This window comes from Hyperolius riggenbachi, chromosome 5 (assembly GCF_040937935.1).
Source record: "Hyperolius riggenbachi isolate aHypRig1 chromosome 5, aHypRig1.pri, whole genome shotgun sequence".
In the NCBI taxonomy this organism is placed as follows: Eukaryota; Metazoa; Chordata; class Amphibia; order Anura; family Hyperoliidae; genus Hyperolius; species Hyperolius riggenbachi.
In genome coordinates, this window is record NC_090650.1 from 100,073,431 (window position 1) to 100,145,519 (window position 72,089).

General features: G+C 43.3%; 3 protein-coding genes across 5 annotated transcripts in view; all 3 read right to left on the reverse strand.

Annotated features, from left to right (window-relative positions):
* Positions 1–22,809: 22,809 nt before the first annotated feature.
* HOXA1 (homeobox A1) lies at positions 22,810–26,265 on the reverse strand. The gene is made up of 2 exons (XM_068238658.1): positions 25,565–26,265; positions 22,810–24,222 (listed from the first exon to the last, which is right to left on the reverse strand). Exons 1-2 carry the CDS (start codon positions 26,199–26,201, stop codon positions 23,867–23,869), a joined length of 993 nt encoding a protein of 330 aa, XP_068094759.1. The 5' UTR covers positions 26,202–26,265; the 3' UTR covers positions 22,810–23,866.
* A 19,266-nt stretch (positions 26,266–45,531) lies between these two features.
* Positions 45,532–47,485, reverse strand: HOXA2 (homeobox A2). The gene is made up of 2 exons (XM_068238659.1): positions 46,958–47,485; positions 45,532–46,518 (listed from the first exon to the last, which is right to left on the reverse strand). The coding sequence occupies exons 1-2, from the start codon at positions 47,319–47,321 to the stop codon at positions 45,776–45,778; spliced, it is 1,107 nt and encodes a 368-aa protein (XP_068094760.1). The 5' UTR covers positions 47,322–47,485; the 3' UTR covers positions 45,532–45,775.
* Positions 47,486–51,873: 4,388 nt separating this feature from the next.
* Positions 51,874–72,089, reverse strand: part of HOXA3 (homeobox A3) — a 29,319-nt gene continuing 9,103 nt past the window's right edge. Inside the window, exons 1-3 of one of the 3 annotated variants that reach the window (XM_068236053.1) lie at positions 64,465–64,542; positions 57,293–57,845; positions 51,874–53,253 (exon numbers count right to left, since the gene is read on the reverse strand). In XM_068236053.1, the coding sequence (XP_068092154.1) occupies positions 52,481–53,253; positions 57,293–57,728 (1,209 nt within the window). In that variant the 5' untranslated portion in view covers positions 57,729–57,845; positions 64,465–64,542 and the 3' untranslated portion in view covers positions 51,874–52,480. Of the gene's footprint in view, positions 53,254–57,292; positions 57,846–60,959; positions 61,263–64,464; positions 64,543–72,089 lie in introns of those variants that run through there. The other 2 variants (XM_068236052.1, XM_068236051.1) reach the window with 2 other exon arrangements.

A 72,089-nucleotide genomic window follows, 5' to 3' on the forward strand; every position in this document is an offset into this window, starting at 1 on the left:
ATCCGCTTTTTAATCGTTTTTTACCTCCGATTCCGATTTTTAATCTTTACTGCATGCTACATTTTTTGATCCGTTTTTCTGTTGAATGTATTCAGGGAAAACCGGAATTGAAAATCGGAATCGGAAACGGAATCGGAATCTGAAAACGGATTTGCAGTGTGCAGGGAGCCTTATAACATAATATATTTATTTATTTATTATTAATATTTTATTATAATATTAATATAATATTATTAATATATAACATTTTTATATACAGACGATCTTAACAACAGCAGGTATTGTAAGACTAATACCTGCTGATAAAGGACTTTATAATTCTTCCACTACTCGCATACTCAGGGAATATCGAGATGCTTTGTTCTGCTTTAAACATTCTTCATGTTTGTCTTTTATAAACATGTCTTTTTTCTTTAAAAAAAGAAGCAGACCCTTCATAAGATCCGCCTTGCAGTCTTCTTTTCTTCAATGCCAGATGAATGCTGTATGCACTTTCCTCTATAAACTCATCCACCTGGCATGTGGAAAGCGCATGGCGAAATGCATTCTTCATGGTGACCAATAGATCATGATTTTGAAGTCTTGGAATCTCCCTCCTGGGCAAAGCTGCTCTGCCAGATTAAACCTTCCTATGAACCAATGCTCTGAGCACGTTTCTGTATTTTCTCCCACAGAGAATAATGTTTACAGAAATCTGCATGAAATTGCCAAGAAAAACTTATTAGAGCTGCATGAAATGTATCAGTTTTATGGCTTGGGCAGCAAACATGCCAGCAAATGTGAAATAAAAAAGATCCAGAGGAGGCTGTCCCAAGTCATGCCATTCTGGCTTAAACCTTGACATGAGCTGGAAATGTTTTAGCAACTGTTCCACAACAGGACTTCTGCTATTGCAGCAGTGTGTGACTGAAGGTGGGTTCCAGAGGTGCCACCAGAATTCACTGGACCTCTGTTACCTGCTGTTGCTGCTGCTGTGTGAGTCCTTTGCTGCCAGACATTTCTGTAGAGGCCGCATGTGCCATAGAATGAGGAAGTGCTGCACATGGAAGAGAGAAGGCTGCTGGACATAATGGGCCATATGCAATTAACTTTTTCTCCTGAGTTTTCTCCTAGGTGATATTTTTAAACTTCTCAATAAAATGCCTTTAAGCCAGCAGCAAGCAAGAAAATACTCAAAATAATTTTCATAGTACTTTTTCACCTACTTTTTGGTACTTTTACGATTACAAAATGTGAAAATCTATTTTAAAAACACGTTGAAAAAGAGTAGATTGCAAGTGGAATTGGAGAGGCTGCTAAATTTCAGGGCTATGTATGTTAAATGGGAGCTGCTGCACATGGAAGAGGGCTGTGCTCTACAGAAAAGGGTAACTGCAAGGAGAGCTGCTGTACATGGAAGAGACGGGCTGCTGTACATGGGAGAGGAGCTGTTGTACATGGAAGAGATGGGCTGCTGTACATGGGAGAGGAGCTGCTGTACATGTAAGAGATGGGCTGCTGTACATGGGAGAGGAGCTGCTGTACATGTAAGAGATGGGCTGCTGTACATGGGAGAGGAGCTGCTGTACATGGAAGAGATGGGCTGCTGTACATGGGAGAGGAGCTGTTGTACATGGAAGAGATGGGCTGCTGTACATGGGAGAGGAGCTGTTGTACATGGGAGAGATGGGCTGCTGTACATGGGAGAGGAGATGTTGTACATGGAAGAGATGGGCTGCTGTACATGGGAGAGGAGCTGCTGTACATGTAAGAGATGGGCTGCTGTACATGGGAGAGGAGCTGCTGTACATGGGAGAGGAGCTACTGTACATGGAAGAGACGGGCTGCTGTACATGGGAGAGGAGCTGCTGTACATTGAAGAGATGGGCTGCTGTACATGGGAGAGGAGCTGCTGTACATGGGAGAGGAGCTGTTGTACATGGAAGAAATGGGCTGCTGTACATGGGAGAGGAGCTGTTGTACATGGGAGAGATGGGCTGCTGTACATGGGAGAGGAGCTGTTGTACATGGAAGAGATAGGCTGCTGTACATGGGAGAGGAGCTGCTGTACATGTAAGAGATGGGCTGCTGTACATGGGAGAGGAGCTGCTGTACATGGGAGAGGAGCTGCTGTACATGGAAGAGACGGGCTGCTGTACATGGGAGAGGAGCTGCTGTACATGGAAGAGATGGGCTGCTGTACATGGGAGAGGAGCTGCTGTACATGGAAGAGATGGGCTGCTGTACATGGGAGAGGAGCTGCTGTATATGGAAGACATGGGCTACTGTACATGGGAGAGGAGCTGCTGTGCATGGAAGAGATGGGCTGCTGTACATGGAAGAGGAGCTGCTGTGCATGGAAGAGATGGGCTGCTGTACATGGGAGTGGAGCTGCTGTACATGGGAGAGGAGCTGCTGTACATGGAAGAGATGGGCTGCTGTACATGGGAGAGATGGGCTGCTATACATGGGAGAGGAGCTGCTGTACATGGAAGAGATGGGCTGCTGTACATGGAAGAGGAGCTGCTGTGCATGGAAGAGATGGGCTGCTGTACATGGAAGAGGAGCTGCTGTGCATGGAAGAGATGGGCTGCTGTGCATGGGAGAGGAGCTGCTGTACATGGGAGAGGAGCTGCTGTACATGGGAGAGGAGCTGCTGTACATGGAAGAGATGGGCTGCTGTACATGGAGGAGCTGCTGTGCATGGAAGAGATGGGCTGCTGTACATGGAAGAGGAGCTGCTGTGCATGGAAGAGATGGGCTGCTGTACATGGGAGAGGAGCTGCTGTACATGGGAGAGGAGCTGTTGTACATGGGAGAGGAGCTGCTGTACATGGGAGGGATGGTACATGGAAGAGATGGGCTGCTGTACATGGGAGAGGAGCTGCTGTACATGGGAGAAATGGGCTGCTGTACATGGGAGAGGAGCTGTTGTACATGGAAGAGATGGGCTGCTGTACATGGGAGAGGAGCTGCTGTACATGGGAGAGGAGCTGCTGTACATGTAAGAGATGGGCTGCTGTACATGGGAGAGGAGCTGCTGTACATGGAAGAGACGGGCTGTTGTACATGGGAGAGGAGCTGTTGTACATGGAAGAGATGGGCTGCTGTACATGGGAGAGGAGCTGCTGTACATGGGAGAGGAGCTGCTGTACATGTAAGAGATGGGCTGCTGTACATGGGAGAGGAGCTGCTGTACATGGAAGAGACGGGCTGCTGTACATGGGAGAGGAGCTGCTGTGCATGGAAGAAATGGGCTGCTGTACATGGAAGAGGAGCTGCTGTGCATGGAAGAGATGGGCTGCTGTACATGGGAGAGGAGCTGCTGTGCATGGAAGAGATGGGCTGCTGTACATGGGAGAGGAGCTGCTGTACATGGAAGAGATGGGCTGCTGTACATGGGAGAGGAGCTGCTGTGCATGGAAGAGATGGGCTGCTGTACATGGAAGAGGAGCTGCTGTGCATGGAAGAGATGGGCTGCTGTACATGGGAGAGGAGCTGCTGTACATGGGAGAGGAGCTGCTGTGCATGGGAGAGATGGGCTGCTGTACATGGGAGAGGAGCTGCTGTACATGGGAGAGGAGCTGCTGTATATGGAAGAGATGGGCTGCTGTACATGGAAGAGGAGCTGCTGTGCATGGAAGAGATGGGCTGCTGTACATGGAAGAGGAGCTACTGTGCATGGAAGAGATGGGCTGCTGTACATGGGAGAGGAGCTGCTGTACATGGGAGAGGAGCTGCTGTGCATGGAAGAGATGGGCTGCTATACATGGGAGAAGAGCTGCTGTACATGGGAGAGGAGCTGCTGTACATGGAAGAGATGGGCTGCTGTACATGGAAGAGGAGCTGCTGTGCATGGAAGAGATGGGCTGCTGTACATGGAAGAGGAGCTGCTGTGCATGGAAGAGATGGGCTGCTGTACATGGGAGAGGAGCTGCTGTACATGGAAGAGGAGCTGTTGTACATGGGAGAGGAGCTGCTGTATATGGGAGGGATGGTACATGGAAGAGATGGGCTGCTGTACATGGGAGAGGAGCTGCTGTACATGGAAGAGATGGGCTGCTGTACATGGGAGAGGAGCTGCTGTACATGGGAGAAAAGGACTGCTGTACATGGGAGAGGAGCTGCTGTAAATGGGAGGGATGGTACATGGAAGAGATGGGCTGCTGTACATGGGAGTGGAGCTGCTGTACATGGGAGAGATGGGCTGCTGTACATGGAAGAGATGGGCTGCTGTACATGGGAGAGGAGCTGCTGTACATGGAAGAGATGGGCTGCTGTACATGGGAGAGGAGCTGCTGTACATGGAAGAGATGGGCTGCTGTACATGGAAGAGGAGCTGCTGTACACGGAAGAGATGGGCTGCTGTACATGGGAGAGGAGCTGCTGTACATGGAAGAGATGGGCTGCTGTACATGGGAGAGGAGCTGCTGTACATGGGAGGGATTGTACATGGAAGAGATGGGCTGCTGTACATGGAAGAGGAGCTGCTGTGCATGGATGAGATGGGCTGCTGTACATGGGAGAGGAGCTGATGTGCATGGAAGAGATGGGCTGCTGTACATGGGAGAGGAGCTGCTGTACATGGGAGAGGAGCTGCTGTACATGGGAGAAATGGACTGCTGTACATGGGAGAGGAGCTGCTGTAAATGGGAGGGATGGTACATGGAAGAGATGGGCTGCTGTACATGGGAGTGGAGCTGCTGTACATGGGAGAGGAGCTGATGTGCATGGAAGAGATGGGCTGCTGTACATGGGAGAGGAGCTGCTGTACATGGAAGAGATGGGCTGCTGTACATGGGAGAGGAGCTGCTGTACATGGAAGAGATGGGCTGCTGTACATGGAAGAGGAGCTGCTGTGCATGGAAGAGATGGGCTGCTGTACATGGAAGAGGAGCTGCTGTACATGGGAGAGGAGCTGCTGTACATGGGAGAGATGGGCTGCTGTACATGGGAGAGGAGCTGCTGTACATGGGAGAGATGCCCCCCCCCCCTCCTCCAGTTTAGACAGACTTATAACCTCCCACTTCCTTCCAGTGTAGGTATCCTGATGAACCCCCCCTCCTTCTAGTATAAGAAGCCAGATGACCCTCCCCCTTCCGTATAGATAGCCAGGTGGCCCTTTCCTTCCCCCTAGTATAGCTTGCTGCCCACCCACCCTTGATCCTGTGGTGCCCTAGGCCATGGCCTAGGTGGCCTTAGATTAAATCCGGCCCTGACTGTAGGAAGTGAAGGGCAGCCCCAGGGAAAATCTGCTGTTGTTGTGAATGTCCTGCATGGATGCTTATACTTAGGTTAGGCTATTGTGATCATTTTAGGTATTATGATGTGTGTTGTCTGTACTAGTATTTACCATCCTCTACAGGCAATGTTTCAAGGGCAAAGGGCATTGAATCAAGTTTACATTTTTTTTTTCAGCCAAATGCTAATTAATCCCCCTCCAGAAAGATGTACTTTTTTGTTGTGTTTAGTGAACAAAATTGCATAGAGTAAGCCAGTTACCACTAGAGCAATAGACAACTTGGCAGCATTTTCATAAAATATAAAAACAATCCTTAACCTCCCTGGTGGTCTATTAAAAACCGCCAGGGGGCAGCGTAGCGTTTTTTTTTTTTTTTCTGTTTTTTTTTTTTTTAATCATGTAGTGAGCCTAGGGCTCGCTACATGATAGCCACTGTGCAGCGGCATCCCCCTACCCTTTTTGATCGTCAGCGATCGGCGATCAGGAAATCCCCGTCAAAAGAACGGGATTTCCTGGAGGGCTTCCCCTGTCGCCATGGCGATGGGGCGGGATGACGTCACCGACGTCATGGACGTCGTGACATCTAAGGGAGTCCCGATCCAACCCTCAGCACTGCCTGGTGCTGATAGGCCAGGCAGCGCACGGGGTCTAGGGGGGGGGCTCTGCGGCGCGGCGGATAGCGGCGAATCAGCGCGGGGCGGTGGCCATCGGTGTGCTCACGCAGCTAGCAAAGTGCAGCAAAAAAAAATTTGCGCAAATCGGCCCAGCAGGGCCTGAGAAAACCTCCTGCGCGGCTTAGTGCGCATCATTCGGATGTGAAAAGCATTAGTTACCTTTGGGGGGCTGCTCCTTGTAATCTCCAGGCATGAATTGAGGTGGAACGTGCGACACTGCTGCGGGCACTTCTACCTTCAGCACCTACAGGTCTGGCTGGAGGAGATGGCAAAACGCAAACAGAGGAGGGGCTATGGAGCAGAACCCTGAACAGGGCCGGTTCTCTCATGAAGCAAGGTGAAATATTTTCATCAGGCGCAGAGATTACAGGGACAGCATGTTTGTACTGTCTTTACACTAACAGCATGCAGTCAGAGTAGGAAGAGAAGCGAGAGGAGAGCGAGGTGAAGAGGTTATCATTGGCGAAAAGCAGCTTGTTGTGCTGTGTGAGGAGTCTGACAGTGAGTGAGGAGGAGGAGAGCAGCAGCGTCTCATTTGACTTGCCCAGCACAGCTTGCACAGCAGAAAGGAGGTAACACTTCTGTACTGACTAAGGAGGAATGGAGGACAGCTGAGGGTGAGCAGTTTGTCTGTCACAGACTCACAACCAGCCGGTGTGCTATTGTTTTAAGCTGCAGCATGTCATGTGGGAACATTAAATGTAGCAGAGTAAATTGTTGGGTGCGGTGCGATCATTCCAAAATGGGGGGGGGGGTGTATATCCTCACAAGTTTGCATCAGGCAGCAGGAAGTCTAGAACCGGACCTGCCCCTGAAGGTAAGTAATACTTCTCACCCCACCCCCAATGACCCGGTCCATTTTTTTATATATTTTGTTAAACCAGTGCTGAGATCCCTTTAAAGGACCACTATCACAAACATTGTAAAATGTAAAATACATGTGTACACGTACACATAAGAAGTACATTTCTTTCAGAATTAAATAAGCCATAAATTACTTTTCTCCTATGTTGCTGTCACTTACAGTAGGTAGTAGAAATATGACATTACTGACAGGTTTTGGACTAGCCCATCTCTTCATAGGGGATTCTTAGCATGGCCTTTATTCTTTATTAAGACACTACCTGAAAAGGATCCATGCAAAGATTCTGGCCAGCCTCCCTGCTCGGACAGCGCAACTGCTATTCATAAAATGCTTTTCAAATTAAAGGAAACCCTGAGAATCCCCCATGAGGGGGACATTTCTACTGCTTACTGTAAGTGACAGCAACATAGGAGAAAAGTAATTTATGGCTCATTTTACTCTGGAAGAAGTGTACTTCTTATTTGTATGTGTACATATGTATTTTAAATTTTACAATTTTCACGAAAGTGGTCCTTTAAAGAGGAACTTTAGCGAAAAGGGAAAAAATAAATAAATACATTGCAAAGTGAGAAGTTAAAGAGAATCTACACTCTAAAATTTTTACAGCAAAAAGCATACCATTCTATTCCTTATGTTCTCCTGGGCCCCTCTGTGCTGTTTCTGCCACTCTCTGCTGCAATCCTGGCTTGTAATTGCCAGTTTTAGGCAGTGTTTACAAACAAACTAACCAGCTTGTGATAGGCTCACATAAGCAGAGTGTGTGAGTCATACAGAGCCTGCAGGGGGCCTGGAGGGGGTGTGTATAGCTTCTGCCAATGACAAGCAGTGCAGCACATTCCACACATTTCAGCCTCTGCCCACAGAGCCCACAGAAGAGAGAAGATTAGATCATATAACAGAGATAACACAGCCACTGTGCAATTAGGAAAGGCTGCAGCAAGCCAGAGCACATTAGAACAGGCAAAGGAACTTATAGGATAGAAGAAGGCTGAACATTTTGTTACAGAGTCTCTTTAAAAGATGAAGAGAAATCAAGAAATTATTGATATTCTCCATGCAATTTGTTCATATAGTTTAATCCACAATCAGCCTGCATGTCATCATCTTTACTACTGGCAGACATGAAAAAAACAGACAACATCAACTGCTATCATCTGTAACCACACCCCTAACAATGTGAGAGGCGAAAAGGTTTGTTTTTTTCATAGATATACATATGCAAAGAGGGAGATACTGGTTACTTGGCAGATAGAAACAGACATTATTTCGCACAATGCAACAAGGCTCACAGACGCGTCCTGACACCACACTGTGGGAGGGGTTTCACCACAATATCAGCCAACCCCCCCCCCCTTCCCCCTCCCTTTCTATTTGAGTAAAGGGGTATCAGCTGTTGATTGGGATGAATTTTAATCCTTGGTTATAGTTCCTCTCGAGGGCCCTTTTCCACTGCATGCAATCCGCTTCAAAAAGCAGGTCGAAGCTGTTTTGCCAATCGCTAGAGCACTGCAATTTACAAGTAAATCGCGGTGCTCATTTTCCACTAGTGGGATTCGTTTTTCTTCCACTTACAATCGCCGCCCGGCTGATTCTCGCCCTTGCAGCCGTGCTTGCTAGTGGGAAATGGCCCTCAAGGAATCATTTATTTTCATGTGACATGCATTGTCTGTTACCTACATTGCAGTGTAAATGCTTTCTTTTTACATTATAATTGCTCCACAGTACACCTAAATCCTTACATAAATATAACATCTAACCTAATTGTGCTATAAAGTTTTGACAATTGTTATCTTTTGTCTCAATCACAAGTAAGATCAGATAAAGTACGCATTTATAACTGCCTTGGGAAAGCTGTGTCTAATCCTATTAAACGGGTAATTTACTGGAAGAGGTGGTGAAAGTGATACACATAAATGTGTATTATTATTTTTATTGTTATTATTTGTTAAATGCCAGCAGATTATGCAGCACTGTTCATACACTAACAGATGTTTCATAATTCTGGCAAGGAACCTCGTTGTCTTTCTTTTCAGACAGTAGGGTTGATTCACAAAGCGACGCAGTTTTGTAACACACAGATGTACACATTAGTTTATATTAGTAAAAGTTTAGGGGGTTTATTCACATAACAGCGGTAATATTACCATGTGCACACATTACAAGTTAGACTTGCAGTACTTGAGTAGCATGACTGTTGCTACAGTAAGGCCCGGTTCACATTAGCGGTCGCCGTCCGGAATCGCCGTGCCGGAGCCGGACCGCATGCAGAACGGACGGAACGGACGCACGGCATAGCAATGAAAGCCTATGCGTCCGTTCACATGCGTCCGTTTCGTCCGGACCAGATCCGGACCGGATCCGGACTCAGGCATAAGACCCAACATGCGCTATTTTTTGGTCCGGCTCCTCCGGCAGCCGTATCCGGAGCGGAGCTGGACTGCACCATCCGGCCAATACAAACCAATGAGAACCGGAGAGCGCACAACACACTGGCTAAAAATCCGGATGTTCTACCCCACTTCCTATGCGTATTGTAGCGGCGATTTTGGATGGGGACACATGGGCAAGCATTTTGGAGTGGAGCAGCAGTGACTTTAAACGTGCTGGAGATGTTGGCAGTATGTCGGAGGTGGAGGTGAGTGCTAAACAGCGGAGGGCCTGATTCCACAGGTCCACCTTCTGCTGACCTCCCAGACCCCACCATTTTTATTGTATTTCTACAATCTTTTGCCAAACGGATCCGGATCGCATCCTGATGAACACCTGATGCAACCTGACCGGATCCGGATCGGATCCGGATCAGAACCGTACGGTTCCGATCCAGATCCGGTCCGGATCCGGTCAGGTCATCCGGTCCGTTTGGCAGAGAACCGCAAGTGTGAACCAGCCCTAACGCGTAACTAATGATAACACTCTTTAGTTATGTGTATTACCATAGCAACGATCGCGCCACTCAAGTATAGCGAGTCACGCTGATAGCGTAAGGCCTGGTTCACATTAGCGTTTTGTTAAAGATTGGAACCGGAACGTATACTGTACAAACGGAACGGATGTGAAAGGATCCAATGTTAACTTATTGATCCATTCACATGCATCCATTGGTACAGATACGTTCTGTACGTTCCGTTCCCCAGACCTAAAAATTCCTGCAGGCCCTAATTTTCCAGACCATTCTGCCCAGCAGAACAGACCCGGACAAAAAATGCTGCAGCATTTGGGCAATGGAAAATGTAACGTTTCTTAACACTAGTGAAGAAACGGACCATTCCACGAGGTATGGGAGCATGGGCCGACGCGAACCTGAGCGACCGGAGGGTGAGGGAGGGTGCAGTAGCCGGGCGGGTGGGTGAAGGAGGGTTTATACATACCTAATCTTCTGTAGAAGCCGGCAGTAGCGGCTTCCGTTTTCTTCCGCGTCATGTGACTACATGATGCATCATGTGACTAGTCACAGGACGCGCTGTGTAGTCACAGTGGAAGAAGAGGAAGCCTCTACCGCCGGCTGCTACAGAAGATTAGGCATGTATTTGCTGAGTGAAAACGGATCCGTTCAATCATTGATCATCAGATCCATTTTCACTATGTGAACCGGGCCGCGGACAGTGCCATTCGGATCCTGTGAAGCAGAGACCAGATCCACTCACCGGATCCTTTTGGCTCGAAACGCCAATGAGAACCTGGCCTAACTCGCGGTACTTACTGGCGTTAGTAAAGATAATAAGGTAATATTGCTGTGTGCTGTGTGTAAACGGTAACATTACCGCTGTTATGTGTGTCAGCCCCTATAAGCACTCAAAACGTAAGATCCCTTATTAACCAAATTATAACGAATGAAGGAACGGGCAAGCAAGCAGATGACAGGTGCCATGTGTGCCTTTTCTGGCATAATCTGTTTTTTTTTTTTGGGTTATATAGTTAACAGGTGTTAAGGCCCCGTTTACATGTAATCACTTAGTACACATTTTTTCCCTTCTCCATAGCAGTGCATTGTGAAAAAGATTTCAGTTAAAATGCATTAAAGAGAACCTGTACTGAGTAAAATTATTTAAAATAAACACATGAGGTAACTTCAAATGAACATTACATAGTTACCTTGCTATTAGTTCCTCTCAGAAGCGCACCATTTTCTTCTGTCAGTGATAGTGTCGAGTTCTGACAACATTTTGTCAGAATTGAAATATATCAGTTGCTGTCAGTTATTTATCAGTTGCTGTCAGTTATAGCTGAGAGGACAACTGATGTACCAGGTAATGTCTATGTTTCCCTATGGCTCAAGTGGGCGATATGACAGTTTAACAGTGTGCTGACCAGAAAGCTGTTATGGGGTAATGACCATTTTCAAAATGGAGGACAGAGAATTCCCTTGATCCCAGTGGACAAACAGGACGTGAGAAAGGAGAAAGAGATTGAGGAGTAGACTACACGGGAGGTAAGTATGACTTGTGTGTGTTTATTTCACTTTTAATTTTCAGTACAGGTTTTCTTTAAGTGTGAACTGTGCCATAGGAAAACATGGGCATTATTTTGAAAATCAGTTGTCCTTTCAGTTATAACTGAGAGCAACTGATTAGGTGTAAACGAGGCATAATACACACATCTAACATGCACACAACCACATGACCAACATAACAAATCACACAACCTGACAAACCACGTGACTCGTGCATACACACGCCTAGACGGCTAAACAACCAACTCCCGCAAGAGGACTGACAGACTTCACATTCAAAACAGGTACATGTCTCACAAACAACTTGTACACACGCACCAACTGCATGATATCAGACCAACATAGATCCAACAGTTGGATTGATCAAACCACCTGTTATCAGTTGCTCATCAAGTTGTTTGCACGCCTACACATGCCTGATTATCATCCAACAGACTAAGGTCAGATGATAATCAGGCTGCAGGTTGGTCCGTGTGTACTAAGCTTTATGTTTGGAGCATTACGGCAGTCATACACTAGTAGATGGCTAACCAACTTGACCAAAAGATAAATCCCTCTCTGACTGAATTCTGATCAGAGAAGGATCTATTCAGGCCTGGATTTATATCACAGGAGCCTATAGGCACAGATTTCCTGGCACCTTACACTTCGCCTTCCACAAACCCACAAACCCCCCCCCACTGAACCGTAACACAAGTGTGCTGGCTGGCCCAGCTGTCACTTCTCCCTTACTTCTATTTCCCCTCAAAGCTGCAGGTGTCACTTAGCATTAGGTAGCCAGAGGTACCTTCAGTATTAAGTAGCTAGTGGTGCCCCCAACTGAGGGGTGATCTCTCAGTGGAAACCTGAGGGCTGGGTGAATAACCTCTCATTTACGCTCCTCTTGGGTCTCTGCATAGGGAAGGATTGAGGCACTAGGGGAGGGGACTGAGCCACCTTCCCATCATCAGGCGCCTGTAGGCACGTGCCTACAGTGTCTTATGGTAAATCCGGCCCTGGATCTACTACTGACACACAATGCAAATAGATTTTTTAATAGATTTCACGTTGAAATGTATTAAAAATCTGTGGAACTGCTGCTGCAGTGCAGGGCTGACCTGCAGGCAGTGGCGTAAATACAGTTCATGGGGCCCCCCAGAGAAATGTTGATGGGCCCTCACACCCCGTCCCTTGCCTCCCCCTGATGTCTTGGTGCCCATCTCGCAAGGGTTATAAAACAAGTGTGGCCATCATGATCTTCACACCCACAACAAGTGTAGCCACAAAAACATCTGATCTGAAGTCTCCTGTATGGGAGGCAGGGAAGATTAGTAGTTGGGGGCCCCACAGCTCTGGGTCCTCCTGCGATTGCCAGTTCTGCTCCACTCCAGTTACGCCCCTGCCTGCAGGCCCCTAAGGTCTCCCCCACCTAGTACTTTACCCAGGTCCCCCTGCAGAGTGTTGACAGCGGGACACATTCACCTGTCCATTGACGCATTCCCTCCTGTGTACTGTATCCATACCCACTGGCCGCCTGTTTCCCATGACCTGGCGGCATGCATGTAGTCACATAACATAAATGTTGTCTGCTCAGTGGGGAACAGACGGCCAGTAGGGATGGAGACAGGACACCGTGGGGCCTGTCCTGGCAGACTGGTGAGTGGGCTCCACTGCCACCATTCTGCAAATGCCCTGGGGTGCACTATTTTAGATGGGAAGAGACCTTGTGGGGCTCATTGGACAGCTGTCAATCTACCACCCCTTTCCATCCATCCGAAATTAATCAAAATTATCAATCCCTCTGGATGGAGAGATCTCACTCAAAAGGGGGCGGATTGGATGTGTCATGTTGGGGCATTGATCTTAATACGGTAAATAGATACATGTATGGGCACCTCAAGATTTTACAATTGTATAAATCCATAATTTCCAGCATCGTGCTGCTTTTTTAATCAAGTCCAATCTTTCATTCTGTTGTTGTGACGGATTGCGGAGAAACCGCCGCGCGTTCTGGCAGTGAGGCGGTGGAATCCGCGCACAGAGAGGCGGTTTTCCCGCAGCAACATGCTTCTGGTTTGTCTGGACCTAGTAGTGCACACAGATGGAGAGCTACGCGCGCGCGCCGCAAGACAGGATCTTTATGCCAATAGGAGAAGGGTCAGCTGATCGAGGCGGTCAGCTGATCCCAGCTCAGCAGGTGATTGGTTGATGGGAGCTGGGCGGCGCTGCGGAGCGCTTTACTATATATATCTCTTGCTGTTCAGTTGCTGGTTCTCTGGCGTTGCGAATACCTATGTGTTAGCACTCAGACCTTAGTCAGATCCTTCAGTGTGGTGGAACCAGGAGGACCTGGGAATCCACACTTAGCCAGTTCACTGTATTATTATCTGTGTTATTCTCTAGCATAGTTCCAGGGTGTAGAGACCACGGACCTCACACCCCAGACTAGGAATATTGTATCTCATCTGTGTTATTCCTTAGACCAGTTCCAGGGTGTAGAGACCACGGACCTCACACCCCAGACTAGGAATATTGTATATCATCTGTGTTATTCTTTAGACCAGTTCCAGGGTGTAGAGACCACGGACCTCACACCCCAGACTAGGAATATTGTATATCATCTGTGTTATTCCTTAGACCAGTTCCAGGGTGTAGAGACCACGGACCTCACACCCCAGACTAGGAATACTGTATATCATCTGTGTTATTCCTTAGACCAGCCCCTGGGTGTGAGACCACGGACCTCACACTCAAGACTAGGCATTATTGGATATCTGTTTATGAATTGTATCTCTCATAACTTCTCTTCTGTTTTCTGATTCGGTACCTTCGCACATCTGATCTACTGTTGCCGACCCTGCCTGTCCCTGGTTACCGAATCTGTCTCCTTTCTCTGTACTTTATCTGACTGTGTGTTGCCGACCCAGCCTGCCCGACCCTTCTGGCTGTCAGTCAACCTTTGGGTGCTCAGTCCTCCTGCAGGGGGGCCCTGCTGCAAAACCAGTCGGGGACTCTTCCTCCTGGAGCCCTTGACTGCAGTAGAGTCTTTCTCTACTAATTGGACCACCTGCTACCCCGGTGGTTCAATTCCTACTGTTACACCAAACACTTACACGCTTTAGGTGTCTAGAGGTTAGTACTATATCTGTATTATTGGTGATTCTGCAGATCATCCATAATCATGTATAGATCTGTATTCTTGGTGATACTGCAGATCACCAATAATCAGATTCTCTCTGGTTGCTGACACCTATCGTTACAGTTGTACTCTGTTGTTCACGGGTTGTTTGTGATCCGAAACTTGCCTGCCCACTCTAATTTTCAGTGCAGCTCCCTCTTGTACTCCATCTCACTCCCCTTTCCATAGAGCAGAACAGAGTGCTTGAGTGAAAGCTGAAAAGCGCTTGTATCGGATCTGTCACTTAAAACAATCATGTATGATTGTTATGACCCACCAAGATTTAAGGTCTGTATTTTGCCTGGCACCACTTTGCATCTGTTCAAAATTCAACAACTACCAAAAATGTAGCTATGAAGTATACACTGTAGAGATTGTCTGATTGTAAAATTATTTTTATTATATTCCCTTATTCCTGGATTTGCTTCAGGGTCATTTTATGTGTAAATAATGGAGCGCAGGGGACCATGGTAATAATACATTCAATATTTTAGATATCTCGTTTACCTATACATTTACATTTGTGTTTTCATCACAGACGTATGTGAATTAGTGGATGTTTATATTTAGTCTCCAGATTGTGACCCCTGCAGCAGGCCAGCATCAGGTGAGTATGTCCCTTTGTGATTGCTCCCTGATAGATTCTTTGTTAATTTAACTGGGAGCTGGGATGGTGGATATTGAAAGATTAACAGACTGATGAGGGAGCTGCCTTCAGTTTGGTCTTTAAATGGTAGGCAGTGATGAAGAACACATGTGCTATGAAATCTCCAGCAAAACCTACTGTTTACCAAGATCTATAGATGTCAGTGTCTTTCAGCAAGTGGCTGAGGCCAAAAGGGCAGGAGAAGTGGACTAGGCCTAGGTGAAGCCTCGCCTCTGATGTAATGTTTCCTGCAAAGTGTCTGTCACTGACAGAAATAATTCAATTTCAGTAACATGGCCTGTGTCTGAGGACGGCTGATGCTCCTACTAAATACTGTATGTTGTGTATAGTAGGTCCATTTGTTATTTATTAAAGCAGTGTTAAATGTATTGATTGTGTACCTGTAGGATTGCCGTTCTGGATACCATACCTACAGCCTTAAAGGATATATCTGGCAAACTAAAAAAAATCATTGAGGATCGTTCGTTTTCCAACTACTGCGGTCTAACATGAGTACGAAGCTTTCAAGTGTACCAGAGACGAAGGGGCATGAAAAATGTATACATACCTGGGGCTTCCTCCAGCCACCTCCATGCAGATCGTTCCCTCGCCGTGGTCTAAAGCTTTCTCGATCTCCTGGTATCAGTCCCGTTCTCCCCGATTAGATCTTTACGGGAAGTGTGAGAACGAGGATCTGAAAGTGAGTATTTTGAATGAATCGATCGTTTGTCATCGTTCAGTACAAACGACTGACACCAATTATCACCCGAACCAATCTGCCAGGACTGATTGGTCTACATGAATGATAGTGGCTCTCTTTTACTGTCTTTTGAACATAAAACTATACTTGGTCAACCGAGGTGCCGTGTCTGCTAAGAGCTCCATATTAGTTACTCCTGTTCACTGCCTGAAGAAGAAGCAGGTTAAACACCTGCAAAATTCTTCTTATGATTAATTATTATACAATACAGTTTTTTGCCTGATACAGACACTTTGAGTCTTCAGTGAGGAGGTAAGTCTACCTCTCATTTTAAACCAAAACAGGTCGTTTCGGGGCTCAGTGCCGAAGCTAGGCACCGGTATAGCACTAATGCTTTAGTGCGTGGGGTGCATACCCATTTGGGGTTCCGGCAATTGCCGGACCGTTAATTACTTCTCCCTCTGAGTTGCTACAACTCGGAGGGGGAATAGTATTTAACTCCGCTGGAAATTTGAGCGGCAGCAGGGTAAACGTCACTCGGCTCACCCTACACCTAGCTTACCAGCGGCGCCATAAAACGCACGCTTTTAAACAGTTTTTAGTGTATTTTATCCTGCCTGGTGCCTCTCTTTGGGTTTACTATTTTGCAAGTTTTTCCACCCTTGTTGGAGGGGTGTTACTCCATATCTTCCTGTCTACAGAGAGTGACATCTTAACCCGAGTGGGGTCGGGTCTAATCTCTCCATTTTCCTTTACAGTGGTTGCTGTAGTGGTAACTTATCTTTGTCAGTATTAGTTCACTACTATATTTTACCTAATCCAGTCTTAATATATTGTGGGCTATTGTGGGCTCTCAATGGTCTCTTTGTTAATGATATAATTATTGCTGACACCTTACCCTAACTTTACCCCATAATGAAATGGTCCTGATGACTAACTTTTCTACTTATTGAAATTCTCCTTCTGGAAGCTTAAAGTGGATGTGTAAAAAAAAAAAATTCCCCTATGGGGTACTTACCTCAAGTGGGGGAAGCCTCAGGATTCTAATGAGGCTTCCCCTGTCCTCTTGAGCCTCAAGGATCCCCAGAATATCCCCCAACTAGCAGCAGCATGCAGCTATATTTACAATCTGCACTCCTAGGCAAGCGCAGTGTCAGCTTCCTAATCGGGTCATGCAGAAATAGCTGAGCCTGATCGGGTTTCTCTCTACTGTGCAGGCGCGAGGATCCCGGAGGGTGAAGAGGACAGGGGAAGCCTCATTAGGATCCAGAGGCTTCCCCCCCTCGAAGTAAGTATCCCCCAGGGGCAGTTTTTTTTTATTACAGATGTCCTTTAACCCAAACCTTCCTCCATAATGAAATCATCTTTCCTGACGCCTAACCTCTCCACTTAGTTAATATAGCTGCCTGATACATAAACCAAAGCAAACCTGTGCCTGTTGCTAAAAAAAAAAAAAAAAAAGTTTAACTTACCTGGGGATTTTTCCGGCTCCCTACAGACATCCTGTGCCTGCGCCGAGACAAACTGATCCTCCAGTCTCCTGCAGCGAGCCAGTTTTGCTTCCAGTGGATGCCCATTTGACGGACCACTGCGCCCGCGCGGCCGTTGCCATCCTGTGCATGTGCAGTACAAAATTTCTTATACAGTGCATGGGCAGGACCGCAACGGGAGCGTGATCAAGGATGCGCGTGGCCAAGGCCCGTGCAGGCACAGTGGCCCGCTGACGGAACCAAAACTGGCTGGCTGTGGTGGACCAGAAGATCTGTTTGCCCAGACGTAGGCACAGGACATCTGCAGGGGGCTGGTAGAAGCCCCAGTTAAGTTAAGCTCTTTTTTTTAGCAGCAGTTAAGATTCCTTTTAAAGAGAACCCGAGGTGTGTTTAAAGAATGTTATCTGCATACAGAGGCTGGATCTGCCTATACAGCCCAGCCTCTGTTGCTATCCCAAACCCCACTAAGGTCCCCCTGCACTCTGCAATCCCTCATAAATCACAGCCATGCTGTGAGGCTGTGTTTACATCTGTAGTGTAAGTCTCAGCTGCTCCCCCCGCCTCCTGCATAGCTCTGGTCCCTGCCCCCGTCCCTTCCCTCCAATCAGCAGGGAGGGAAGGGATGCAGGCGGGAACTGGAGTTCTGCAGGAGGCGGGGAGAGCAGCAGACTGACACTATAGAGATAAACACAGCCAGCTCTGACAAGCTGTTTGTCAGCAGCGTGGCTGTGATTTATGAGGGATTGCAGAGTGCAGGGGGACCTTAGGGGGGTTTGGGATAGCAACAGAGGCTGGGCTGTATAGGCAGATCCAGCCTCTGTATGCAGATAATATTCTTCAAACCCACCTCGGGTTCTCTTTAAAGCGGTATCGTCGCCATAAAAATCAAATTTCAACAGCAACTGGTATGAGTGTATTAAGTGATAAAGATGCTAATCCTGCATTCAAAACTTTCAAAACTTTTTCTGCTGTTATGATTTGGAGTTATCACATACTTAAGGAACACTGGCCCTTTAGTAGTCGTGCCAAAGAATTGCATGCTGGGGGTTCTTTTTATCTATAATGTATTCCTCCTCTTCCCTTTATTTCCCTGCCAGCTTCTTATCTGAAACCTGATCCCCTACTCACTTGTGTTTACAAGCAAGGCTGAGGCGACTCAGCGATTGGAGGAGACATGAAAAAAAGTAAAGGGCAGAAATGACATCACGAGTTAGCCTTAACTGTGGGCAAAAGACATGGCCCCCACCAGGAGCAGAATTCTTGTAATTAACTATATAACATTCACTGCAATCAAAACGTGGACAGTATAATACATGTGTTATGTAAGTAGATCAAGTGTTTATCTACTTATATATGTGTTTTTTTTTACCTGGCATAGTATGGCTGATCCTACTGCTTTAACAAAGAACTCATGTCCCAAAGTCAATTGACTCATGTCCTTCAAGAGGTGATGAGGGTGATACTGTATCTGCTGCATACTCTTAGTGAAGGCAACCCGTCATCCACTTCCTTCCAAAAGAGTAAAGGGTTTTTGTTTTGTTTTTTGTTTGTTATTCACTTCAAATTCAGCTTTGGAGGATATGACGCAACACCATGACAGGCTTTATCAGGGGTCTCAAACTCGCGGCCCGCGGGCCATTTGCGGCCCTCGATACAATATTTTGTGGCCCTCGCTGGCAAAAGCTTCCTTAAAGTTCGCTTCAGTGCTCCCAAGTAATCCGCCGCATCCCCGCCGCTAAACGAGGGCTGCAGAGCCCCGAAATCACCCGGGGAGGCAATCCGCCGGCATTTCCTGGAAGGGGCAGAGCTTTCAGCTTCAGCTCTGCCCCTTCTGACGTCAATCGCCACACGGATCACCGCCTCTCCCCGCCCCTCTCTGTGAAGGAAGAGTAAGAGGGGCGGGCAGAGGCGGCGATGCACCGCGATTGTGAAATTCCTTATGCGGCCCAGCCTCATCCTGACTTTGCCTCCTGCGGCCCCCAGGTAAATTGAGTTTGAGACCCCTGGGCTTTATTGTCACACTCTTAGTTGGGTCCTTGTTTGCATCATATATGTGTTGCCCCCCCACCATACCCGTGTGAAGTGTTGAAGGCTCACCCGTCACCTGCTGGCAAGAATCCTAGCCTCCTCCAGTGTTCGGCATCACATCGGGTGCCCATACCACGTGACAATGTTGCATGTAGTGACTTCGCGACATATGCCAGTGTGATATGGTACAGGTGCTCACGGGGACACCAGACCGCCGCGGAGGCCAGGATTCATACCAGCAAGTGACTGGTGAGGTGAGCCTTCAACACTACATACGGGCATGGGGTGACACATATACACTTGGAGGGACACTGGCCAGGGGTCCTCTATGCCCATTCACACTGCATGTTTGATTAAAGATACAGGGGGAGAAGGACTTTGCTGTTTTTTATCAAGAATTTTGCATTGTGTTAGCTCAGCCTTGGGTACCAGATGCCCTTGCCCAGCCCCTGTAGTAAGCTATATTTCCCATTATGTGCGATAATGCAATGTATTATTGTAAACAACTGGATAGGATACACGTTTAAAAAAAATCTATAAATGGGGATTTTTTTCCATGGCAGTTCCAGTAGGAACCAGTTGACTGTCACATCAATACAATACAATAACATTTGTAAAGCGCTTTTCCCCCATAGGACTCAAAGCACATCAACAGAGTCACATATAGAACTGTATGTGAGAGAGAGATCTGTAATAACCACACATTCAGCAATACACACTTTTTAGCATTATGGAGAAGTGTGTGACTGACATCTGAGTTTTCTATCTCCCATCCTGTCCAGAGAACTGGGGTTACTGAGCACTGGAAGTGAAGGTTATTCTTCCAAATAGAAAGTATTGACACCAATAAGAAACATAGGGATGTTCTAACCCTTCCCCACTCTATATCTTAAGTGTTAGGTCAATTAAAGGAGGAAAAAGTATACTTTTTTATATTATTTTATTATTTATTATTTCGCTCTTTTTTTATTTAGAAAAACGGGAATAAAAAAAACGTAGCAAGAAAGAAAGAAAAAAAAGAAAACTGTAGAAAAAAAATACATTGTTCCCCTTTTTTACATTTTTAAGTTACATTTTGCTTATTTCTCGATCACTTGGTCCTTTCAATTGAAAGTCAATTTTACTTTAATCAATTAAATCAATTAACATTTTGCTTTATTTGACATCTCTAAAAGTCTCTGACAAAAAAAAAATGTTCTGTTCATCCGAGTTTTAGATATTATTTATTAGGAGAGAGCTCCTAATAGGGCTGCTACAAATTTCATTTGAGCCTCTTTAATACAGCAAGATTAAATAAAAAAGGACCGTTTGCTTTTCTGACTAATGTGTGTCTCTCTGGAATGTGTTTGTTATGTACTGTATGTGTGATTTGTGTTTATTTGCCTAGGTTGTCTCAGGACCAGCTCAGTGAACTTTTTTAGCGATGTAATAAAATCCACAGGTGCAGTAGGTGCGCAGGTACAAGTTATCTTATGTCAAATCGAGTAGAACGCCAATAGAGATTGATACAAACAGGTTAGACACAGGTCATTAGACCGAGCGCATCATTGTTACTTTACATTAGCCAACGTAGCAGTGAGTCCTGTCATGTAAGCAGACCCTGTGGCTCTGCAACCTCACCCCACAATCACTGATCACTCAGTCCCTTCTGCTGAGCAGCCAGTGATTCTCATGTGCAGATTGCCATGGTACAGTATTCTGTACAGTACAATCAAGCCATATTTTACACAGGCGTTGTAATGAGGACTCGGGAGGAGCACTGTGTGTAATTGCAGGCTGTGGATGATCAGGCAGATAAACCATTAGAACTCACACTAATGTGACCTGTTCCTCCTGAATTCATCTCTGCCTGAACTCTGCGTGAACCTGAGATTAAACAGGGGTGGGCAGCTAAACATTTTGTTGTTAGATTCCTTTTCAGCAGGCCTTTTAAAGTAAATATTGATCAGTTCCAATCTGAACACCCTGGAGGGAGACCTCGAAGTATCTGCATTGCTTCAAAAGTAAACTTTCAGGAGGGAAATAGCTGTTTCTTGTATTGTATGTAATATTCCAGGCGGTGAGAAACGTTCTGTTACGTGCAAGCCATGACTAATTAGTTATTTATACACCGAGTTGAAGATCGTGTTTTTTTATTTACCCTACTTTTTATTATTATTTTAATTTTTTAATAACGTTTCTTTGCTTTTAGAAAGTCATCAGAAGTTTACAAATGTTGAATTCGTTTTAGAATGAATGTATCAGATTGCACGTTTTAAACCTGTAAATTAACTTTTGTCTTTTTCCTTCTCTGTGATTCCAACAGTATTTTAGGTAGATTATTTTCCGTTAATGCGTTATTTGTTAGTACACGGTTATTGATCTTATAACTGCAATAATGTAAACAAAAATTAAATGCTGATATTACTTGTTCCCAGTCATTAAAGATCGTTTACATTTCATAAAATAACACCGAGAAACGAATAAATGATAAATCGATGTATTTCATTACTCGTAGACTAACATAGCGCACTAATAAATGCGGTATTTTATTTTTGCTAGGCATTTGTAGATTTCTATGCTTTCCCTGATTTCCTGACTGATGATGTGTGCACGGCTATGACATTTGTCTATTTCCTTGCTATCCGATTTTGTAACGTGGATCACCATTATCTGTCTAGGAAATCCGTTATGTAATACAATGTATGTCCTTTTTGTGACCTCTTGCTTTTTTTTAATCGCATGTTCGTTTTCAGGGCTTACAAGCTAACCTATGCCATAATTAACATGAGCTGAATAGCTACTTAGATGTTTAATGAGCCCTTTACACTTTGAAGTTGTCCAAGAAGCCTCCACTGTAACTTGTTCCCTGAGATGTGACTTGAGATAGAGGAACCAGTTTCTTGTTGTGCTAATAGAATTTAACACATTAAAGTACAGTAGAGAGAAGGGACACATCTGGTTTACCTTGCTCGCCACCTCCAGAAACAAAAGGCACATTGTAGAAGTGAGAGAGAGTGATAGTAGGCTTTGAAGTCAACAGAAGCCATCGAGATCAGCTACACGCTGGATTAGTCGCTAATCACCAACTTTTAAGTTAATGTATCCAGTGATTTTGTTTCTATAGCAACTGCGTCTTTAACTAGGCTTGTTTACAGCCTTGGTCAGCTATCATCACCAGAGATCATCTACAGTGACATGTATGCACCCACACGTCAACGTTTTAAAGTGATGCTCCCTGTTTTTTTCGGTTAAAAGTAGTTAAATCAGGTCAAACGATGGCAAGCGGGAAATAGCCCTTTTGGGCAATGCTGAGATGTGTGCCTGTGAGGAGTGATGTGAGGAAAGAGTGACTGGAGACAAACTGCACATTTCTTGTCAGTCTCCTGTGTTTACACATGTCAGCGTTCAGATGGAGGTGAAAAGTTCACCAGTTCTTGACCCAAGATGTTCCTGGTGGTGTCTCACTGTAAAGTGAATCTGCAAGAATTCCATGCGCTGTATACGCAGCTACTGAGCGGATAAGGCTTTGCACTGCTGCAAGCTTTCAAAATACAACTTGTAACAGAGCACGTGTCAAGCAATGATCAAACGGGGCATTTTCAGTTTTTAACAAGTTTATTGGTTACCCACAACCCATAATTTATCGATTTACCACCACAATGCACCCCACCCATTCATTTTTGGTAGAAACATAATTTTAGGCATTAAAATCTATTGTAAGCAGAAGTAATATAACTGATAAAACTCAGTGTATACATACACAGCAAGTGATTGTTTCTCATGCACTGTCTCACACAGAAATCACAAAATATATACTGTATTATTGATGTGGTCTTTAAAGCAATACTGATAACTTGAAGGGCATCATTTAACTATGTCATAGAGTGTCATTTAATTTACTGGTACGGCACCTTTCTTTTTAACAAGTTCAAAATACATTTTGGTAGACTAGAGTATTATGTACTAAAAGGTGCAACTTAATAACAGTTCTTCAGTAATGCTTACTTCAAACATTCAGTCCTTTTTGGTAAGTGTGAGGAGAAAACAATCTTTCAAGTTGGACATCCAAGTCTTTACCTAGAATAATTATTGTACTCTTTGGCAAGCCAGCTCCTAAGACAAGAAACAACTCATAGAAATGTTTAATATTCGGTTCAGCAGGATTCTTATTCTGTATTATAAATCTTGAAGCAATTTATTATCCACTCAAGTAGGTTAACATAAGATGTTTAGAGGTTCTACAAAAAAGGCTTTAAAGATAAATCTCTTGATGAAAATATTTACAGTCTTTAAACATACAGACAATAAGTCAGAATTCACATTTAAATTAAACTCACAAAGTCTTTCAGTCTGTGTAAACTTTTTGGTTTCTCTATAGTGCATCACATTAAGTAGGGTTTGTACCTAGGCTACCCAAGCAAGAGGACCGCTTAGTCTTCTGTCCCTCCAGTACTTGACCATAGGAAGCAGCTCATTCATACCAATACTGATTGTGGACTCCACTTTGGTGCCCTGGTTGACAACACAAAATGGTTTAAGGTAGGACAGTTTGTGCAAACAAAACTCTGGTGCCAAGAGGCAAGCTATTGACACAGTACATGGATTGTGAAATCTTTGGCATCCTGTAAAAACACTGAAACAAGACAGCTGTTCTTAGTTGGAGGAATTGAGGTGATCAGAGGTAGAAGAAGCTGGTGATGGAGCACATGGTGAAGGACTTGATTTGTCAGACATGTCTTCTGACTTTTCATCGCTTCCTGTACTGGCAGAGGGGGAGATTGGCAATAGACCTTCTTTCTCCCTCTTTTTCTGTTTCATCCTTCTGTTCTGAAACCAGATCTTCACCTGGGTCTCATTAAGCTGTAGAGCTGCTGCGATTTCCACTCTCCTGGCCCTGGTCAGGTATTTGTTGAAATGGAATTCCTTCTCCAGTTCCGTCAGCTGCTTAGTAGTGAAATTGGTTCTGACTGTGTTGGGTTGACCTGCATAACCGTATTCTCCGACTTTACCTGAAATGCAGAGGAAAAACCTTGTAAGAAGATGAACTCTAAGTAGAGAACCTATATTCATCAGTAAAGCAAACTTTTCTAAACTTTGTATTGAAGTAAAAGGATTAAAAACATTTAAATAAAATGAAGGCAGTTGACAAAATTAAGATGTTTACAAACAGGGGGCATGAATTCCCATAGACTGCTTCCTTCCATTTTAGAAATGAAACAGATATAAGCTGCTGAATGTCATGCAATGCCAGTACAGATAGATAAGGAAGCTGCAAGATGAAGGAGCACATCGATCAAAAAGCAGTGCAGGGGGGAACTGGAGCAAAATTTGAGCAAAGATGGAGAGGTCACTCAGAGCGGTCACTAGAGATCCTTCCTGGGCATCTGCTCCATATTTGCACACGGTTTCACTAATTTCCCTTGCACTGGTTTTCAGTCATCTGCCCAAAATTCCATAAATGTGACTCACCTCAGATTCCAGTAGAGAGGTGATGGAATGTTTGTATACATAGATGTGGCTGTTGGGATTTTAAAAGAGGTCACCTAGTGGAACTTTTTGTAGGGATGTTGAGGTTCTCTAGGGCCTTGTTCTGCAATTCTGCTGATGTATGTATACCCTCGTAACTGTAAATGAACACTTTGATGTGGACCACCATACCTACCTTTGGCAAGTGAACATCTTTATTGCCATCACCTCTCATTTCTCTCCAGATATACTTATTCCTTATCTGTCTATGTCAGTTATTAGCTCCCAAACTTCTGTCCTGTTATGGGAATATTTTAACAGGCAGAGATACCCTCAAAGGTGTCAGAGGTTTACCCTTGGGTATTGGAATACCTGAAAGAGAAACCAACATTCAGGCCCTGCTTTTTGCCCTGTGGTATCTGTATCCCAGAAGACATCTATGACAGCTTCAGATAAACCAAGACTTGCTACTTGCTAGGTGTATTCACCATAATGACATTATAAAGTTTTAAGAAAACATCATAAGACCTATATGTGAAAGTGTTTTATACCTATTAAAAGTACAAGCAAATAGCTGGGGAAATGCTAAGGGACAGTTTAAGAGTTCTTGTAATAAAGGTGCTCTTGTCAGAAGAAGCTTCTTGAGAAATGGTGCACTATATCACCAGATGCCCAGTAAACAGCAAACATGGGTAAATATTGTGACACAGGGAAGGAACAAAGTATGTCAGGAAGAAGTAGGTAATCTTACAGTAAATTGAGAGATGAGCTCCTAAGTGGTAACTGTACATGTCCTGTAATTAGTGACGGATCGTCAGAATGAAGGCACCTGTAGGGGAACTGGACCAGTCATTCTTCACTGGACATCATTTTATAATGGCTTACCTGTTTTGGGGGGATTGCGCTTCACTTTCATCCAGTCAAAGGTCTGTGCTGGAGGTGAGGTTTCAGCAGAAGGCGATCGACATACTTCTTGGTGATTGATGTGGACGCCGCTGACACTGTTGTTGTTATAGCTGGCAATGGACAGGTTTTGCTGCTCTGATCCATATGTGTGGTGGTGGTGGTGGATGTAGTGAGCTGACCCTGATCCATCCACATAGTTCTGGTGCTGATGGTGCTGGACCACAGTGGAGGCGATGTTCCCAGTGTACACAGCGCCGGGGAACCCCGCGCTGACATCTGTCTCTTGATTTATGGGGAAGTGAGAGTAACCTGCACTGAAATTCTGGATGCCATATCCTGCAGCGCAGCTCGGGTGGGAGTAGGACATGCCCAGGTTGCTGTGAGTCTGGAAAGCACCACTTTGGTGGGGATGATGGTGGTGATGAGAACTCAGCTGGACCCCCCGTCCAACCATAAACCGATCATCGCTGTTACAGTTATTGCCACTAACTGCGCAAGACTGGAAAGTTGTAAGTCCATGATCTGGGTGATAGCTAGCTCTGGAGGTGCAGCTCCCAGGCTCTGCATTAATCAGGCTCGGGAAATCTAGGAAGGAACTCATTCTCGCATAGTCCATCTATCACTGGGTCACCGTGTCTTTAGAGTCCAGGGTGGCCGTGCCAACTTTCTCACTTCCTCCATAGGGCCAGTAGAAAATAATATGAATGTACAGTGAAGGGGGCGTCACGTGGATACGCCAGCCAATGGCTGCGCAGCCTGATAAAGTTTGACTGTTCAGGCTGGTGATGGATCGTCTTTTCAGATGCATTTAAATTCCAAGCGCTGCTGTATGAAGGTGACGCGCAGATCGGTGCGCTGCGGAGAGCAGGCAGGCAGGAGAGCGGAGTCCGGGGCGCGAGGGTGGCACAGACGGGCGCTGGTGAGTACAGAAACCCCGATTATCTGTCTATTGTGCTCCAGGCTCGCAGAATGGCGCTGCTGTATGCTAGAGGGGGACACTAGGCTCTAGATGAGGTGGTTTAAACAGCCTATTTTCCTATGATAGCGTAGAGAGGATTCTCCTTATAGCATTGGCGTATTAGGTGACCTATTACTTGCGTGTGAGTGTGTTTAGGATATATGCCATTGCTATGTCAGCGTATAGAGCCGACTACAGTATTGTCAGGGCAGAGTGGATAACGTCGTGGCTGTGCAGCCTGTCTTTGTATGCAGGTCACACTGTGTTATGGATGATTTTGTGCTACTTCAGACTAGCACTATACCGACTGCAGCCGAATGGGGGATTGGATCTATTCTCTTATCTTCCTAACTAGGATGGTAATTCATCAAGACACCGCACAATAGTAACCCATAGCAACCGATTCATCTGTCAGTGACTTGTCTTCATACTGATATCTATGTGATATATGTAGCTGCTTGCTGCACACCAGTATTGGTCTATGAACTGGCTTGATATGAAGGGCAAGGTCTGCTATGGACAACACCTTCAGTTTTCTTTACCAGAACGTCTTTATGATCTGGTCTTCCCTAAGTAAATATTATGATACATTGTTTTAGATCTTCAGCAGATACATTTGTTACAGATCTTCAGTAGATACATTGTTACAGATCTTCAGTAGATATATCATTACAGATCTTCAGCAACACGCTGGAGATGTATCATCTTCAGCAACACGCTGGAGATGTATCGTTCTGCTTGACCCCAGCATAGACAGCGCTTGGTTGCAACCTTTCCTCTTCTCACCTATTTTTTCCTTCGCTTCTGCTCTCTCCCTTTCATCTATTATTGTGTGTCCCCTCCCCTGTCCCTCCTCCTTCTGCCACCACTCCTCCTCTAGTCCCTGTAAAAGGACATGGAAGCTGGCCAGGGACTCCAGCTCTGATTCCAGCTGTATGATATCACCATGGCAATTGCAGCCCTGAGACTCTACTAGAGGCTTCTCCAAATATAGCCATTGCGTGCCTTCTTGCCAGGCCATGTAGAAAACAATGTTAATTGCTTCATCACCTGATCATTAGGGATATTATCAAATTGTTATGCTTGAGGAGCAGTAACGGTTTTATTAGTGACTCCAGCTTCACAGAACAGTGTGATTTTGTCTTATACTCAGAATGTTTACAGCAACTGGTAGGGGATTAGTTTTACTATTTACTTCAATGGGGATTAAGGTAAATGTGTCACAGTTGCATTAATCTCCAATGCATAGTGTGGTGGGTGTGGGTGGGTGTGTGTGGGGGGGGGGGGGGGAGGTTGGCATATGGGCATATTTGGCCACACATACCACAATCTAACCAAACAATCTTTGCAGTCTGACTAAAACTAAAGGTACCCATACACTTATAGATTAGCAACAGATTTGACCATTATGCTGGGGATACACGGTATGATTCTGTACTGTGTATCGACCAGCTGATCCGGCCAGCTGATAATATTCAGCTGGCCCGATCAAGCCGCTCGACCCGCGCCCGCTCGATCCCCGCCGGCGGACAATGGCAGGGAATCGAGCTGATAAGGAAGCCCCGGCGGGGACAAGCGGGAATCGATCCGCGCGGACGAGCGGGAATGCGGCGGGGACGCGGCTGGGGTTGATCCGGCAGCTAATCGGCCGCCGGATCGACCCGTGTATTCCCAGGATTAGATAGATTCCTGTCAGATGGAATCTGATAGGTGTCTATCTGATGTGTCATCACGCAAGGAACAGATTTCCAATAGATTTCAGAATGAATTCTATTGAAAATCGATCAAAATGCAATATTGCACCATTCGATCCAATGCAACCCTATGGGCCATCGGTCTGCTGCAGCAGCCGATCGACCTAGATCCAACAATTAAAATTGGATGTGTGTACACACCCTGAGGGCTTGTTCACACTAAGGGCCTGATTCACAAAGCGGTGCTAACAGTTAGCACGCTGGTGAAAAGCCCTTTATCATGCCTAAACTCAGTTTAGGCATGATAAGTTTAGGTGTGATAAGTTTAGGCATGATAAGTTTAAGCACCAACTGGGTTAGCACCGCAGTGCACAGCTGATCAAAAGTTTTGCGCTAGCAAAGTCTGGTGCACTTCGCATAGAATTTAATGGCGCTGCTTTGCGTGCAGAACTTTGCGTGCGATCTAAACTTATCTAAACTTAGCATGCCTAAACTTATCATGCCTAAACTTATCACGCCTAAACTTATCACTCCTAAACTGACTTTTCACCAGCATGGTGCAATGGTTATCATGCCTAAAGTCTCTAACTGGGTTAGCACTGCTTTGTGAATCGAGCCCCAAGAGTGCTTTTGCTTTTTTAAAAGCGCTGGCAATTTTAACCCCCCAGAGACCGCTGGTACAATAAAGACGGAATACAGACGAATCGCCGCATATACCCGTCGCAACCGCCATCACTGCCGCACGCCGGGATACTCAGGACATCCACTCTGCTGTCTCTATGATGGCAGAGTCATGTGAACCGGTCAGGAGCCGATTTCATTGGCTCCTTACCATGGCTACCAATGTAAGCCTATAGGAGTTGCTTACATTGATAGACACGGCCAGGAGCCAATTAAATCGGCTCCTGACTGGCTCACAGAGCTCTGCGGTCATAGAGACAGGCAGAGCAAGTGAGTTGCGACGGGACATGACGGGAATTCAAGAGCGAGATCAGCGGGAACAACGAAAACGGCGGATGCGCACTACGGCGGTGATTGAAACGCCCTGCCAGCCAGGTAACCACCAAAACAGGGCGTAGTTTCACTATCACAAAAATCGTAAAATTTAAAGCACATGTAAACTTATACAAATAAAAAGTACATTTTTCCTGGAGTAAAATGAGACATAAATTACTTTTCTCCTATGTTGATGTCACTTACCGTAGGTAGTTGAAATTGGATAGAACCAACAGGTTTTAGACCAGCTCATCTGCTCTTGGGGGATTCTCAGGGTTTTCTTTATTTTCAAAATTACTTAGTAAATGGCAGTTGCTCTGTCCAACTGCCAAAAAAGTGTACGGTGAGCAGGGAGGCTGGGCAGCATCTTTGTATAAATCTTTCTTTAGGGCTTTTTTACTCCTAAGGTGTTGTTCAAAATCGCCCTAAAAGCGCTTGAGCAATGATACCCTATAGCTACGTACACTGAGAGATCTTTGTGGCTGGTCGCTAGCGCACAGGGGACGCGCGCGCGACAGCTCGGCGACAGCTCCGCCTGAGCGACAGCCGTCTACACATCTCTGCCCAAAGGCAGAGATGCGACAGAAGCTGTCGCCGAAGGTTCCTCCCCCCGCCGGAAGCTCCATACATTGCTGTTGCTAGTCCGCATACACATGGCGGACTAGCGACAGTTGCGTCGAGGTTGCGGCGACAGCTGTTGCCGGCGATTGACCAAGTCAATCGCTGGGCAACAGCTCTTACTAGCGACGGTTCTTGGCATGCGCGTTGTACACACGGGGGACCTCTCGCTGCAACACGCGCGTGCCATGTGGTTGCGGCGACAGTTGTAACCCGTGTGTATGCAGCTTAAGAGAGTGTTCACATCTGAGCGGTTCAATTCTGATCCGCTCACTACAGCACTGCATGTACCATTTTTGGGGCAGTTTGCCTCAATGGAAGGTATAGGGAAATCGCAAATCGCTTGAAAAAGCGATTTGTATAGCGATTTCCCCAGCGCTTTCATGAATAAATACATGTCAATAATGACAATAATGATGTCAGGAAGTTAACAAACAACCACTCTGCAAAAGCACTTAGAAAAGCGCTTTATACAAAATCGAAGCGCGCAGGTAAGCACCGGAAGGGGGAAAAAATCGCTTAAAATATCAAAAATCGCTGGCGTTACGATTTAAACGTTAGATGTGAACAAAGCCAGAAGCTAAGTACTCACGGGGGGACAATTGTAGCTGTTGCTAGCACACGGGAGCGTGTGCGCGACAGTTCGGAGACAGTTCGGAGACAGCTCGTCGCCAAGTCCCTCTGCATCCACACGGCAGCAGAGGGATTAGCGATGCGGCGGAAGCTGTCGCCGAGGTTCCTCCCCCCCCGCCGGAAGCTCCGTGTACTGTGTGTGGGTAGCTGTCGCTAGCCCGCATACACATGCGGGGCTAGCGACAGTTCCGGCGAGGTTGCAGCGATGGCTGTAGCCGGCGATTGAACATGTCAATCGCCTGGCGACAGCTCCGACGGGCGACGGTTCGGGGCACGCGCGTCATACACACGGGCGAACTGTCGCCGCAACACGCGCGTGCCACGTGGTTGCGGCGACGGCCGTACCCCGTGTGTATGAGCCTTTAGGGAGTGTATTTATAAAGAATAAAGGCCATGCTGAGAATCCCCTAGGGACTAGCCCAAAAACTGTCGGTAATGTCAGATTTCTACTACTTGCTGTAAACGACAGCAACATAGGAGAGAGGTATTTTACTCTGCAAGAAATGCACTTCTCATTTGTATGTGTTTACATTTATTTAAAATTTTACACTTTTTCGCTATAGTGGTCCTTTAATGAATAAATACACTGTATTTATTCATTTCCGGGGCAAAGAGTTCACTTCCTGACTAACGTCAGGAAGTGAAAAAAAACATCGCTACACAAAAGTGCTTAGAAAAGTGCTTTTCTAAGTGCAAACCGCTCTGAAATAGCTTAGAAAAGCGCTTTCAAAATCACTCAATAAATCGCTCCGCGCTTGCGATAGTGCTGACGATTTATAATGTGAACAAGGCCTGAGTGCTCATGCTACATGGATGCAGTAAGAGTGCATAATGGAGATTGTATGGTGTATGGCTAGCTTATCTTTCAGCAATAATGTGATCAAGAAATAATGTAGCCACTACCATTGTACCACTAGCAGTGTAATACAGTGCTATGCAGCTGTTGGTCCCCGACTCCCCATCATTCCTTTCGCTACCCGCTTGACAAAATTAACCACCAAATTAATCAGAATTTAATAGATTTGGTATTTATCTGCCTTACAAATCGACCTGTATATTGCTACCTTTAGGCTGCTTACACACCAAGACGTTACAGGCGCACGTCAGTGCGCCTGTAACGCTCCCCCAACGCACAGCAATGTAACACAAGTGGGCTGTTCACACAGCCCACGTTGCGTTACATGTAACGCTGCACGTTCTGTGCAAAGTGCAGCATGCTACGGCGTTGGAGCGGCTATAGCCGCGTTAGACTGTTTGCACATGCGCAGTGGGGGGCGGAGAGGAGGCGGGGAAAGCCAGCTACAGTAGCCGCGCACATGGCTACTTAATATTCACTGCACTGGCGGGCGCTGATTGGCCGGCGGGACCACGTGATGCGGAGTGTCTCGCTCCGCATCACGTGGTCCCGCTGGCCAATCAGCGCCACTCTGGGAGACATTATAGGACTCGAGCCGCCTAACGTGGCTCACTCTACCGTCGGCTCTTGCAGCACCATACGTTGTGTTAGGTGCACGTTATGCGACCTTAACGTGCCACCTAATGCAACGTCTTGGTGTGCAAGAAGCCTTAAGCCATTGTACAGTCATAAGATAACTGTTGGCTGATCGAATAATATCTGGTTCTGATTGGTATTATGTATGTTTGTCTGTCACCTATCTTGTACAGCTGACTCTGTTGTGGAAAATGGCGAGGGTCTGCATTGGATTTTCTTGCTTGTGTGCACATTTTAGTGATTTGTGCCACATACTTTGCGCTGGCAGCGTGTATACTGGTAATGGAAGAGCGGGGGTATTGAAGACAGATGGGCACCGCACAGTGGGCAACACAGGACAGGTAGTGTATAAGTGCACACATGGCAGGTACATTTATACAAATGGGCTAACAGTGCTGGTGGTTCTGTGGCATTTGTCCTGATATTGCTCGCCTTTCCACCACGCACCCGATCAACCACGACTGCACGAGATCTTGCAGCATGTTTGATCGATATATGCAACCAATTTCTGCCCGAAATTGATCGTATTGTCGATCGGGTATGCTCATGGCGGTACTGTTTTTCATCTGATTTGACAATAATTATTGAATCGGATGGTCAATTGGCCGCCAAGTCGAGAGATGTACGGGCTGAGGCGACCAATAATAACTGACTAGCCGAAAATCAAGCATGATTATCAAGCATCTAGCAACAAAATGCGTTGTAAGCTGACTCATGTCAGTGCAGGCCAGCCCAGCGATGTCGTCCAAGGGGATCTGGTCCTGATCCCTGATGGGCGACATCCATCAAAGGTGTGTTTGCACCTTTAAAAGCACTAGCCAACCAGGAACATTTTACAATGAACCTTTCAATAAGGGAGGTTTGTAATGTAGTGTGCAATGGGGGGGGGGGGGGGGAGGAGTTAGGAGAGAACTATTACATACCTAGGAAGGTTTTCCTCTAGCCCCCATCCATGTGGAGTGTGCCGTGTTCCCCAGGGAACCGGCAGTTCAAAGCTTCCTCCTCTGTAGCGCACTCCCTGCTGCCGCAATGCATGCAGGAGATGTAGTCCGTCAGTTTGAGTACATCTCTCGGCGGAAGATGTACTCATACTCACATCTGTGGACTACATTTCCCGGCATGCATTGCAGCAGGCCTTTTATCAGCTGGGAATCCCTCCTCCTCTCTCCATGATCAGTATTGTCTTTAGCTGAGGAACCTGTCTGAATAGCATTTGTACCCTGCAGTGTCACCCTAACAATCAAGCCACAGTCCTTACAGGCAATACTGTTTCTGCATCTATATGCATCTTAGACAGAATCTATTGTTCTTTAAGCTGGCTCTATGGAAGTTGGACTTGCAGATCAAGATATATTGCTCTAATTATCTCTCAGCCTTATCTGCATGCATTAGTCTGAAGTGTGACACAAGTCAGAGTCTGCACATTATTCATAAGTTTTGCTGTATATAACTTTTGAAAGACAAAAAAATAATATGTTTCAATAACCAATGTTATTCCTTTTTCATCCACAATCCAATAAGGCTTTAAATATCCATACATTTTTATAGACATATGACTATGGTAGGGATTAGATTGTGAGCCCCTCTGAGGGACAGTTAAGTTACAAGACTATACATACTCTGTACAGCGCTGCGGAAGATGATGGCGCTATATAAATGCTAAATAATAATATCTCACTCCCCCATTCCTTCTTGCACATCATACATCATTTTATGGGTCCCAAGTCGAGCTTCCCACATTTCCTCTGCTCCCCACCCCCATGTGATACATGATCATGACTTCCTGGGCCACGGAACAGAGTAGGTATATATGCATACCTCCCAACCTTTTGAGATAAAAAAGAGGGACACTTTAAGACATGCCACACCTCTAGCCACACCCCCACCACACCTCTAGCCACACCCTCACCACACTCCTTGCCATGCATATCACAAAGAATTCAGAATCAAAAGATGTAGTTTTATCATTCAAACAACACTGGTCCTTTCAATCATCTACAGTTTTCCTTCATTTTAACATTTGAAAATAAAAAATATATCAATTTAATTGATGGGAGTAAAGTTTAGAGTTAGTTAAACACATTTTTCAGTAGAAAAATACATATATTAACACAGATCTATACATCAGTCCTGAAAGAGGGACACATGAGGAGGAGAGGGGGACAGATGGATTTGGTTTCCAAAGGATGACTGTCCCTCCAAAAGAGGGACAGTTGGGAGCTATGCACATAAGGATAATTCAGTGAGGCACTGTACAGAAACTGGGCGGAGTTAGATGTACAGCAGCATAATTACTAGCCAGCTATAGAAGGGAGAGAGGGATATTATGCATCCATCAGCTATCTAATAGCTCAGACACCACCCAAAAACATACTTGATGCAATTATATTTATCTGTGCCAGCTGCTCCATACCTCTACACCTAATTAAGTGAATGATTGGTGTCAGTATTACTTCTTTAGCAAATCAGCCTAAAGGGTAAGCATTGTACACACAATAGAGACAAAGGCCCATATGCAATTAACTTTTTCTTCTGACTTTCCTACTAGGTGATATTTTCATACCTTGCCAAGTTGCCAATAAATTGCCTTTTAAGCCACCAGCAGCAAGCTAGAAAACACTCAAAATAATGTTTGACCTACTTGTCCTACTTATCCTGACTGCTAGAAGCTGCTTCACTATATGCCACATGTGTTCATGCAGATGCATTGTTAGCCTTTAGGCTATCATTGAGCATGTACAGCCCTGGGCCATGAACTGTCATCTGAGGGATCGAGTCCTGATCCCTGAGGGAGAGGCTTATGCTGGATCCACACGGTGCGTTCGCGCACTCGATTTCCCGCTCGATTCCCATCAATTCGTTTATTTCCAACATGTCCGATTTGGATTTCGATGGATCGTTAGGTCGATTCGCATGCAAAGTATGCCGAATCGACCTAACGATCCATCGAAATCCAAATCGGACATGTTGGAAATAAACAAATCGACGGGAATCGAGCGGGAAATCGAGTGCGCGAACGCACCGTGTGGATCCAGCATAATGATGATATAGATGTGTGTATGTACAGTGCCTAGCTGTGCTGTTATGCTTTTCTTCTTTCATTGCCTGAAAGAGTTAATTTTCTGCTATGCAATTGACAGTTTTTCTTCAGTGGGGGCCCAGGGACTACTGATATGGAATTACAACCATAAAATACTCTTCTCTAGGAAGCCCAGTTCTCTGCCAGCAGAACATAGATAAACAAAGAGGTCTATATATTGTATACATGCGTAGATGAGGCAGCGATGTTCCTTATCAATCCAGCTGCTGATGCGGCCCGATTGATAAGTTCCGACAGGTCCGATCTGTGAGCCGCCGATTCCCTGCTCGTTCCCCACGAGGGGATAATGGTAGGGAATCGAGCTTAAGATAAGCAGCGCCGGGCGGGGACGAGCGGAGGATCTAATCTGACGCACGCGCGGCGAGCGGGGACGTGGCGGGGATGCGCGGGGATGCGGAAGAGGCGATCCGGGGACTAATCGAGCCGCCGTATCGCCTCCACATCTCCCCGTGTAGACGGGGCTTAATGCTAGGTACACACAATGAAATTTTCTGGCAGATTTACTGCCAGATCGATTATTTCCAACATTTCAAATCAATTTTCCGTTTACTTCAGGATCAGACATGTTGGAAATAATCGATTTGGCAGTAAATCTGCCAGAAAATCTCATGTGTACCAGGCATGAGACACAGAGAAAGACTGTTACATTTAGCTGAGACAAAAGTTTAAGTATTGTTTATAAACATAACATAAATCTGTGGGATATTTGAAAATCATTTTTGGGAGTAGGAGGATGGATACAATAGTTTATCTCTACACTTTGTTTTCACTTAAAGTAAACCTGAGATCTCACAATAAAAAGATTTTATACTCACCTGAGGCTCCCTCCAGCACCATGAGCACTGACGCGTCCCTCGCCATCTTCCCTTGTGCCTCCATTCTGCCGAAATTAGTCTGACAATTCTGCGCAGAAGAGCCAAACGGTGCGACTGATCCAGATTACCAGTACTAATTGCAGCCTAACGGAGGCACTCTGGAGGACAGTGAGGGACGCACCAGTGCTCATGCGACTGGAGGAAGCCCTGGGTGAGTATAAAATCTTTTTATTGCAAGATCTCAGGTGCACTTTAAGTATCACTTTAAAGGCGTATGTAATGTATGTACGAGTCTTAAAGGCTCACAGTCACACTGCTCAATAATTATTGCTCAGAACCATTGTTGATAATTGTTATTGGGCTTTAGGATGGTGAAAAGGATAGATAAGGATGATAGAGTAATTACCAAATAGGCTGCCCTATACCTCTCAACATTGCAGGAAATAGCTGGATACAGCTTTGCTCTATACTTGCTGTTGAATCCAGCTTCCTGCTTTGTAACACAACGTAAACAGAGCATGGCAATGTGCTGAGCATGCTTATAAGCTGCCAATGGGAGTGGCACAAGGTGCTGGGCAATAGTCGTGCTTGGAAAAGAAACAGATGCTTGTTGTGTGATGTGAAACCTTCAATGGAAAGTGAAAGCAAAGATCTTGAGCGATCATTATGGGCAATGGTTGTACTTTTTCCGCCTTGTCAAACATTCACATTTCAGCTTTTAAATTTAACAAAGAATCTGTATGGTTGTGGAGGGCAACTGCTCCACTTTACACTGGCTCCAAAGCTTCCAAAGTTTGTAAATTAACCAGCTGATCTACAGGGGAGATTTCCTACAGGTGACCATACATGTTGTATACCAATTGTTTGGTCATATTAAGTATTGATTAGTGCATTGTACACAGGTAGCTAAATGGTCATACACAACCATTTTAGTATGTCCAACAAGTAGATGGATGTTATTCAGTTCAATTACATTACAACAAGGTTATCTGGAACTCGGGCAACCGGTAGTCCCAACTAACTGGCATGCTTGAGGGGGATAACAAGGACGGGGCTTTAGGAGGTTTGTGGGGCAGAGAATACTTATTGAGCCTTCAGGTGCTGTCTTCTAACCTCCAGCTTTCTGGCGTCCATGCGCGGCTCCTGGCATTTCACGCAACCCATTGGGGGTCAGGTGTCACATTAGGAGCTGTACAGAGAAGAGGTTGGAAAGAGGCTAGGAGCTACAGCAGGCCCAGATTTACCTCACAGGAGCCTATAGGCACAGATGTCCTGGCAACTTAGACTTCGCCCTCCATGAACCTACATACCCCAACAAAAGCTGGCCCAGCTGTCACTTCTCCCCCTTACTTTGCTTGCCCATCATAGGTAGCTCCAGGTGCTCCTTAGTATTAGGTAGCCAGAGGAACCCTAGTATGAAGTAGCTAGAGGTGCCCCTAACTGATGGGAGATCGCATCAGTGGAATGCCGAGAGCAGGGTGAAAAACTTCTAATTTATACTCTCATCAAGACTCTGCATAGGGAAGGAGTGAGGGAGTCTCTCAGGGAGGGGAGTGAGCCGCCTTTCCATCATCAGGCGCCTGTAGGCACATGCCTACCGTGCTTTATGGAAAATCTGGCTCTGAGCTGCCGGAAGGGTAGAAGATGGTGCCTGGAGGCTTGGTAAGTATTTTTCAGCTGCACGGGTGGAGGTTTGTGCTTTATCGACCGGTTCCTCAAACAACCGGCAAGCACATGTATCTGGCATCAGGCAAACCCCGCCTGTGCCGAATACCAGAGTCTTGCTGTATTACTATTTGTGTGGGACTCAATTATGTGCAGGTTATTTTATTTTCTTTTTGGGGGGGCGGGGAAGGGTGGGTTGGTGTTCTTATTCTAACAAGAATTTAAAATGTACCTGAGGCAAACAAATATAGCTGTGGATACCTGATTATTCTTTATGTCATCAGACACTGCTGTATCCCCATTTACAGCTCAGACTGGTTCCACCAAGTGCGCACCCTCCTGGATCACACTCCTGCAGTGCAGAGCAGCTGCGACCAAGAACATTCTGAGCATGTGCAGTTCGGGAACCATAAGTAACCGCACATGCCCAATAGGCTCCTGGCGGCAGCTAAAGCACACAGCCATGTGGGAGTGCACACAAAGAGGGTGCGCAGAGTGCACAGGGGCTATAGCGACACCACGGAGGGGAGGCCGGACACAATAAAGAGCCACCAAATGTTGCTAACACAAAGAATTTCCAGAAATCCATAACTGTTACTTTTTTGTCACAGGTTTACTTTAATAAAACTATTCCAAAAGTTATGTCAAGTCCTGTCCATCTTCAAAAGTTGTTTCAAAAATGATAAGCAATTGAACCCATTTATGAGCTCACCCGATCTATGATCTTTGAAACTGACTCTTTTGTTTCCAGAGCAGATCAGCCATTTGCAGAGGTCAGTCTAATTCCCATATATCTCTTTTCAGAGAGTTGACAGTTTAGGAAATATTGAAAACCTTTGAAGCTGATAGCTTTTGAAGAACAAAAACAATATCCTTATTCAATGACCAATTCAATGTCGTGTCCAATAGTTTTCTGTTGTTGTGTTTATTTAAACCACAGCAGATGATTGGTTACTTTGGCTCCCCTTCAAATACAATTTTGAACCTAGTAGATTTCTCTATATCTATCCAATGCACAAAATTTGTACTTAATTACTACTAATAAACAAATGATTCGATGAAAATGATCAGCTTGTCCATTGAATGTAGGTGAATTCTGCTGCAGACTGTCTGGAAACAACCATTGGTTGATAGTTTCCCGGTTTGTTTAAAAATTAGAGCAACTGGTAAATATCAGTCAGTACTGCACATGCTACACCATGTACATGCACAGCTGCGGATCACGTGAAGTGGACACCTGTGAATTGCAGGTGTATAAAAGACGCCTGTGATAATTTTCAATAATCAGGCACCCAAGCGATGGTTTAGTAGCTGATCGTTTATTATATAGTAATTCATGGTTGTAGCTGATTGTCTGTTGGGCATCAGGGTTTCAAGGTTAGGGTTAGGCACTTACTGGAGGAGGGGGTGAAAGTTAGGTATTAGGTGGAGGAGGTTAAAGTGGTATTGTCACCATAAAAATCAAATTTCAACAGCAACTGGTCTGAGTGTATTAAGTGATAAAGATGCTAATCCTGCATTCAAAACGTTTCTGCTGTTATGGTTTGGAGTTATCACATACTTTTGGAGCACTGGCCCTTTAGTAGTCAGTGCCAAACAGTTGCATGCTGGGGATTCTTTTTATCTATAATATATTCCTCCTCTTCCATTTATTTCCCTTCCTAGCTGCTTATCAGAAACACTCTCTGATCACTTGTGTTTACAAGCAAGGCTGTTGTGACTCAGCGATTGAAGGACAAAAAAAAAAAAAAAAATGTGCAGTTCCTAGTATACACCTCAGTGGAAGTGTCTGAAGACTCTGGAGGAGGGCAGCTAATGAATACACAAAGAGCAAGAGAAGGGAGGGGGGGGGGGACAAGAGTCAGGGACGATATATTAGCTTGGCAAAATGGCCACTGCCTAGAATAGGATTTTCTGCTTTTCCTTTTTAAAATTCACAGGAATCATTACGTGGATAGCACAATACATCTGTTAAGTAAGTAGAAGTAGTATTTATCTACTTATATATGTGTTTTTTATTTCTAGGTTAGCATGGGTGTTGCTTGATCTTTAAGGTTAGGCATTAGGCAGGGGAGTTCTTTTTAGACATCTACTGGGGGTTAGGACTAGGCAATAGGAAAGGGGGTTAAGGTTAGGCACCAATGGGGGGTTATGGTTAGGCATTTGTAGTGGAGGGTTCAAGTGAGAATGGGTGCTGGGTACTGCATTGTAAAATATCGGTAATTTAAATTACCAATATTTTACTATTTGCGGCACCACCTGGCGCCCAACTCATTAGGCGGTTCCACTGTATGCACCTACGCAGCTGACCGATATACAGGAGGCCATATTAACAACTGATCAACCACAAAAGCCATCACACACATTTGTAATGTGGTGTTGTTTTTCCAACTGATCAAACGCCTATCAAGAGATTGATCATTATGATTGATGAGCCAAAAGATTTCCTGTGCTTTGGCTGATGTGTACTTAGTGTAATTGCTCCAGTTTGCTTGGATTGATGAATTGATTGAGTGATAGCTTGATAACTCACTCCAACTGTTATTAATTCAGGTGAATGCTCTAAAGCACCCAAACCTGTTTTTCAGACTGTATTTGGAACTTGAGGACTTAACTTATTTTGCTACAGGCATCCCCTTTTTCATTTCCTCCAATTCCTTACATCTTTTCTCTGTGTTAGCTGACAGCTTATATTACATAATGAACTAGTCATACTCAAGATGATAACAGTCCAATGTGGCAAACAATCTCCAGTCAGAAATTTTTTAACTATAGTTCTCTATCTCAGTGACTGTGCATGTTGGAGGCAAGAGATCCCTGGCAGATTAAAACTGATTCAATCAACTGAAATAATCAGTATGTGTATGGCTACCAGCCAGCCTATCCTTGGAAATTAAAGAATTCCAAAGGAAGTTTACAGGTCTTTTCACACTATGCACATTGCGTTTCAATAAGATCACAATACAAGGGTGGTGAAAAGTTGCATTGCACATTAGACATGCAATGCAACCAAAGAGTGAAGCACACAGTACAATGAATGAATGAGTACATATGCTTCACTGCCACTGTAAATGTGCATTGTCCGTTAAAAGCACAGCATGCGGTGTGCTACTCCGATGGGACACACCGCACTACATCCAATGTGAACGTACCCTAGAAAAATCATTGCATTGTGTAGGGATGCGATGTCTCCAGTTCTGCAATGTGCAGTGGTGCATTGCAGTGCACTGCTAGATGTATTATGGTGTGCTGAGCAGCGCGATCCCGCTCAATGCAATCAAATAGGATCAGCACCACAGTGGCAAGCGATGCAGGTGCCATTATTTTCCTCAAAAACATGCGACCGCCTGCATTGCTAGCTAACACACAAGTGTGGACAGGCCCTAATGGCCCATTTCCATTGCTGCGGAATACGCAGCATTTCCACGCATCCGAGTTCCACAGGGAAACACTACATATTCTGGCAACAGCATGCTGTCCAAATCTCATACCAGTGTGATTGTGGACGGCATGTGGCAGTTTTGTGTTTTCACGCATTCGAACCCCTATAGCTATGCATGGCACGGCTATAGCGATTCGACTGCAGCTTCACAGCAGCATGGGCGCCGCGACCGATTTGGAAACAGACGCAACACCCAGAGGACATAAGCCCCTATTGGGAACTCACCTAAAGAAGTGGCATTTGAACTTCCTAAGAATGTAAAAAATGCATTTCAAAAATAAAATGGAAAAAAAGTGTTAAAAATATAATATGAAATGATAAAGTAATTTTAAAAGAAATGACTTGTGTGGTAGTTGTAGCAATTTGAATTGACGTGGAATTACACTTTAAAGTGAACCCGAAGTGAGAGTGATATGGAGGCTGCCATATTTATTTCCTTTTAAACAATACTAGTTGCCTGGCAGTCCTGCTGATCTATCCGGCTCCAGTAATGAACTGAATTACACCAGAAACAATCATGCAGCTAATCTTGTCAGTTCTGACAATATTGTCAGAAACCCCCGACCTGCTGCATGCTTGTTAAGGCCCCGTTCACACTGCACGCGTTTCCAGCCGCGTTTTGGAAACGCGTGCAGGTGGCCGACACGCACGACATCAGACATTGCATAGAGTGCAATGTCTGATGTTCACACTGCATGCGTTCCGGACCTGTGCGGTCCGGAAACGCATGCTGCATGCATTTTTTGTAAAAACGCATGGCTGTCCCATTCACTTTTCAGTGATGGGATCAGCCACGCAACGCATACGAACGCGGATGGCGTGCGTTCGTACGCGTTGCGGTCCGCATGCGTTGCGGTCTGCGTTCTGCAGTCTGAACGGGGCCTTAGGGTCTATGATTGAAAGTATTAGAGGCAGAGGACCAGCAGGGCAGCCAGGCAACTGGCATTGCTTAAAAGGAAAAAAAATATGGCAGCCTTCATATTATTCTCACCTTGGGTTCCCTTTAAAGAGGAACTGTAACCAAGGATTGAACTTCATCCCAATCAGTAGCTGATACCCCCTTTCCCATGAGAAATATTTACCTATTCTTGAATAAATCATCAGGGGGGACTGTGTGGCTGATATTGTGGTGAAACTCCTCCCACAGTGTGATGTCATGACCATGGTCCTGACAGTTTGTTGTCTGTGAACTTTTGTTGCATTGTGGGAAATAATCTTTTTTTCCAACTGCCAAGCAAGCAGAACGTGCATGGAACTCTCACTAGCATTCCGTACAGATCACCTGGCAGAACTAAAGATGTCACCGCCAGTAATACATTTCAGAATGTAAATTAGAGAAAGGAAAGCATTTACAATTGGCAGACGCTGATTAAATAATCTAGAAGTGAATATTGTAAACATTAAGCAATTTTATTATTTAGGTTATTTACACTACAGTTCCTCTTTAAACCTCGAAGAATTGTGTCCTAGGCCCCTGTCAGTGCATTACACAAAAGCCTGCATTACACACCCAGCTTTTGCTCTCAAACCACGTGAAAAATCCACTTGTCTCTACTTTATATAGTGCCCTTTCATGATTCTAATAAGGCTAGAAGACATTTTCAGATTGCCATAAAACATGCAAGATAGATTTTGCTGTGAGTATTGTGGACTCTGTAAAGCAATAAGCACCATTCCTGGACAACAAAAAACAACCAGGAGCCTGCGCAGTACAGGGGCGAGGGTGTGACGTCAGAGGAACAGGCGTGGCCTTTCATAGTCTTAGCCGATCTATGGGAACCAGAGCCTCTTGTTTGTAGGCAGGCTGTGTGTTTTCTGGGCAGGATCTGCCGCTAGAACATCACTATGTTCATTTATCTAATCACCATCCTCGCATTTCAGGAATCCAGCAAACTTGAGCCATTTTGCCTTGACAAGTGTGCATTGATCATATAAAGACATTTGCTGCTCTGTGGTGGAAAGGTATATTAATAATAATAACAGCAATAATCATAACCGTAATGATAATAATATACCACTACTAGCACCAGTGCTGCAAACGCCTCTTTCTTTATGTGATATAAACGTACATAAGCAGTGTGAAGGTTAGGCTTGTAGGAAGGCCTGGACTGTTAGGATGTGTAAATTTTTCTATATCTCTGTGAAATGTAGGTGCTTCTACTAAATCCCGAAAACAGTCATATTTAGTTGTCTTGTTTATCTTTTTATCTGTATGCCCTGTTAGGTTTTCTCTCAAATAATTTAAGACATAATTAAAAACAAAAACAAAAAAACACAACAACAAATCAATAGATAAAAACTTTTAAAATGAATGGTATGTCAGTATCTGTGCTGGACTACTAAAATATCATGTGTGGCCTCCCTTATTAACTATTCTTCCTGCCAATCCCCCTAATACTTCGCAAAGTACTCAAATATATCACAAGCCACAGCTATGGGATGTTTTAACCCATAAAAGTGCGGATTGACTGGGGACATGAGCTCCTTCCAACCAGCCAATCAGGTGCTCAAGAATTAAACATAAAAAGTAATCCATCTCTCTATCCACACAGCCTTTACAATGAGCACTTGAAGTTAACCCTTCTCTACGTACAATCATTAAAACATGTATTTTTTTAGTTTTTCTGAAAAGTTTTCTCACAAGTATTGCGTCACACATACTGAGATATTATTATTTGTACGTTTATCAGATTAAGAATAGCTTTGAATTTCAAAAATATATACTAAAAAAAGATAATTTTTTTTCAACATATAATTATTCCTTTTTGGTCACTTTTGGTGTCTTACTTACTCCTATCGGTCCTGAGTCATTCACTTACTGAGTACTCTGTTATATATTTTCTTTAGTGTTGAGCAAAGCCATGTCCAAGAAGTGGAGGAGCTATGTGTATCGGTATCTTTATTTACTAAACAGTGGAAATAGATTTTATAGCCAGTGATGGAAGGGATGGGGGGTACACATCACAGAGCTGCTACTGGAGCCCTCCATAGAAGGACACGTCCTATTGTCCTAACTGTCAGCCACAAAGCCGGGAATCTGCGCCCAGGAGCCCGCAGCTCAATGCATATTCTAATGGATATAGTACATAACTATGAAAGGAATGTGTCTTTTTAGACAGTTCTATCTCTGGAATTCCTTTGTGCGAAAGAAAGAGTGGGAAAATATTCTAAAATTAGCAGTTAAAAAATAAAAACGGCGTTTTCTTAAAACTAACCTCTGTAAAAAGGAAACTTGCAGCTGTTACAAAAAAAGTTGATACAATTTAAATCTTTAATTAATCTCGGCAGCTGTAAAGCCAGAAAAGAGTGTCTGATTATATCCGGGAGTTTCTATCGCCTAGAGAGGAAGGAGTTAATACAATGTATATTTGTATCCGTGTGTATTATTGTAATTAATGGGATTTATAAAAGTGATGCAGGCTTGTAATTGTGCTGTAGGAGTATCCGGGCTGTGTGCTGCTGATAGAGGACGGGACAGGGCGGGCTCTCCCCTATTACTACAGCAGCCGCCGTAAAAACCGAGCTGTTGTTTTAATAGGGCAATAAAAATGAATTATGGCAGAACGCCTTCTAGCTCCCAGCTTCTGGAGAGGAATCCCCAGTCCAGAGCCACGCGTAGCCAGGGCTTCGGAGTTGTGTGTGTTCCTGCAATTGATCTCCTCGATGACATCCTCATTCATAGAAAGCATTTGATTTATGAGTATAGGAAGAATTGCGTCTAGCATATGCAGATATTATTGCATAGGCTGCAACGCAGCATGGGATTATATATATATATATATATATATATATATATATATATATATATATATATATATATATATATATATATATATATATATATATATGACACACACTCACATATCCATAGATACACATATCCATAGACAGACAGATAGATAGATAGATAGATAGATAGATAGATAGATAGATAGATAGATAGATGGACCCTTCTGGAGGGAGGGGGGAGGGGAGCGCCTTTCTATACATCCATGTACACTTGTGCAGTATAATGTTTCAGCCTGTCGCCTCTTGTAACTGCCGTTGAAACTGCTAATACATTATTTTCTCTCCTAGGAATTTTTTTATGCTTGGGACCTTTACAGAAACTCAACTCCTCTTACCGACCAAGAAGCCGTTTGCATTAAATGTTTATTTATTTACTTTTAAGGCTATCACTTGAGCTATTTTAAGATACCCGGATAAGTAAAGCACCCCTATTTTAAGCTTTCCCCTTTGGGTAGGGATGTAAGAAGGCTAAACAGACTTTTTATAGCTAGTCTTCATTGTTTGGTTAAAAAATAAATAAAGGCAAATAAAATAGAGATCATTTGTATATGTACATTTGTAATATTCTGCTTTGTATGGACATTCATATTGGTTGGTGAGATTATTTTTCGTGATTGTTTCCTGTGGGCAGCAGTAATTAATACTGTGGCCGAGAAAATCTGGGGGGGGGGGGGGGGGGGTTAATAAAACAAAAAGAAAAAGAAAGGAACCTGCGGATATAAGGATATAATCATTTATTCTACCAAAATACTTATATGACATCGATGTGATACAAAAATAAAAAGAAAGTGAGGATACATTTACATATATAGTCACTTTCTTAGGCCTCCGTTATTGCTTCCAATGGTCAAAAGAAAACAAACAGAAAAAACAAGGCCATTTAATACTGAATGGCTCTCGGGGCAAAAATAAAATAAAAACACCGGATTCTGAACAGAAAACAAAAAAATAAAATCTGAAGTTTTTGTTTTTACTTTTTCGAGGGCTATCAGTAGTTGAGATGCTGCAAGTCAATGGTTGTAAAGGTGTCTGTGAAAAAATCAAAACTGTCTGCGGAAATGTCCACCGGGCTGTCCAGAGACCCCGGCAAGCTGGGGGACACGGCGTCGGAGAGCTGAAGACACGAATCAGACGAGAAGACATTGAAGTCTGATAGGGAGGCCACATCTAGGCCCTCAGGACTGGGGTTGTTCAGGCCGGCTGCAGAGTCCTGGCTCATTGTTGACGATAAACAGTTCTGAACAGTGGGTGACTGCTGCTGGAAATGTCTTAGATTTTTCTCATTGCTGGACAGAGGGGAGACAGGGTAGGTCTGGGAATCCCCATTGTGTAGGCTCTGGGGCTGTTGCTGGGACAGGGCATTCTGCTGGAAAGTGTAGCCGTCCCTCTCCAGTAAAGCCCCAGAGACATTACTCAGAGCCTGTTCAAACAAAGTCTTCTCCTTATCGCCATCGCTCTTGTCAGAGTCCTCCAAACTTTTAAATTTACCTTCCCCGTTCTGGTTCTCCTTACACTGAGTCTGCCTCTTGTGTTTCATCCTCCTGTTTTGAAACCAGACCTTCACTTGTCTCTCGGTTAAATCCAGCAAGGCAGCGATCTCCACCCTCCTCGGTCTGCACAGATACTTGTTGAAGTGAAATTCCTTCTCCAGCTCCAGAAGCTGCGTATTGGTGTATGCTGTCCTTAACCTCCTGGATCCTCCGCCACTGTTATCCTGAATCTCAATGATTTCTGCAAAAACCAACAAGAAGAAATACACAGTCACCCCCTTTGACCAGGCACACTTTAAATGTACAGAAACTCTCTCCCTGATCCTCACTATCCTCTGCCACAAAATGGCCGACCTGTTTGCTGCTGCAAATTCCATTGTTTTTTTTCCACTCCTTTCTCACAAATGTTCATTACAAAAATTAATACATAAGTATTTCCCATGTAGTTATTTTATCAAGAAATGGAGTGGTGAAAGCTCCACAGGCGGGGTGGCATGGCATAGCTAGCAGTCCCAGTCCCAGCTACCCAGAGGGGAATGAGGAAAGTTACAGCAGGCAAGTAGGGGTCTGATAGTCAGCCAAAGTTCTAAAAGACCCCAAAAGTGAAGGTAAAAGACGAGAAATCCACAGAACTGACTCCCCCTAGCCCTGGCAGAGAGGGAACGAGGCTGATCACTGACCTTTCTGGCTGAGGCACGCTGCAGTGGCCGGGGCAGTGGTCACTGGAGGCACTGAGGGCTTCTTGGATGCCTTCTTCTCTTTCATCCAGGGGTACTCCGGAGGCAGGGAGCCCGCTGGCACGGGGCTGCCCTGGTTACCATTTGGGCTCTGTTTGGGTCGGCTGTGGCGAGGGTGGCTGCTTGGATTCAAGCTGGGGATGGTCTGTTCGAAAGGAGGAGGAATAAGTGTCGAGTGTGAAAGCGCAGAGCTCTTGATTGATGAACTTTGAAATGTATCACCGACAGGGGGAAAGGATGTCAGGCACTCAGCAAGCGACGGCTGACTATTGATAAAACCAATCTCTCGCTCAAATTCGTAATTCATGGCCCTCTCCTCAAAGCCTCTTAAAAAAGTTCGCCCCTACCTTTACGTTTAAAGGCCCCTGTAACGACGAAAAAAAAAGGAAAAAAAAAATCATAAAAATCCTTTGCTGGCGTGTTTTTTTTTCTAATTCACTGATTACAGCCGTATGGGGACTGTGCTACTATTAAACTATTGAATTCATGGAGACAAGGTTGAAATTGGACCGAATTGGCTGTCACATGATTGCTCCTGTCCAATGACAATTTGGGGTTTAATCAAAAGAAGCCACTGTCTGTGTGATTGATCCAAAAAAGTCAGGAAGGAACGCCTCATTGTGAGCCAGCAAGGTTTTTATTTACACATTCTGTATCTATATGGAGAACACCCCTGCATGAAATATATTTTGAGATATATAGTTATTTTCTGCCCTCCCCTCTCTGCCTGTGCTGCCCGCTGCTGCTGCTCTCCTCTCTCACTGCATTGTTCCAGCCTGTCAGGGAGGCGTTTTTTTACACACAAATCATTTAAAGAACCAAAATCTGACGCCTTAAGTCATTAACAAAGTAATCCATTAATCTTCAAAGTTTTGACACCAAAGACCCCACCGTTTCTAGAGGCATAAGAACTTCCACCCAGACACCTTCTAGATTCATTTTGCTCCACTACATCTAGGAAACGCTTTTATACAGTGTGTGTTGCTGCACACAGATCTCAGGATTTGTTTTATGTATTTCTTTATTTTCCCCAGTACTGTACTGAGAACAATAGGCTAGGCAGAGCTCACTGTGACTGGGGCTGACACACATATGGGAAGCGAGAGAGAGCACGTTATGCTTTTTTTTTTTCTAAGAGAAAATTTCACAGCTTGGCAAAATGGCTGAACATGACAGCAGATCTACCTCCTATGTAGAAGTAAGGAGAAGGTAGAAGCCTGAGAATAGAGAGGAGGATGAGGTGAGTTTCCCACAACAATGCAGCCTTTTTACCTCTGACCACCCTCTCCATCCTCATCTGTGCTGTATCTGCCAACCATTTATTATTTCATCACAATTGTTTCATCTGCAGCATCCCTCCCGACACATTATGTGTATATATATATATATATATATATATATATATATATATATATATATATATATATATATATATATATATATATACATATACACACATATATATGTACATATACACACATAATCACACATCTATGTGTGGTAGATATACACATCTGTATGCCCATGCATGTCAGTGGTAAAGTACCTATACACACCAGCTCTTTCCTATTCATGACATTTTTTTTCTCCTATTTATTCAGTTTGTGCTTATCTCACACCAACCTAGCACTCCAGTATTTATCTATTTGCCTACTATATGTAAATCTAGCTTTCCTACAATATATATCAATGCTCCCTATGTGTTATTACATACAAATACATATATATACATATATATATATATTCTTTTCCAGCAAAGAATAAGCCAATTCTGTGGCTTGTGATAGAATACATAGAGATAGATGGATGGATAGATAGATGATTGGTTGATACATTACATATGGATGGATGGATGGATGGATGGAATGGATGGATGGATAAATTGATTGAATGATAGATAATATGATAGGTAGATAGATAGATAGATAGATAGAATACTTTTTTCATTCTGTTACAAATGAACAGATTCAATAATGTTATATATGTATAAAAACATGCTGAGATACAAGATATTACAAAATACCCAGATAGCTCATGGTGATCCAGAACCAGATTATCTTCACAACTGCACACAGCCAACGCTGTTATTGTCTGTGTGTGTGTGTGTGTGTGTGTGTGTATGTATATATATATATATATATATATATATATATATATATATATATATATATATATATATATATATACAGACATATATATACACACACACACACACATATATATATATATATATACACACACACACATATATACCGCATATATACACACACATGATATATATATATATATATATATATATATATATATATATATATATATATATATATATATATATAGTCTGACATCTATAATTAAAAAATACAGCAGATTAGAGAGAGGTGCCTCTTTGTTCTTTGTGTGAATCCATTATTCCCTCTCACCTAAAACATACATGAGCTGCTCTCCCAGTAACGCAATGTCTGCCTGTGCTCTGCAACTATCAGGCCTTCATTTAAACACATCTATTGGCTGTAAACAAAGAGGAGATAATATTAAAATTCTGGACGCTGTTAAAAAATGCTATTTTAAGCTGGCTTTTCAGACTGCAGGCACACAAACGCGGTAGTTAGATGGAAGGTTTTTAATTTTCTTGCTTCTACTCCAAACAAAGCTGGAAGGAAGTCTGTGTGCGATCAATCTTTCTTGCCAAATGGTTTGACAGCTTCTGGCCTTAAAGATCACATTTAAGGCTTCTTGTTTCTTCCAAGATCAAATGTTACTGGGAAAAGAGGTTTGAGTGAGAAATGCAAGTAAAGAAGAGAATTTAGCTGCTTCTCCCTTCCCTTCCTCATGTGAAGCTGGATAATTTTCCAAATCTCAGGTATGGCACCTTTTCTTTGTCTTGTATGTTCGCTCTTTCTGTAAATGAAAGAGTGAATAAAAAAAAAAAAAAAACAGGACTAGGCAGGGGACGAGGGGGGATTGGAAATAGTGGGATCTGGGCACATGTAATGAATCTTTGTTGGCTTGATGTGTGTGGGTGTGTGAGCTCTCCTAAATTCCCTGCTCCCTTCCCCTATTGCTTCATACATCAGGGAACAAAGAATTTGACTGTGTCCACATCCAATCCATTTATCTGACTGCACAGCAAAACCAAATATCACATATAGAATCATACAGCAGCTCATTTTAACACTGTGCTTTCGGTGTGAATCAAGAGGTAGAGAGGTATATGGAATTTACACATCACCCAGCAAAGGGGGAATGTGTCTGCGACATATGGTAACCAGGAGCAGCATTGCAATTATACACCATGTCCTTCAACCCCCCAAAAAAACCTCAAGCCCTTGAGGTTCATCTGTTATTATAGGAAACAGAAATCTTCAGTGATACATAATGTATAGCAGAAGACACAGGCAGCACCATTCTGGAGGGTCAGTCTATGGACACACACACACACATATTTATATATATGTGTGTGAGTGTGTGTGTGTATAGGTGAATCCTCTATGTATATATGTGTATATAGATCTATACATTTATTCTTTACACATATGTGTATATAGATATATATACATTTCCTCTTTACATGTATATGTGTATATAGATATATAATTTTTCCTCTACATATATATTTATGTAGTTCTATACATTTAATCTTTACATATACATGTACTGTATATATAGCTCTATGCATTTAATCTTTACACCTATATGTGTATATAGATATATATACATTTCCTCTCGCTTCAGATTCTGCAATCTGCATTCTAAATGAAAGCTGATTATTCATCTCCCAACGTTGTTTAGAATATAATATTTTTATACCAAAGAAATTATACCATTTATATGAGCATTGAGCATTGCATTCATTCCCTCTTATTATGTTAAGTCATATATGATCTCAATCACTTTCATGTTCTGTGATTTGTGAACAAATATATATATATATCACATACACACATAGTACCCTCAGTTTTAGATTTTTTTGTAGGATTTTTTTTAAAGAAAAAAATAGTTCCGTCCCAGCCAATGCTGCCCCATGTTTGTGGGGGACAATGTAATTGAACATAGCTGGTATATTTTCTGCCTTATACCTTGAAGAAGTAGCCGTCATCACTTCTACATGTGTGCGTGTGGGAACAGATACACATAGATAGAAAGATTTTCGTTTTTGTTACCAGGACATACCCCGTACACCCCATTAGCTTTCTCCCTATGTCAGCATTTTTTTTCTTGCCCCCCATTTTTAACTAATAACAAAGCCACCTACAGATCTGCCCTTTACCCACTGCCAGGGGAAAGTGTGGGAGTAAATTGTGCTCTATTTCCTGACAAAGCCTGTCTGGAAGAGGCCGCCAGAAGCCATTGCCTGTGAGCAGATGCCTCGGAGCTGATGGTGCGGTATGGAGCACAACATGGAACCCATCAGCACTCAGCGATTACCTACCGGACCTCCATTATCAGCCATCTTATCAATCACTTCCAGCAGCAGCATTCACAGAGATCCTGTCCAGCACAGCACACACTGCCATTCTCTCTGCCCCCCTCTGCCTCCCATTTTCTGCTTGCTATTTTCTTTTTCTTTCTTTATTTTTACCTTGCTTTTTTCTTTGTTTTTATATCTAGCAGTAATTGATACTCTCCTTAGCTATTTTTAGTTTTTAAAGCAACAGAAAAGAAGTGTTTTGCAATCCACATGCCTATCCATGTCATAATCATAATTTACAAAGAGTTATTTATTACATGTGTGTGAAATGTAAATAAAATATTAATTATAGACCTCTTCCTTTCATGTGTGTGTTTTTTATTGTGTCAAACGTGTGAATTATTGGAAAATAGACCAAGTCTCGTTAATTGATTTTTTTTGTTTTCTCTAAGATTTTTATTGCATCTTTAAAGAGATGTATGTTTTAGACATCACTTCCTGTGCCAATCACCCAGCCAACAAAAAGGCCCTTTAGACGAACCTGAAGGTTAAAGGGTAGATATTGTTTATAAATATGGAAAGATGGGATAAATAATATGTAAACAGTTCGAATGGTTTTGCTTGCATAACAAAAATAATAATAATAAATTAACCTGCATATAGGCAACAACTGAAGGACTAACAAGAATTTATATGATCCAGAGAGACCCTGTTCAAGAGCTTTTTTTAATATTTGCCTAGTATTTTTATATATATAGAAGTGCAATAATAATTTAATGTGATTCCCTGTTGTTGGGTAAGAAATGTAGGAACAAATTCACATTTAAGATTTTTTTTCCATATAAAATGTGTTCTTATACCCTGTTTCATAAAAGTATAGAATAAAATACAAATCTGCTCCAAGTAACGTTCATGAAGGGCGATAGGTACTATGCAAACGAAACAAAAAATCTGACCCCCAAAAAAAGATAAAATACAAAAAAATAAGGTAGTTAATGGAAGTAAAGGTAAAAAAGGCAAAAAATTGGAATTGATCCCCATAGGATATTTGTGTCCTTTTACAAATGTGTCAGTTTGGGTGCTTCCTGGAGTCTTCCCTGAGTACTATGGTGAGAAGATAAGTCTGTGTATGTGGGATGTGAATCGCAAGGTCCATGGTGATGGGTGCTGTTCATTGGTCCAGGTCCATTGTACTCCATATTGGAGGAGGAATGGGAAAGATGAGTAAGACCAAACATGGAGGGCCCTGAATTAGTCATGGATTCCACATAATTGCCACCTACATAAACGGGGCTTCCCTGTACATGAGGATTGCCATAACCGCCACTGCCTTGGAGTGGATGGGGGTCATATTCTGGGGTGACTGCAGCAGTTCCCGAATATCTCTTCTGATGAGGAGGGCAGCTGTTGTGGGGGCTGGGGTAGGGAGCAGGCACACCGTAGGCGTTTGAATGGGGCTTGTTGAACGCTGGAGGAGACTGGGGCTCATAAGGGACACTGTTTACCATTGAATGCATAGAGTTTAGATACCCTCCAATAGTTGGCGGTGGCACAGGGCTCCTACACGGTGAGGGGCCACCCGATGACGTCATCATGGATTTCCCTTTTTGATCCTTTTTATACTTCATCCGTCGATTTTGGAACCAGATTTTGATTTGTCTCTCAGTGAGGTTGAGCAGGTTTGCCATCTCCACCCTTCTTGGTCTGCACAGGTATCTATTAAAATGAAATTCCTTTTCCAGTTCAACCAGCTGGGCGCTTGTGTAAGCGGTACGGGCCCTCTTAGAAGAAGATTGTCCCGGAGGGCTCTTGTCTCCAGCGCAGCTCTCACCTGCAAAGAGACACACAGTAAAAATACACATACACAACAACTACAATAGCTGTAGGTAGCAAATGCAGACGCTGCAGGACTGTTGGATGCAATGCAATGCACTTAATCATAATCATCGCACGAGTCCTTTGTTGTTCCATAAAATAAGGCAATGTTGTTCGGTAACCCATAGCAACCACTCCCAGATAAGCATTGGTCAGTGGCATCACAGGGTAGAAAAGCGGTGGTTGCTATGGGCTACATAGAATATCATTGCCGTTACAGATCGTTTAATTGCCATCCAGAACTTAATGTTCAAAATTGTAGATCTGGCAATGAAAAGTGGAACTGGGTGGTTAAGCCCAGGATTTCCAGTATGTATCCTTACATATACCAGGTCCTAGCTTTCTATGCCTTCATACATGTTGTTATCAAACTCTCTTTCATACATCTAAGAGAACCATACATGTAGTTATATATGTAATAACATAGTTGCACGTTGTTACATAGTTTGGTTTACAAAAAAAAACATCCACCGAGTCCAACCAGAAGGAGTGATGTTCTACGTCTACATAGAGGAGCAGATTTATGAAAAACCAATACACGGAAAATTAGAGCAAAACTGGTGCAAGAGTGAAGCAAATACCCAGATCAAGGATCCTGATTGTCTCTCTGTGAACGTTTCATTTTTGCACTTTTTATTTGCTCCAGTTGAGTTTGCGGTTAACTGTTTAATCTACCCAATTGACTGTATCTGATTTAAGTATATTTGATGATAATAATAACAATATTGCTGCAACACCACTACTACAAGTTGTAGAATCAGTAGAGGTAGTACTAAGTACAGTACTACTACAAGTACCAGTAGTAATCGTTTCTGATACCGATAAAAAAAAATCTGTCATAGATCAGCTCAGTTGCAGATCATTTGCCAGTGTATGGGACAAATATACATATAATTAGGGTGGGGGCGGGTCTGGGGCGTTTAATAACCATGTGAATAAATCAATGAGCTCAGTCCAGGTCACTTGGTCAGATATTGTAAGGTACTCCTTTTACACAGCCTGCCGCCATGTTTCCTAGCAGAAAGTGACCACGTGACGATAAGCTATTTGTCAGAAAGATGGCTCCCCTCCCCTCTCCCTTCTCACTATTATGGAGCAGGGCAAAGCGACAAGCCAGATGGTAGTGATATCAGAGCAAGCCTGCCAAATGGGTTTGATGCCTTAGTACACAGACTCCACTTCATGCACAGTAAACAGAACGGATCACAAGCATAGAGTAGCACAGCCAACAGACAGTGAACGTAATCAAACCTCACGAGCTAGCCTACGGGAAATAATACATTAAATTCCATTATTCAACCCGCTTTTTCCTCTGCAAGGACCTGATTACAGAAACACAGCTACACAACATGACCCATCCTTTTACTATCTCTCGGACTGTAGCCTTTCAACTATTATCTCACTGTTGTCGCTTTCATTGTATTTCTTGCCCTATCGTTCTGAGGATGGAAATAAATACGAAACGTTGTATTTATACACACTATATCACAATGCACCGTCCTTTGTAGAAACACGCATGCGCTCTTGAGATGAAGGGAGGAGGGGGAGACTGAGGGAGGGAGGAGAGAGAGAGACTACCAACATGTATTGTTAAAGGGAGCTAGTTCTACTACACAGTCTTTAGAAAGAATAATATTTGGAAAGTAGGCAGCAAACACTGACTGAATCACATCCCAAATATTACAGAGCATGCAGTTTCAGATTCAGAATCAATATGGAACCAAAAGGCATGCTATTAAAGGTGTAATTAAACAAAAATGCAAAATACCGTTAGGCCTTTCTAAATCCATATTCCTAGAGGGTATACAATGCATTCCAATGTATATTATATATTATTCATAATCTAATTTAAAGATTGTAAAACATATTCCTAGAGCCATATCTATCTCTATCTTGTACTTATGAAGGCCAAGCTAAGCCTGTAATTGATGTCTGCAAAACTGGAATTAATATATCTGTATAAAGTTGGCCATTAATGATCCAATCTTTTTTTATACAATCTTACCAATTCTATGTAGTAGAATAATAAACTGCGTGAATACATTGAATGGATACCATAGGCAGCCCCTTATATTACACAGACATGGTAAGATTAGATGAAAAAGATTTGATCATCAGTGGCCAATCCATTGGTGTGCTATAAACCAGCAGTTCTTAAGGTGCCCATACACTCGTCAGATTAGCAGCACATAGATCATCAGATGGATTTCTTATCTATCTGATGTGTTTTTAGAACATTTTTTACTGGGATAGAATTCCAATGGATTTCAGTTTGAAATCTATTGAAATTCGATCTGATGGCATTTTTTTTGCCATCAGATTTCCATTAGGGCCAATGCAAAATGATAAGCAATCTCATCAGATCGACCTAGATTTTCCACCCTGCCAGTTCGATGGAAATCCATCGAAATCGATCGGAATCGGCCGTCGATCGGTCGATTGGCCAACCGATTTGCAGTCCATCAATCGATCGATCGGCTGAGTGTATGGGCCCCTTTACTTGACTCTACAGGGATGGGTAAAGCAATGATTTGCATATTTACTCACTGCCCTGAAGTGATGCATTCTGGGAGTTTTTAGTCATGTGACTCTGAATGTGCAAATGCCTTCTGTTTCAAGAAGGCAAGTGAACTAATCACATTCCAGCAAAGACTTGTCACACACAACCTCATTGTAAATGATCATGAACTGAACTGTCTGAACGTCTTCCTGGGCAGACCTTCGCCAACCCCTGCCTTGCAGTAGCACTACATTATGAGGGATTAAATTAGCTTGAATAATTGTATAAAAACAATGAATTGCCCTTTCCATGGCTAATGTATATCTGGCAGTGTGCTGTCTGCACTCTGATCTGACCACACAACTTACAAAAAACACATCAATCAAAACTTTACCTGTCCATAAAAGCAATAGGCATCAATGATCAAATCTGACTAGGGAAAACAGTTATCTATTCACAGATTATAGGATCCGGTTCCCTTTAATAAAGATTGTAAATAAGAGTGAATGGCTGGGAAAGGAACTTAACAACACTTAAGCATGGTACACACTATTAATTCTTGTTGGTCAATCAATGAACATTTTTTTCACCTCCATGTAGTAGGAGGGGTTACCTGCACAATCTGCTCATAGTATTTTTTGACCAGCATACTACCTAAAGATGGTAAAATTGGTCAGTGATTGTCCAATCATAATTGAAAGTGTGTACCAGGCTTAAAGGCGACCTAAAGCGAGGCTTCCATATTTATTTCCTTTAAGCAATACCAGTTGCCTGGCTATCCTGCTGCTCTCTTTGGCTGCAATAGTATCTGAATCGCATACCTGACCCAAGCATACAGCTAATCCAGTCAGACTTCAGTCCGAGCACCTGATTTGCATGCTTGTTCAGGGGCCTTGGCTGAAAGTATTAAAGGCAGAGAATCAGCAGGCCAGCCAGGCAATGTGCATTGTTTAAAAGGAAATAAATATGGTAACCTATATATCCCTCTCACTTTAGGTTTCCTTTAAGTGTCATCTGATTAAAAATAATAATAATAATAATAAATATAGGAAGTGCCTCCAGCACCTAACAATCATTGCAGACCAGGTGCATAATATTTATGTAACGCATGCAAAGCAATACTCCCTCATCAATCAGTTACTATATTGTGGTCTGTAAAAATTACAATAAACACAGGATTATATAACCCACTAAACAGATACAAATGATTGAATCAGTGCTATGGAAACCATGGGCTATTTATAGTCTACCTACTAAGCCCGACCAGGAAATGGCACACAAAAATCTAAATAATTGGAGTGCCTCAACTTTATCCACACAAAGTGCAACTATAAATCTCACTTAGAGGGGGGGGGGGGTGTATAGCCCGATATTCGCAATCATTAGGCTTGGGCCAACCTTGGAGGGATTAACCCCAGCAGTGCCGGCCGGCGGGCTCCCAGCTGCAGCCTGCATGAGGTGTGAGAGTGCCTGGGGTTGAGAGAGGTGAGGTTACCTGAGCTGGAGCTCCCTGTCACTTTCTGCTTTGTATTCTGCCGAGACTCTTTCATCCATGGGAAGATCTGCTTTGACATGGTAGGTGAGGTGATGTTGGTGGCCTTGGTGGTGGAAGCTGTGGCTGCATTACTGGCATTTTGAGGTGGGGACACAGAGGGTGGTGTGGGCTGCTGCTGCTCTGGGATGACCGGGGCTGGGTTTGATTGACTGTTAATAGCTCGCATACAACTTTCGTTGATGTCATTGGCCTTGTGATGTGGCACTGTACCGCCAGGTGACTGCAGCGAGCAGGCAGGTCGATGATATTCACTTTCCACCAGTGATGAGGAAGGGGGATATTGCTGCTGACTTGCATTATAAGTGAAACCATTTGCTCCTTGGTAGGGGTATCCACCATAGATCGCAGAGCTGTCGTAGTAGGTCGCTTTTTGCATTTCGTTGTTTCCCAATATTTATTTCACAAACTGACAGGGTCTTGACACCCGTAAAGAAGAACATTGGCACCCCTCTGTCACGTGGCGCTGCTCGTCCAATGGCCTCCTTGGTCAGACCTGCGGTGGAGAAGAAGCAGGCTACAGTGAAGAAATGGGAGAGATCCATCTTACTTACAATAGCTAAGTGACATGAAAGCCATAAAGGAAAAAGTGTTCAGCAATATTGAGAAGTGTATATTAAGATGATAGGGCTTCTCACTAACGTCCAAGTAATTCGCATTTGCCCAGAAATTACAGTTAAATGCAGTTTGAATAACCACATCACAGACTGTCCTAGACTTCCCCCTCCCCCACCCCACCAGCTATCATCACACATATAAACAAGCGCATAAATGATATTTCTAGCTCCTAGTCACACTTCTATGGACAAAGAGGGATAGGAGGGCAAAACACCGGTATATATATATATATATATATATATATATATATATATATATATATATATATATATATATATATATATATATATATATATACATATATATATATACACATACACACCCACACACACACACATACATACACATATGCATATACAGACCCACACACTATATATACAGTTTTCTTTATAACAAATATGCTTTCTGAATGTATAGCTTATATACATAAATATGTTAGTACTGCTTGATGTACACAAACCCATGCAGTTACATACATTGTGCATGTATATGCTTGCATGCAGGCATAGGAAACATGGTGCTAATACTATGTGAGCATAAAAACATATATTGAAATGGTATGTTTTTAATATACAAAATGGACTGACCTATATTGCGTTACAGAAATTTCCATGTAGGTAGAGCATGAATGGTTTCACTACATATACAAATGTACAAGCAGTTTACGTGTATTTACATAATATATACCTGCACCCATATGCACTGTGTGTATATTTACATATAGGTGCGTGGCAGCTACTTAAACACACACACACACTAACACATAAACACACATATATCATCTATTTGGAATATTACATAGTGATAACATACATAACTTTAGCCACACGACTAATTTACCCACGCGACCCAAGCCCTAAAGAGCTCATATAACTTGCACGTTGCAGAGATCTGATAAATGTTATTATGAGGCGATAACCTCGGCTTCTAGTACTGCCTTTCACAACTTGTGCAGCCAGGACACACTGTTGACCCAGTAAACACTCATTTATCACCTGATAGTTACAACGTCCCAAGCTCAGGCCTTACCTCCCCCTATCTTCCGTTTACTGCTGTTCTTAATAACGTAACTACACTGTAAATACAAATGCATATATATTTCAAGATATGTATCTGCAGCAGCGCTATGTGTCAATTTTAAGTGCAAACTTTCACTTGAGTAGAATGATAACTACTCAGCTTGACTCAGGTTGCTTTAAGCACAATGATACAAAGTAACAGCATTCTAGGGCCACTGAAGCCTGCCTAGGCCAGATGTAAACTGCATGTCGTGGCAGCATAACTGCTCCATAATATACCCAACTCCGCATATGGTGGATACATGACACACAAAACAATACTCAATAGATTCATAAGTTACTTAAAAAAGTCAGATGCCTTGTAATGTGATTTGTCGTCATGAAATGTACACAATTCTACCTGTTAAAACATGATGGATCTGAAAAAACACCAGGAACCAGAAAGACCAGCAGCGTTCATCTCCATGACCACGGCATGAACTTTCTGTGCAGCCCCTAACGATAATAGCTTCTGTCTCTGCCACTGCCCTGTAATTTGATGTATGGGGGTCATTTGGCTAGCGAGAGAGTGGATGATGGAAACGCAAGCCAGAAAATACTTCTAGGACCTTGTCTATCTTTTGTTAAATCTTCTTGTTTACTTATCTGCAAATAACTATTTAAAGTTTGCCACGGGACAAAGGCGTTCAAAATGTCCTAAAAAGCTCCCAGCAAGATGGTACAGAATAATATTAAAAAAATAAAATAAAAAATAAATACAAGATTCAAACTCTGCTTCTTTAACACAGAGATTTAAGGTGCAGCAGAGGTGCAAAATACACAAATTTAGGACACCTTCGCAGCATATATATATATATATATATATATATATATATATATATATATATATATATATATATATATATATATATATATATATATATATATACAAACACCCCCACACATAGACATATGCAACGTATGTGCATGTATCATATGGTACCCACAGATTTAAAATAGGCCCCAGCTGAGCTATCCTTTAAAACTTTCTAAGTTTTTGGGATGAAGCTTTCATGAACAGGTACAGCCTCAATATCCCCCCTCCCCCCCCACACACACACACACCTTGCCCCCAATACCCCCCTCCACCACCATCGTATGATAGGGTGCCTGAATGTTGCCCTACTTCATCAGTGTATGTACAGTGCTTTAATTGATCAAAATAGCTGAAACTGCTGCTGTAGTAGACTGAGTAGAAAGAAAGTGCACATTACCAGACGATTTGGGCATCATAATGTCTAGATATAATATATAAATACATACTTGTATCGAAATATTATATCAATACACAACAATAATAAAAGTTGTTTTTTATGCAAATGGCAAGCTGGACGCATCCGCTCCTCTTTATTAACCCATTAATTTCTGGAAAAGGCCTCAAATAAAGTACATCACTCAAAAAAAACTCCATAAAGGGGCGTTTGGACAATTTTTAATCCTTAGAAAATGAAGCCTTAATTGTTCCTTTAGTTTCAGTACAGTCTGTGTTTTCAAAGGAATTGCTGCAAAGCGCTTTAACGAGGCAACAAAAAGTATAGTGACAAAATATAAAAGTAAACAAACAAACAGGCAAAAATATTCCACTGGATTGGTTGGAGGCTCTGTGTGTTGTTTAAAGTGCAGCTATGTCCTTAACAAAGTGCTGCTGGTAAAGTTATTCAGGGCGTCCTAGAAAAAAAAGGACGGCAGGAAAAACGTTTGGAGGAGAATATAAAAAATAAGTCATTTCTGAGATTCAATGTGCAGATAGGAGAGGGGCTGTGTGGAGACGAGAACGCAGCCTGTATTAGCACACTATACGTATCAGTCATTTCTTGAAAGGAAGCCTGAGCCTGTGAACTCTTCTTGAACCGAGATTTAAGACTATGGTCATAAATCACTAGGACATAAACTCCAACCATTCAGAAGTGATAGAGGATTTCTGGCCGTCTTACCTTGGATTCTGACGACTGACGCGGAACACGACAGACTGTCCTCCAGTTCGGCTCCAGAACCAGCAGATCTGGGTCCCCCCACCCCGGCTAATTCCTGGGTACCATGAAGGGGGGGTAAGGACAGCACCTCGGCAGCTCTATCATCTACCAGCAGCACCAGGCACAACACGACCTCAGGATGAGAACAGCGCTCAGGAAATCTCAACAAGAAATGTCTGCCAAAAAAACTGGACAACCCCTAAGGTTACATATGGGCGACCCCGGTCACCAAGATAAGAGCTATCAACTCTCAGGGCTTTCCAAGTGTAGCTCCACAGACACAAAAATGGTATGTTTCTTACAATATTGCGTGCTGAATGATGCTAGATTCCAAGCAGAATATTCATCTGGGAACAGGGATGTGTAGGGGGGAGAGGGGGGAAAAGACATTTAGGGAGATGGGGTAGACATGGAAAGCAAAATAAAATAACATGAAAAAATGGAGGGAGGAGGGTCTAGGACCCTGTGAAAGTAGGCGTCACTTGGGTTCTGGAAAATTATGCTAATGAAGGCAGCCAGCGACTTCCAGGTCTCTTTTTAAATCGCTTTGACCGTTCTTTCATTTAATTCTCAGGATTTTAGCGAATTTTCCCCGCACCCATAAACGAAATGTTGGTTAATGATTCTCACCAAGCATACGACACCAGTAAGGCAAAGGGGCTTCCTAATGGTATTCTGAATTATTCATCTAATGATGTAGCTGCACTTGACTTAAATCAGAGCGTGTGCTGTGCACTGACCTGCTATTTTCTGAGCCTGGATGGCGGAGCACTAAATCTCAAATAAATTCTTTTCGTTAATGGAAGGGGGGGTTGTGGTTAACGAATAAACGACGAATACTATTTCCTTTATCAGCTCATAATATAGAGAGGCAATGTGCTGCCTGTACAAGCGTTATACTGCTCTATAGAAGCTATGGCATTTTCCAGCATTCACTAGCAAAGCTTTGGCCACTATATAGGAAAATGATTTTTTTCCTCCAGAACCAGGTGTTAAAAAATAATATGAATGTTTCAGATCCGCTGGAATATGAGAAGAATGAGGATAAAGTGAAATACATAGAGCCAGGCAGCAACATAAAGGGCTATAAGGCCGGGTGGCCTCTTCTGCATACCAATGGATTTTGTCATTTATGGCTAGCTAAGATTTATTGCAGCGAGCACCATGGTTGTAAACGGGGCATTAAAACCTCGAAACACTTGCTCCTTGCGGCATATTGCAATGGCACCACTTGAAAGGAGAGAGTCAGGCAGCGTAGGAGGAGAAGGCAGCCAGAAATTCGCGACTATGCATTTTCATTTAAGCCAATACCCAGTGTTGTATTTGACGAAAGCCCACTTTGGTCAATCATTCACCCCACTACTTCTTAAATTGCTGATCCGAGTTTCTTTTATTTCAGTACTGCTAAGGGAGAACACCAGCGCCGTCCAGGCTTATGGTTGGAGACTCTACACCTTGTAATGCCTTCCAGATTGGAGAGAGGGGGAGAGAGAGAGACCTACACTGCCCAAAACCATAAACTCAAACAAGGGGATGGACCACAATAGGCTGGCTGGTGATTATTATTATTTTGAGAGGGTTTTGTTGTGTGTCCCTGGCAGAGATATGCTTATCTTATCTACAACGCCTTTATCAGGTACTGTCTGTGCATGTATGTGTGTGCTGTGAAGCGGTTTGCTTGCAGGTACTTGTGCTATAGGATGTTCATGGTGTATTTGTGCTGTATTAAAAACGATGCTTGATTATTCCCTGACTCCCAGATTCCCAGAGATTGATGGGATCTTCCTGCCTCTTGCATATATTTATCGGGCTCAGCTCCCAGCTCTATATTCGCTTTGATTGAACAGATGTCTGTATAATCTTCCGTGCACAATAAAAAAAAATCTTACTGATAAAGGCTCTTGGTTTGATTGGAAATTTATGCAACAATAAGGCAAGCGTGGCAAGGTGTGATACAATAAACACAGCGGCACCTACGACACCCACAGAGGTAACTAATTCACCATGCAAAAGTGTGCTACTATTCCACAGCTACTGGCCTATAATTACAACAATCTAGCTGTGCTTCCCACACAACACGTATGAATATGAAATACTGATGGGCGCAAAACACTCTTACTTGGGCATGGTCCTGTTTTTTTTTGTTACACAACCAATTTATTTAGTTAAATCTTATTTTTAATATAAATCAGTTATTTTAAGGCATATTACATTGTAAGCCTCGTTTGCTAATAATGGCAGAACAATAATTGGGTCTATAAACAAGAAAACGACAATGCACCAGATATTAGTGCTATATTAAGCCACAACAGGCAGCAATCAGTACAGCATTGCCATATATATATATATATATATATATATATATATATATATATATATATATATATATATATATATATATATATATATATACATACTCACATATATCATAGTTAAATACTTACATGGTAAGTTTTACATATTTTATGGCATTACTTGTGTTTATATTTGAAAAAAATGAATATATATATATATATATATATATATATATATATATATAGGTATTGTGATCCACGCAGGCATATCTATGGAGTTACTAGTATACACAGAGGCACATGTGATGGTGTATACAGGGCCACCTTCTGCGCGGCATGATTGTAAGCCATTTTGGTACATCATCTTATCAGCCTCTTCTGCCCCAATTCACTGGCTACATAAATCAAATCTCAGCACTGTGACCTTTTCTCAAGCGCCACTCATTAGTGCGTGTACTTAATATCCTCACCCTCCCGGTGTATCCTTCTGCAGCTCTGTATACATTGTAACATGCCAATAATCATATCAATAGGATATGAAAAAATAACCACTTCATCTATGACCCGTTGGTGTTAGGCGGCCTCTTAGATTGTAGAGGCACATTGAAGTATTCAGATATCTTATCAGCTACTACAACTTTGATGTATTTTTTTTTCTTTTTGGGGAAAATGAATACAATAAACAAAAAGAATCAGCGTTTTAATTTATAAACAGCCACTGAAACAAAAACTTAAGTGGAGATAAATTTTAACAGCCTAAAAAAAGCAGCACGATATTCCCATCATATTTATGACTCTGTGTTGAAATGCATTTGGCAGGATAAAGAACATTTGATTTTTATTTAATGTTCTTTATCTGATGATTGCCCGCTCGCTTCCACAAAGAACAACAAACAGGGATGGAGCTAAACAAGAGCAGACTCAATAAAAACATCCTCCGCATGCCAGCACGCGAGCTCTCTGCAATTATTCACTAAACAGATACATAAAGCATTATTATTATTATTGCTGGATTACAGAGGAGAGAAGTCAGATGTATGTGAAGCAGAGAGAGGCGCTCCAAGAAATGGAGAAATCAAATACACAAGCTGACCCCTCAATGCTCCTCTCCTTCTGACCTCTACCATGGACAGCAATAACTCACACCATTCATGAACAATCAACGGCTATACCTTAAAATAAAATCCATCCTTTCTAACGAAGCATACAGTCCTAGGGGTTTTCCAGTGAGGTCTCGCTGATGGTGGGATCTGGGCTGCTCTCATAATAAGGAGAGCCTCTTGCTGGAGGTTGGTGGTAAGCAAGCACTTGCTCTCAACAGACACTGGATAGGCGTAATCATAGGAGAAGCTTGGATGGGTCTCCGCTCCAAATGCCACAATAATTCGCTGTATTATGTGCTCACGTGGTCAGACCTCAACTTAAATCCTTTTATTTCAAATAAGAAATGGCGGAGGAACTAGATTTCAACATTTCCACCGTCTCTCTCTTTCCCTGTCCCAGATATCATACAACCCCAGCTAATCACCAGCCTGATGTCTCCCCCAACTAGCATTTCCCACATTCTTCCCTATCTATCACCGAGACGTTCTTTCATACTTCCACAAGTTCATTCAATGGGTAGTAAAGGTAACTTACACAGAGAACACTCGCAAGAGTGAGCCAGTCCATGAAGTGGGAGCTTTGTTGACTGATTACTAAGCTCAGCACATATGAGCCATTAGAGAGGCCCATTGAGGAAGGCTTGCTTACTCCCACACATGACACATGTCCCACAGTAGAGGCTAAAAGGCCTTTAATTACCTGACATGTAAACCCCGTCTTTGCTTCTAGGAGTTGTGCTGTTCACACTATCATCTATGTGCAGGAGCGCAGATCTATGTGCAGGAGTGCGAATCTATGTGCAGGAGTCAGTGCAGATCTATGTGCAGGAGTGCAGATCTATGTGCAGGAGTCAGTGCGGATCTATGTGCAGGAGTCAGTGCGGATCTATGTGCAGGGGTCAGTACAGATCTATGTGCAGATCTATGTGCAGGAGTGCGGATGTATGTGCAGGAGTCAATAAAGATCTATCTATGTGCAGGAGTCAGTGCGGATCTATGTGCAGGAGTGCGGATGTATGTGCAGGAGTCAATACAGATCTATGTGCAGAAGTGCAGATCTATGTGCAGGAGTTAGTACAGATCTATGTGCAGGAGTGCTGTGCAAGAGCTCTGAAATTTTCTGGGTCTATACAGACCCCCCCTTGTGCATACTCATTTCCTATGCAAGTAAGTTGCTAGCCACAAAATTATAGGGTGCTGGGGGCTTTCCTGCAAGATAAATCACATTGGTGGGCTTATATATAAGTGTGTGTGTGGTTGGTGTGTGTGGTGTGTGTGTGTGTGTGTGTGTGTGTGTGTGTGTGTGTGTGTGTGTGTGTGTGTGTGTGTGTGTGTGTGTGTGGTGTGTGGGGTGTATGTGTGTGTGGGGTGTGTGTGTGTATGGTGTGTGTGTGTGTGTGTGGTGTGTGTGTGTGTGTGTGTGTGTGTGTGTGGTGTGTGTATGTGGTGTGTGTGTGTGATGTATGTGTGGCGTGTGTGTGTGTGTGTGGGGGGGGGGGGTGTATGGTGTGTGTGTGTGTGTGTGTGGTGTGTGTATGTGGTGTGTGTGTGTGTGATGTATGTGTGGTGTGGTGTGTGTGTGTGTGTGTGTGTGTGATGTATGTGTGGTGTGTGGGGTGTATGTGTGTGTGTGGTGTGTGTGTGTGTGTGTGTGTTTGTGTGATGTATGTGTGGTGTGTGAGGTGTATGTGTGTGTGTGGTGTGTGATGTATGTGTGGCGTGTGTGTGTGTGTGTGTGTGTGTGTGTGTGTGTGTGTGTGTTTTTGCCATCTCTGGGGAATGTTCTTCATAACTGCAGGACACAAGTACATGCATGTATGTGTCCCCCTACATGTTACACATTTGTGTTTTTTATAAACACAGGTAGAATTATGGGGGAAAAGGCTGTATCCACCCAGTGGTTCCTACACAATAACCTTGAGAAGCAAGATCCTGCCACAATGGTGACCCTATGGATGAGAACATCTCCCCATGACACAAGCTGGCCTCCTGAAAGCGAGTAAAACTGATTTTATGGCTGGGGCTTGTCATTTTCAAGCTAGTTAATGAATATCTCGGATAGAATGGGACCCTAGAACACAAAAAAGTCTCTAAGCAGGGGAAGGGGAGCGAAATTAATGGATAATTGGGCAGTTGTTGAGAAGCTGAGGACAAAGTAAGATGAGTGGCTTCTTGTCCTCTGGGCCGGAGCACGACAGAAACACTTTAGAACTGGTTGGAAGTTTAAAGGAAAGCCAATCTGCTTGAAGAATTTGGTGCTGGTGTTACTAGTAGTGAAATGTACACCAAGTTCACATATCTGTGTCTTGCAGAAATCGAACATGGAAGCGGCCTTTACTGGAATCGGCCCTGTGATGAATGGATGCGCCGGGAAGCTGTGACTGGGCTCGCTTCAGTTCTGCTTACTTTGGGGAATTTCTGGACTCCGTCCTGGCTTCAGTTTTCTCCACAATTCATCTAGTGACCCGCCGCAATCAGGACATATCGACTTTGGATTGCATGTTGCTGGTGTAAACTAACCAATCTATACTGAGGGGGTCCAGCTCAGCAATACAACTCCATACAGGCTAGCTGCTACTTGATTACACTATTTAGTGATCCAAAAGCTACAACAGTGCTAGAATTTATATAATCTCCTGCTCTGGTGTGTAAAATGTGCGCAGCTCTGAGCACGAGGCTGGCCGCACCACAAGTGCACAATAGGCTCTTTCTCTCTAACAAACTTCTGGCATGGCTGGGATAATGGGAGAGGGTTATGGCCAAAAGCATGATAAACGCTGTGCTCTGCTGTTCCTTGACAGCTTTCCAGCATCTCAGCCCTAATTTATTATCATTTAGACATACAGCCATACAATTATTTCTTAACACCATACTAGACTACTTATACATTCATATTGGGGAACACCTAGTTACAAACAATAAATACATACACATATTCTCCAATAACTACTTTTATAAGCGTATTTTACTAAAAGAGCTCCAAGTCTCCATCTGTTCGGTGGATTCTCATCTATACTGGAGTTTGGAAGAACCGAGACTCAGGTACAGCCTAAATAAAACGCAGCAGAACTGCCTTCAGAAGTGTATATTCCTAGCAGGTCTCCAGAAATTTATAGCCACGATTACTGGCAGGTGTGAACAAAGAGAATCAATAAACTTGTCAACGGGAGTACTTAAGAGTGTAATACTGCCGCGCGTGATGGGGTATTTTATGACTGCTTTAAATATCATTGAGGAAAGACAACAAAGCATTTGGGTAGCCGGTTTAAGCGAAAATGCAAAACTGGGTTTGTGTGAGTCAAGGTGACATCACACCGAGCGGGCGATGCTTGATCTAATCAAATGTGCTGCAAATGGGCGCACGAGTAAAAGTAGAATTATCTCAAACAAAGTAGCAAGATGCAAATACAAAACTTCCCTGGATGGTAAAATACACATCTGTGCTGCTGAGCAGCTCTAGGAAACGTCCTATTTTGGCCGTCAGCTTTGAGAGTAGCTTATAAATCAAGGCGCTGAGGCCTTTGTCCTGCGGAATTACTGAGAATACTTCACATGTCCTGGGCCTACTTAGATATCACGATTTCTTGAGTTACCTGCAAGGATTGGGTGTTTTGTGACACAAGATGAATAGTAACTATTCCAGCAACTTAAATATTTATAAGAAACATCCTTGTTTAGTGTTGACTGACTTTAAGGGACAGAGGAAGCAGATCATAAAATAAGTAAAATGCAAGTGTGACAACAATATACGCACATAATGCAAGTGTGACTACAATATATGCACATAATGCAAGTATGACTACAATATACGCACATAATGCAAGTATGACTACAATATACGCACACACTTATGTACAACCAAATATATAGAGAACAGGAAACAGTCTGATCCAGTACACGAAAGCTGCTTGCTGTGCTTTTGTATTGATAAATAATGAGAGAAAACAGTTAAATCAGGACTAAAGAAAGGGAGAAACGATCACATTCTGCTCTTTCTGCTACTTTTCTTGTTTTTGTTATATATATCCATGCTCCAGCTACAAACGTTCTATAGGAAGCCATATCCAATTCACTTTTCTCCTAAGTTTTCTTATAGCAGATAATTGTACATCTTCCTTATACTATAACTTTTCAGTGCTACAACACTAAAAAGTAGATGAAAAAGTACTGTCAGAATTATGCAGAGCATGCTTGCCGGGGGCTGAAAAGGCATGTTATTAATAAAATGTGAAAATATCATCTAGGAGAAAACTTAGGAGAAAAAGTGAATTGGATCTCAACCCACAGACCACAGCCCCCCCCCCCCCCCCCCCCCTCCCATCTATATTCCTCAGGCTGGGCTAATTTCTCTTTGAGTTAGCTTACAGGAGATTATTTTAGTTAGCTTATCAGTGAGATAGCCTTTCCTCTCACGACAAGCTCAAAAGTACTCAAAACCAATTTTCAAAATCTGTGAGCTTGATATTATCTTTCTAGGATAGTTTGTACAACTTTTCTTTTCCTTGCTAGGTAGTGAAGATGTATTTTAGATAAGGGGAGAAAACATCTCTTGAGATAAAACTCAAGAGAAAGGTTCAATGAATCCGGCCCCGGAGTGTGTGTCTCTCCTCCCCCCCCCCCCCACCCCCCCCCCCCCCCCCCCCCCCACCCCCCCCCCCCCCCCCCCTCTCTCTCTGAACCTCTGTTTCTCTCTAATCCATCCACTCCTCCACAGCATATACACAGACTTCAAAATATGCCTAAAGATCTCATGGTGGTGTGGTGCTCACTTTTGTGGGTGAGAAGATCAAGCTGTCCCTTTTATGCAAAATAACAGAGTTTTATAGCTGCTGGTTTGTTAGTTTAGTCTACAGGAGTCTGAAGGAGCCCTCATCATAGCAACTGAAAGTGTGGTGGTAAAAAGAAAAGCAATGTTTTAGGCTAACAATGTTATGAAGGATAAAGTTATTTATAAATAGAATCTATCTATCTATCTATCTATCTATCTATCTATCTATCTATCTATCTATCTATCTATCTATCTATACAGTGAAGCAAAGAACATTATAAAGTAAATCCTCTCACATTGAAACCATAGCAGCAAATATATTTATAGATATGTACACAAGAATTTCAACAAGCCAATCTCACAGTTACGACTAAAATGTGAAGTTTTCACCATTAAAGAAAATAGGAAATTTAGTGGCCATCTATCACTAGATAACGTCAGCTATATTTTTCGCTACAATCAATACTAAGCAGACAACAGATTGCTAAAACTGAGATCATATGACTACATGGCAAAGGAAAAAAAAGTTTTTTATGTATTTTACAGAATTTAGCAAATTCAGTTCAAGAATAGCCTCAAAGTAAAATATTAAAATACAACGCGGGTACACATATGAAGGAATAATGTGACCTCGCCATTTTGCCATCACCAGCAACATGGCTGGATCGTGTGGCAACTCAGCACGCATAGAGTATACACATATCACAGATACACACACGCATAGTGTATACACACAGATCACAGATCAACACACATAGAGTATGCACACAGATCACAGATCAGCACGCAGAGAGTACACACAGATCACAGATCAACACGCAGAGAGTATACACAGATCACAGATCAACACGCATAGAGTATACACACAGATCACAGATCAGCACGCAGAGAGTACACACAGATCACAGATCAACACACATAGAGTATATACACAGATCACAGATCAACACGCATAGAGTATACACACAGATCACAGATCAGCACGCAGAGAGTACACACAGATCACAGATCAACACACATAGAGTATATACACAGATCACAGATCAACACGCATAGAGTATGCACACAGATCACAGATCAGCACGCAGAGAGTACACACATATCACAGATCAGCACGCAGAGAGTATACACAGATCACAGATCAACACGCATAGAGTATGCACACAGATCACAGATCAACACGCATAGAGTACACACAGCACTGCTGCTAGTAGCATTCACAATGCAAAAGATATAACTGCTATTTTCCACGTGTAGAATGCACGCGAAATAAAGGAAATAACTACTGACAGCTGCCAGTCATGTGCTGGCTGAAGAAATACAGCAATTCTCTGATAATGGCAATAAAAGTCATTTTATGGCAATGGCATGATCATTACTCTTCAAATGCTATTCATAGAGGAGGGATAATTTCATACATAAATCCCAAAGACTAATGAATCGTTCAGAGACGTCCTCCACCGCTCACTGCCTCTCCGTTGCTAACCAGATTGTCACCCCTACACTTGAGATGTACTGACTTTGTAACACTAGAGACAATAACAAGCCCACCACCACCCAGGTATGTGTAACTAGATAAGTCGTCCACATGGCTGTGAGGAATGCACTTGGCCACTGATAAGACCCACAGATGACCCGTTCCTGCAGCAAACACCCCTCACCGACCCTCAGTAAGAATGTACTAGTCTGAGAATATAGCAGAGCCTACACAAATACAGCACTGCACAATATAATACTCACTGCTGAAAAGGTGAGTCCTTGTTCTGGCCACACTCTACCTCGGTCCTGGTGCGTCTCTTTTTTTTCTATTAGCTGCCTATGATCACTGGGATAAGACAAATCCCACTCAAGAACTGAACTAATCACTACAAGAGATCTCCTGGTATCTGAATTATTTAGGTAACCACGTGAACAGAAGTAAGTGCAGCACATGCCAGAAAACTGAAAGAGCCAACACCTACAGGCCTGACCCCATGCCGCACACACAATGCATGTCCTTCTATATCAACGGTCTTCACATTGCCATGTTCAAGAAACCATGGATAAAAAAACAAAAGTACATAAAATGTATAAGAGCAGTAATGAGTGAAAAAAAAATCACTCAATAAGTGAATTAAGTACACCAGGGAGTGTAAGCCTGGGCAAGCAAATCACCAAATAGTTCATATAGCTGCTGGCTAAAAGGGTCTACTGCTAGTACCTTTATTTTGCAAGTCCCAACTTCCGTTTCCTGTGTTAGGTTAATTAGCCCTATTGGTGGAGTTTTTTTTTCTAGTTTTAACTAGTGGTTGAGTGTGAGGAACTACTGGTCTCAGCTTGTCTGGAAGATCTACTAAAGGTGCCCATACACTCGTCAGATTGGCAGCAGATAGATAAGAAATGCATCTGATGATCTATCTGATGTGTTTTTAGAACATTTTTTTACCAGGATAGAATTCCAATAGATTTCAGTTTGAAATCTATTGAAATTCGATCTGATGGCATTTTTTTGCCATCAGATTTCCATTAGGGCCAATGCAAAATGATAAGCAATCTCATCAGATCGACCTAGATTTTCCACCCTGCCAGTTCGATGGAAATCCATCGAAATCGATCGAAATCGGCCGTCGATCGGTCGATTGGCCAACTGATTTGCAATCGATCGGTCAGCCAGAAAATCGGCTGAGTGTATGGGCCCCTTTAAGGTGGCCATACACTTATAGATCTTCAGCAGATTTGACCATCAGATAGATTTCTGTCAGATGCCTTTCAAGTCGAATCTGACTGGAATCTATCTGATGTGTGCCACACACTAAAGGGGCCCATACACTCAGCCGATTTTCTGGCCGACCGATCGATCCCGATCGATTGCAAATCGGTTGGCCAATTGACCAATCGATGGCCGATTTCGATGGATTTCGATGGATTTCCATCGAACTGGCAGGGT

Bases quoted from the DNA above. Each gene is read 5' to 3' on its own strand.
- HOXA1 (XM_068238658.1), bottom strand. From the start codon at position 26,201: ATGGACTATGCGAGAATGAGTTCCTTCCTAGATTTCCCGAGCCTGATT. The intron at 24,223-25,564 runs GTAAGCCATTAT...TCTGCATTTCAG, and splicing joins GCGCAATCCCCCCAAAACAG to GTAAAGTCGGAGAATACGGT.
- HOXA2 (XM_068238659.1), bottom strand. From the start codon at position 47,321: ATGAATTACGAATTTGAGCGAGAGATTGGTTTTATCAATAGTCAGCCG. The intron at 46,519-46,957 runs GTCAGTGATCAG...TGGTTTTTGCAG, and splicing joins AGCGTGCCTCAGCCAGAAAG to AAATCATTGAGATTCAGGAT.